Source organism: Podarcis liolepis (assembly GCF_965112155.1).
Source record: "Podarcis liolepis genome assembly, chromosome: 9".
Classification (NCBI taxonomy): domain Eukaryota; kingdom Metazoa; phylum Chordata; class Lepidosauria; order Squamata; family Lacertidae; genus Podarcis; species Podarcis liolepis.
The window spans coordinates 73277497-73338444 of record NC_139564.1 but is presented as its reverse complement, the minus strand read 5'-3'; the positions used below and the strand labels follow the sequence as shown (position 1 = coordinate 73338444).

Sequence of the window (60948 nt, the reverse complement as noted above, 5' to 3'; positions counted from 1 at the left end):
ATCTATGCAGTGGTGGATATAGTACAATAACAAATCCGCCAAGAAATATGTTCTTGTCACAAAAAGGGCTGTGAGAAGTAATCTGAAATAGTAACTCATTGGCAGTGTTGTTCACAAGAAAAAAAATTAGCCTTGAATAAAGCTTATTATATCAGCCTCAAAAGTTTTAATTGCAGCTTTGGGAATCAGCTTACAAGCACAAGTAAAATGTGTGTTTTTGCTTAAAAATCTAGAAGTCTATACTCTGCAGGAAATGTTATTGGGCAACTTGAGAAGCAGGTATGCTACAAAAGCATTATACAGTGGTACCTCGGGTTAAGTACTTAATTCGTTCCAGAGGCCCGTTCTTAACCTGAAACTGTTCTTAACCTGAAGCACCACTTTAGATAATGGGGCCTCCCGCTGCCACTGCGCCGCCGGAGCACAATTTCTGTTCTCATCCTGGAGCAAAGTTCTTAACCTGAGGTACTATTTCTGGGTTAGCGGAGTCTGTAACCTGAAGCGTATGTAACCCGAGGTACCACTGTATATGAGAGTAAAGAACCTTAGACTAAAGGTTGAAGAAAAATGTTTAGCTGATTTGGAGCATTATTCTAGAATTATTATTTTTTAAACCAACCCTTCAATATGATTGAACCACCGTATTGTTGTTATATGGTGTAGTGGTGGTGGACTCGTAATCTGGTGAACCGGGTTCGCTTCCCCGCTCCTCCACATGCAGCTGCTGGGTGACCTTGGGATAGTCACACTTCTCTGACGTCTCTCAGCCTCACTGACCTCACAGAGTGTTTATTGTGGGGGAGAAAGGGAAAGGAGATTCTTAGCCGCTTTGAGACTCCTTAGGGGGATTGAAAGGTGGGATATCAAGTCCAAACTCCCCTTCTTCTTCTTGCAACAATTGGTTGCTTCCTGAATTGGCAAAACTGAGTCGTGGTGAATGCAGGCTGGACTTCAACTTGGAATCAGATCTCTGCTGAGCCATGAACCTTGGAGAGGGGGGACCCTTATTGTTTTATCTTGACTGCTGAATTCAGGCTCCATGCAGATGATGTTGACTTTATTTACAAAGTTATACATAACACCCTGGCAGAATTCCTAATTCAAGTCTGCACAGTGGTTCTTCTAGTCCTTCCTTAATAGTACCTGGCTATCCCCCTGTTGCACAATGTCTACAACTTTCATACCAGGTAGGCAATTTTTTTATATTATTTTTAAAGGTAAGTATGTACAGCTCTTCATCTTATGGCTGGAAATCATATGTATGGCACTTGGGTTCCGTGATGGAGGAGAGGCAGGTAAATATGAGACATCAATAAATAAAGTATTTATTCCAGAACAGTTTACAATGCAAATTAAAACAAGGAACAGTAATGACGTTCAACTATTAAGAAACGCAGATATTACTTATTCCCAGTGTTTTTAAAGTATAGCATTGTTCCAATACATAAAATGCAAATTATTAAAATCCCTGAGTAAATGAAAATGCCTTAATTGAATCAGTGGAACTGTTCAGCCCAAATGGCCCCATGCAGAGCTGGCATCTGATAGGCAGATCTCCTTGCCTCTCTTCCCTTGGGATTAGCAATTTTTAAAAAATAAAATGACAGGCTATTGGAACTTCAGGGGAGCTAGCTAGCCCAGTGTAGCATCTGCCAGCCAACCTCTGTGCCATCCCCTGCCTGCCTCCCATCCATCCAGCTAGCACGGAGGGAGAGCAGTGGGATGGCAGGGGCAGAGAAGCCCCCTGAAGGCACCTGGTTCAGGGCCTCCTCAAACATCGGCACACTTCCGAATCCAATACCTAAAAGATAATATAATATATGCTTCCCCAAGGTGTTGGTGGAGATGTTCAGAAATTGGATCGTATGTCTGCCTATGGTGTGGTTGTACTAGAGGGCAAGAATTTGGGGGCAAGGTGAAAGATAATAAAATGGCTGTAGGTAAGCCTTCCTGGTGAGAGAGTTCTGTAACCAGAGTGTCACAGTCTAGCCTACCTCGCAGGATTATTGTGAGGAAAAAATGCTTGGGGGAAAAGGATCATGTGCAACACATTTATCTCCAACAGATTAATGGAAAGAAATAAAATGTAAAATATATATAGTTGGAAATAGTTCAAAGCAAGCCATCCTGCCCTAGTATTCATTGTGTGCTGCCTTGCAATGTCCACACATACGTAAGATAAGTTGCCTCCAATATTCAATCTTTAGATTAATTTTACAGAGACTCTGGGAAGGCAGCTAAGCCCAACTGAACATAATGAGATTGACTTCTGAGTAAGCATGCATTGGTTTCGGCTGTGAATACAAAAGACTGGCTGACATGAAGTAATTTTTCAAAGGAAACTAATAATTTAATATTTGAAGAAGACACCGTTTTGCCCCTCATTTGTTCCATCCACATGCCTGCATTTTTTGCATGATTATCAAAAACTGAAAGAAAATTGGCTATTCCCACCTACCCGAAGCTAGACCTGACTGCGGGATACAGTCTGCAGAACTGTCAATAGTCACGTTTAGAAAGCAGAATGGCAAGAATCTGTATCCGTGCCTCCCAAGCCGGGACAGCATGGACCAGAAACTCGAACAGTTTGCTTCTTGTTCTCCGCTCGTGACTTCCTCTGCAGCATGGGTGCCAGCGCCCTGGGTGCCCGAGCACCCACAAAATTCCCCATAAAGGGGCTGTGCGCCCACAAATTTCGGTGCCAAGGCCGTGCACGCTGCATGCCACCCATGCCCCCTGGTACCCAAGGTTCCGCAGCCATCAGCGTCGGGTCTACACTGCCTCGCCTGCCCGCTTTCTCCTCGATCAGTCCGTCTGCCTTCCTTGCCTCCTCCCTCCCTCCTTCCTTTTCCCCCTTTTTCCTCCTGCAACTCTCGCAGGCTCTCTCCGTCTTTCCAGGCCCTACTGGGCGCTCCGCTAACCCTTCTAATAGCGACCCACAAGAGCGGAGGAGCGGCCTGGGGAACGCCGAGAGACCGCGGGCTCGCAGCCACTGCAGAGGCGTGACTTTTGCGCGCGCCCCCCCTGAAGCGCGCCCTTGCCTTTGGGCAACCCAGAGCTCTTTCTCGGCCGGCCCTTCGCTCCCCGCCGGCTGCTCCGTGGTGCTGAAGGGACAGCTCCCTGGGCGCGCAGGGGCGGGGCCGGGCCGAGACCGCCCCTTCCCCACGAGGCTGCCGGAGACCCGCGGCTTCCTCCGTCCTTCCTCCCGCCCGCCCGGGGCAGCCACTGCCCCGCCGCCTCTGCCGCTCCCTGGAGGCTGGAGGTGCGCCGGCCTGGCCTTGCGCTCGGCGTCCGGGAAGCCCCTCCACTCGAGGCTCGGGGCGCCCGGCTGCGCGGCCCTCGGCGGGCGCTGCTTCTGCGCGCGACCTTCCGCCTCCGATCCGGGCCGGGCTGCGGCGCTGCAATCCCTGCTGACGCCGCCGCCGCCGCCGCCTGGGCTCGCCGCTTCCCATTCGCCCGCGCCGCTTCTCCAGCCCCCTCCCCGCCGCCTCGTCCTTTGTACTTTCTTTCACGTGTTCCGGGCGGGCGAGGGTCGGTCCGGGCAGGGGAAGAGGAGCGATCGGGCGGGCGGGCGGCTTCTGCTGGCAAGGCGCGAAGGGCCCCGCGGGCCGGTCGTGCGGCCCCCGCCCCGTGGCGCCAGGATGGCCGAGAGGAAGCGGATCTGGAACACGGAGGACGACCTGCCGGTCTACCTGGCGCGGCCGGGCACCACGGCGCAGACGCCCCGCCAGAAGTACGGCGGCATGTTCGCCTCGGTGGAGGGCGCCTACGAGAACAAGACCATCGACTTCGACGCCTACAGCGTGGGCCGCAAGGGCTCGCGCACCCCGCGCAGCGGCAGCCGCCACGACCTGCTGGACGGCGCCGGCGGAGACAGCTACAGCGAGACGGCCAGCGACGTCAGCGAGATCTCGGGCTCGGTGGTCAGCTCGCCCAGCGGCGACAGGGAGGCCCGCGCGCCCGGCGTCGAGATCCGCTACCCGGCCGCCAAGGAGCCGCCGCGCGGCGCCCACAATGGCAAGGTAAGCGCGGGGCTCCCCAGGCCCAGCAGGCGCCGCCCGCCCGCCCCAGTCGCGGCTCCCCCTGCAGGGCTCGCTGCGGAATCGGGGAGGAGACCCGCGCCAGGCCCGGCAGCGCCGGCGGCAGCAGCAGCCAGGCCAACCCAGCGCCCGAGGAGGAGAGCGGGGAGCGGCGGGCTGGGTTCTCCGGGGCTGCAAAGGATGTCTCTCGAGGAGGAATGCGGGGGGAAATCCGGGCATCGCGCTCTCTCCTGCTCAGCAAACGTAACTTGGCCCTTAGCTAGCATGTCAGGAATATACTACAAAAAGTGTCCCCCCCCCCCCGCTGAAATCTGATTTTATTTGCTTCTCTGTCTAGCTGTCGTCTCATAACCAAAGGTCTCTGAGTGACAGTCAAAGCAATTCAGCATGCAAATTCAATAAAACCCACAGTGCCCACTAATACAAAACAGCCATATCTTAATGATGGACCACATCAGAGAGGTCTAGAGGGAGGGGGGTCTTGCCATCTGGACAGCCAGGACCTCCATATACACGCTGCCCAGGCTTGCATCAATGGGAGGTCGCTTCCGTGCTGCTAATGCAGGGTTTTGACTTTACCCCCGGAGCTGCAGTCTCCTATCTCTGAAGATAGGATGCCAACAGCCAACGATAGCCAGCAATCCCCTTCCTTTGCAAGTCTGGAAGAAAGCTATTCAGTGGAGGCTGCTCACCTAGGGTAGTCAGATGTGCATGCCAGTGCTAAGAACGTGTGTGCAGATGCTCTGAATATTAATGCCCTGTGACTGAAATGTGTCAGTATCAGTTTCCCTTTCCATGATTACTTACATCCAGTGGCATAGCGTGGGTTGTCAGCACCCGGGACAAGGCAAGTAATTTGCGCCCCCTAACCCGTGGATTTGTGCCCCCTAACCCTAACCCCCAGATGTTGCGCCCGGTGCGGCCGGGCCCCCCCCCTGCACCCCCCACACTACGCCACTGCTTACATCAACTTATCTCTGCACGGCTGCCATACATGTGTGTTGGGGAACAGTCTCTTTTAAAGCACTGTATCTTACCTCTATGACTAACAGTTTAGGTAGTAGCTCAAGCAGTTGCAAGCCCTGCAAATTCAAGAATTTTTGAATTCTGTAAAGTCAGACAGTTTTCATCTGGAGTTCTGGTTGTGCAGTTCCAGCTTTTCTGAGCTCATCAATGGGCAATGGCTTCTCTGTGCTCTGCTTGACCTTTCTTTCAGAAAAGCTGAGCAGTTAGCTAATTTCTATTTGGAGTCACTGGAGCATCGAAACACTCAGTCAAGTTTGGTTATGGGGGTTGCGAGCGGGTGGGGGGGACAATGACTAATGAGCTGATCAAGAAACCCGTCTTGATTGGCTGCCTAGTAACCTTTTGTTAAGGAAGAACATCTAGCTTTTAGCTGTCATGGCATGCAAGACTTGGGAAGGTTAGTTCACATACCCTAATATCATTCGTATGCATCCAGATATTTACAGTTATCAATTGTCTTTCAAGGATTTGATCAGAAATGGAAGGTGTTGAAATAATGGCATTGTTTTATTATTGTACAAGAAAACTTGCTAGTGATTTGTGACCTGCCAACATCTGTATGTCTTCAGCTGTGCATTGCAATGAACACTGGAGAAAGGGAAGAATGTAAAATTGTAGCAAAACCTTTTGAGCAAGGTCATTATTGGAATTCTTCCAGATATTGAAGCCTTCAGGGATGTATCACTTTTTCAAGGCCATAATTTGTTCTTGGCAGGCAGGAAATTAAAGGGAAAGATGTTTCCCGCTATCCCTACTGAAACCCATTCTGACTGCAGTTAGCCAAGCTTATAACAGTCCAAACATCCCATAATCTGCTCACCAAATAGGCTGGTTGGACTTGCCTGCCATTGCCATGCACCATGATCCACCCTCTAAATATCCAGGATCTGTTTCTTCACAATATCACAGACCCACTGAAATTAATGGACCTAAATTAATCATGTCCACCAACTTGAATGGGTGTAGTCAGAGTAGGACTAGCACTGGATACAATCCTTTGCGTAGGATAATGAAGAACGTAATTCTGTTTGGGCATTCCACATCCCTCAGGCAGTAAGGGAAAGCAGGGATGGGCATGTTAGCTCTGGGCCCTTGTTGCCTTCCACAATTTGGAGCAATAATTTCAGGAGCAGGACCCTACTCTGTCCATATACGCTTTCCCTCTCCTGATTTAGAACCCTAGAAAAATCAGGGTTCTAGATTTAAGATAACCAACTTGGTGCTATGAAATATGGGAGGAAGAAAAAGTGAACTGAGTTAATACTGTGGCCAAAGTACTGATTTTCAGATATGTCTTGAAGCTGGCTATTAGAAACTGCACAGAACTGTGTTTTAAGAAGTGAATGGCATGGGAGAGAGTTTGTCTCCCTCCTATATGAAATTGTCATCAGTGAGCATCATATTGCTAGGAAAGTCATAGAGAACCAGTCCTCAACGGATGTTTAGCTGCAACCATCATGACACATACACACTAGTTACATGTGTCTCCTCAGCCCCATTGTTGTTGCCCATCATTTGAAATGTGGTTTTGCTGAAAACATGTGCCAGTTTACTTGGTTCTCATAGTTATATCGAATTTTATTTGTGTGTATATGCCTTCCAGTAACTTGGTTCTGTGTGCTCAAAAGGGCAGCTTAAAAGCTCTTGCAGACAGAGGATGGCCTGTTTAGTTCTCCTTTGGTGGGACCAGGTGGCTGTCCTGTTCCTTCGGATGCCCAGAGACAGTTGAGGAGGTTGAAGGGGGCATCTCTGCCTCTGACTTCCCCTCCAGTCCAATGTCTGGTCAAACTGGTTTCGCAGGGATGTGAAGCACCCCAGAACAATATGGGGTGATGATGACAGAAGCTAAGAATAAGCACCAGCCTCTTCCCCACCTTTCAGGGCCGGCCACCCCTGAGTCAGATCTAGCAGATCCTGAAGCTGGTCTTTCTTCTTCCCCTCCCCCGCTTGTTCCCGATGAAGCTCTTCGCGCACCTCTTCTTCCCCGGCGGGGAGGCGCCATTTTGGGGTTCGCCTCCGGGGCCCCCGTGCCCTGACCATTTCCCCCTCTCGGGCAAAGGGCGCTTCCTTCCTCTGAAGCCAGAGCGAGCAGCGGAAGGATTCTGGGCGGGCGGGTGCCGTCCTGCACCTGACAGGACTCTTGGGTGGCGGGGACACAATGGCGGCGCCCCCTCTGGGCCAGGCCCTCCCGGGGCCCTTTTCTCCGGCCGGGGGCCGAGCGGGAGGCGGCGTTTTCCGGCGCCAGAGGCAGGCCGGCCGGCTCCGAGGAGGCGCTTCCTGGGTGGGGAAGCGGCCTTGGCAGCTGCAGCCCCCGCAGCCGCCTCTAGACGGAGCTCGTCCTCGCCCAGTCCCGGGGGGGGGAAGCCTCTCCCTCGACCGCCGCGCCCCTCCTGCCCGCCTGCCTGGCGACTCCTCGGCCGGCGCCGCCGCCGCGCTTTGTTGTGCCGCCGGGCGCGCCCCTCTCCGCAGCCGGAGGCATGTCTGGCCACCAAGGCAAAAAGAGCATCCCGCGCATCACGGTGAGCAGCAGGCGCGGCCCCTCCGCGCGCGGAAGACTCCCTTTGTCCGCTGAGCGGGGGGTGTGCCGCCCTGAGGGCTGAGCGTGGGGAGGGCGGGCGGGCGGGCGTCCTCTGGGGCCGCGACGGGGCAGCAGCGCCCCTTCCTGGCCGCAGAGGCGCGGAGCCAGGCGGGCCGAGCAGAACAAAAGAGCGCGGGGAGCCGGGTGCGCGCCTGCAGGGCGCCCGGGCAAGGGGGCAGCCGCCCCCGCCAGGCTGAGCACCTGCCGGGCGGGGGGGGGGGGGGAAGCGGGGCGGGTGTCTCCAGAACAGGATCCCACGGCGGGGTTTCCCAAGGGGGCTTAATGACAGAAGCAGCGCTGCTAAGAGCTCCGGAGCAGTGGCGTAGCGTGGGTTGTCAGCACCCGGGGCAAGGCAAGTAATTTGCGCCCCCTAACCCGTGGATTTGCGCCCCCTAACCCGTGGATTTGCGCCCCCTAACCCGTGGATTTGCGCCCCCTAACCCGTGGATTTGCGCCCCCTAACCCGTGGATTTGCGCCCCCTAACCCCCAGATGTTGCGCCCGGTGCGGCCGGCCCCCCCTGCACCCCCCACGCTACGCCACTGCTCCGAGGGAGCTTTGATGTCCATGGTGGAGGCGCCCTGGGTTTTCCGAAGCGGAGCAGCCAGCCCCACATCGCCCCATGCAAAAGGCATTGGGGGCGCGTCCCTCGGCGCCCACCCCCCACGGGCTGGAGCCAGCCGCGATAGAGGGAAACAGGAGCTATGTGCTTCTTTCCTCGCGCAGCGCGGGCGCAGGCCTCCGCCAATTGCCACGAGGCTGTCAAGAGATGCGCGGCATATTCCTGCCACATGCTTCCTTGGAAGCCAGTCCCATTGTGTTCAACGGGGCTCACTCCCTGTAAGTGTGATCAGGGCCGCATGTTTGGATTTCCTTTAAAGGGCAACAGAGAAGGAAGAAATGCTGCCGCACAGGGAATTGTGAAGTGCACAAAAGGCTGCCTGCTCTAGGGTGGCAGGTGGCGCATTGTGTGCTATTCACAGATAGAAACATAGGGATGTGATACAGTGCGATGTCGCTCTAGCACCACATGGAAAAGGAGAAGCTGTGGCTGCCCACAAGTTTCCCTCTGAAAATCCAGGTATTGCTGGGAGCAACCAGGAATCTATCTGGATATTATTATTATAAAATTTATATACCACCCATACCCGCCGGTCTCAGGGCGGTTCACAGGATTTATTTTAAGCAATAAAGAACGTACTTGTTTCTCTTTGAGACTCCATCCGTTTATGCAGACACCCAGGGTTGTGCAAATCTATTTTGTTAAGAATCTTGCTAGACTTCTCAAGGTTTCATGAAAACCTCTCAGATTTATAGCTTAAGAAAAAACCTTAACGTTTGCTTTAACTTTCCTTGTGGCAGCAACTGGTTGTAATGTGCACATGTGTGGATTGTCTGTTTCCCCAAAACATTGATTAGTTCCTCCTCTGAAATCTGACGAACCTCCAAACCTGTTTCAAATTGCATGTTAGGTGAAATTCTTGATTGCAATCCTGATCACAACATTAAGTAAGGGATAGTTGGGTCCAGGGACAAATTTGATTAGGGGTTAGTCCAACAAGTTGCAGGGAGCTTAAGGAAGATGCAAGAATCTTAGAACTGTCCAGCGATATTAAGGCAGCAATTCTCAGTATTTGGAGGCAGTGGCGTAGCATGGGGGGTGCGGGGGGGCCGGCCGCACCGGGCGCAACATCTGGGGGTTAGGGTTAGGGGGCACAAATCCACGGGTTAGGGGGCACAAATTACTTGCCTTGCCCCGGGTGCTGACAACCCACGCTACGAAACTGTTTGGAGGATATTCAACCCCACCAGCACCAAACCGGGCAATATTTCAACCCCCCTCCTCTTGCCCCCAACAGACATTTGGCATTTTGTGGCCATTGAACAGACTCGTTCCTTGTGGGGCTTTTGGAGATGAACCCCCCCCTTAGGCACCAGAAGGAGTGAATACAGTTTAGAGCCAGGGACCAGGTGAGTGCCAACTCCCAGCAGCCACTCAAAAGAACACAAACTGTTTACATGACAGTTACTTTTCACTGACAGAACAAATATTTTGAACAAACCAATTAGGTGGAAAGGGAGGTGAGACAAACGAAGAGGTTCTAATCACATCCTCTTGATGAAACATGTGAATTTGAAGCACAGGGGGAAAGGCAGGGTCTCTGGAGCAGCTTGGTTTATTTTAATGCACCTGCTCATGTCTCTTTAATGCACAAGCTTTTAGTCGGCAAACTTCCCCCTGCTGTTTGTTTCTGTGTCAAGAAAGCCTTCACCAGCTGAAAGTCTGCACGCTAGACAGCTAGTCAAGATGCAGGAGCAGGTCCAGGAACCAAGGTGCTACACTAAGATCATCTGGAGGGTCCATTGGTCCTCACACTGACTTAAAGCTTGTGGACTCTCTGAGTTTAACTGCTCCTCAGCCTTAACTTCTGTTTCTCTGCGGCTGCAGTCTAGGAGTCAGGGAAACAGAGTTGCCCTGTTTTTCCTGCCAGGTTCCCCATGCCTTCAAAAGCTACATTACAACACACATCTGTGGGTATATGCTCATTTTTTGAGCCACAGGGTGGTTGGAGTTTTTCAGGGAAAAGGCTAACTCATACAGGACAATTATATGAACTGTTTCTGTTACCCATTTTAGAATATAATTAACAAATTCATATAGCTTTCTTATAATAGCTTCATCAGTATCTGAAAATTCAAACAGAGGCTCTTTATCCTGTCCAATGCTAAATGTAAATACATGAAACTTGTTAACATACCATATTTCTAGCACACATTATAAGCAAAATGATCAAGGCTTATTTTAAGTTTAAAGGTTGGCTGGAATTTTTTGTTGTTGCCCAGTTACAAATTGGAGCCAAATTCTTGCAGAGAGTTGTACTTTGATTTAGCAACTCAGTGATTGCAAAGCTTATATTGCCTATTTGAACTCCCAATAACAAAATTTAGGAAGCAAAAAAAGTATTTGCAGGACAGGATTGTCTGTTGTAGAGATGCTCACACATAACCTGGTTGAAAACGCCTAATAATCAAATATTAAAAGTGTTTCTGGTTAGACAGTCAGTCGGGAAAATGTAGTAGACCCTCTGACCAAACTAACTTTTGGAAAATAAAAAGGATATCAAAGAAATGGTTTTAACTGACCAGGAGTTTTTCACTATTAAAGGAAAACATGGTGTCTTATAATCACCTAATTTTCAGAAGCATCCGTTAGAGAGGCTAGGGGATCATATCTCTTGGATACAGAATAAGAAAAATTAATACATTCAGCAAATACACTGGCCACTTTTGGGTTTGGTAATGGGTTCTAAAAGATCTCTACTGGGAGAATGTTTTCTGGAATAGAAAATAAGTGTTAGCTCGCAGGTGGAACTGGGCAAAGAAGAGGATTTAGCTGTGGGAAAATGATTGTTTGTACATGAGAGCATGAGCAAAGTTTTTATTGTCACAGGGTGATCTCATAGCTAGAAGCATCCTTGGAGCATGAATAGCGCGTGAACAGCTCGTGCTGTCCCATATGATTGGCTAACGTAGTATGGTCTGATCGCTCGCATGGTTTGGTACCAAGGTCTTTATCTGCTGGCTAGAACAAATTGCTTGACTTGTATTTTTTGTATCCTTACTTGGCTTGTATCTTTCTGATTTTCACACAATAAAAGCTGTGCTGCATTAGCCCTAGGAGCTGCCATGTTTCCCTAGGAGCAGCCATAATTCGGAACCTATCTTGGTGTGAGACTGATTTTTCTTTGGATGCCGAGCTGCAACTCGACAATTGGTGCCCCGTGTGACTGCCTTCGAACTTCACGTTGTTTTTCAGCACTCACCAACACGTCGTTCATCCACGTAGTGGATCCCTGGTGAGTGCTCCCGTGTGACTGCCTGTTTTTCATTATTCAGCACTCACCAACACGTCGTTCATCCACGTAGTGGATCCCTGGTGAGTGCTCCCGTGTGTACAACGTTCAGCTCTCACCTCGCCCCGCAAGGGCTGCAGACGCGTCGTTCATCCACGTAGTGGATCCCCGGTGAGAGCTCCCGTGTGAATGTGATTCTGGACTACGTTACGGTCTTATCAGCACTTATCTCCGCCCGGACAGGGCAAAAGGCGCCTCTCTCTCATCCTCCTACGGATCCCTCGGTAAGTGCTCCCTGCTCTTTTTGCAACTCTTGCAATCATGGGAAAATCTCTCTCTGCACCACAGAAAAATTTTTTAAAAGACCTTAAATTCCTTTTGGCCAGTAACAACCTTGCTGTTAGGAAAGCTGACCTTAAGTCCCTTATAAAAGCCCTGGACACTCACTGTCCGTGGTTTCCCCAGGACGGAAACTGGGAGTTAGACGATTGGAAAAAAATTGGACACTTCTTTCAAAATCATCCGCAGATTGATGTAAAGGTTTTGCATGCCTGGAGTAACGTCTACAAAGCTATGTCGTGCTTAACTCCTTCAAACATTCTTCTGGCTGCTGGAACAGCTTCTTCAAACGCCCCCCCGGTTCCCGCTTTGCCTGCCTCAAACCTTCCTCCTAAACCGCCGGACATTCTCTCTCCGGCTCATCCTGTCACTCCCCTGCATTCTTCAAATTCTGCAGCACCCCCTGCTCTTCCACCTCCTCCGCCCAAGGCATTTGGCACCGCTACTACTACGCCTCTCCAAGAATCTCTCCGTGCCGCTGCCCCATTGTTGGGTTTTGATTGTACAACTCCTAATCTCTTCCCTGTGATTGCTCCTGCACCCCCAGCCCCCGTCATGCTGACCCAAACCGATGTTCTCGATGGGTTAACGGGAGGAGGCAATTTTCTTCCTATTGCCCAACAGTTGGCCCTTGATCCTATGTATTGGGCGACCACCACAGCCTCAGCCCAAGAGGCTCTGGCCTCTGTCCCTGATGACAGGAATGAGCGAGATGGCCGATGGAGAAGCATCAGACAGGATCCTGCAAAGCCCTATGGACAATTTGTTGATCGCTTGTACAATACCTTCAAGCGGCAAGTTCAGGACCTGGCAGCACAAGAACTGACTGTACGCCAGCTTGAGGACTTTAAGCAAGCACTGCACCCTCTAATGGCAACATCAAATATAGCCATTGCTGATATGCTTAAAGCCTGCCAGTCAGTGGGCACTGCTAGCCACGGCCTGCTAGCCACGGCCTGGTCCTCCTCCGTGTCCCAAAATCCTGCAAAGGCTACAACCTGTTGGATTGACAGTGGCTAAGGAGAAAATCCAGCGGACTTTACCTATTACGTGCCTGGGACACAAGCTGCCAGCATCTGCAGCCATTCCAGTCACGCCTCAACTACAGTTTCCTGATTTTAAACTGGTGGATTTACAACAAATTCTTGGACAGCTGAATTGGATAAAGAGTTATTTGGACCTGCCCACCTCCACTTTGTCTCCACTATTTTCTGCCCTTAAAGTACACAAGGATCCAGCAGACAAGATCACAGTCACCTCTGCAATGGAAGCTCTTCCACAGCTGTTTCAGTGTTTCTTGGCATGCTGAAAGGCCATCTTCATCCCTACTGCATTGGCCCCCCTTTTCCCTGGGAAGCCACTTCAACCACCAAACATCATTACAGTTTTGCTGCCTCCTAATAGCGACCATCCCATCTGTGTCATCACGCTTCATTGGGCTTGGACTTTTGACTCAGCAGTACAAGGAGCAATACATGAGACCTATTTACAGCAAATGGGCTCCTGTATCTGCAGAAATGGTTGTGTGACTTCTTCTGGATTGTGGTTTTTACATGCCAATAATCGAGCCATGAAATATCACACAGGTTGCTTGGAAGTGGCCATTGGACTAATTTACCATTCTCATCCTTATTGACATCACTTGGATTTTACCCCCCAGATCTTTTTTTCTCCTCCCTCAGGAGTCCTGCCCTATGATGTGTTCCCCTGAGCATGTACAGAGGGCTGTCTTGGAACTATTGTGGACTCTTGGCAAGGGAGGGGGTGAGGGGATTTTAGTGTGTTCCAGTTGTTTCATTTTTGTGCTTTGGCATGGTTCCCGGACAGAAAGCGAGTTGCAATGTGGTTCTTTAGCAAGGCCCACGAAGACAATGGGCTCTGTTCTCGACCTTGTTGCAATCTTTTTAGTTACAGCAAGCGGAATATGCTTGAAGCGGACTATGCTTGGCTAGTGCCTTTTTTTAGCTGCTGAGAAAAATGATTTTTAAAAGCTTCTTGAAGCTTTGAGGTTTTTTTGGTGGTGGTATTCTAGCATTCTAGTAAATGCTTTGTATAAGATTAGCAATAATATGAAGGACAATCGTATAAGTTTATCACCTGTGTTTTGTTGCTTGCAGTAATCCCCTCTGCCTTTTCTGGTACCTGCACGTTAGGCATAGTGGTACCCTTGGTGTATAAAATAGATAAGCTCCCAGCGGTCCGTTTGCGTAACAGAAGGGAAGTACAATCACCTATTTCTCAATATACAGGGACAGCTATCTCTAGGTCCCTTCTGCCTTCTTTAGGTGCAGCCATGAATTACCGTGATTTGCATAAATTGGCAAACTGGACAGAAAATTTGTTTAATTCCACCATTTTGGCTTTAAAAATGATTAACAAAGAAATATCAGAAATAAGAAATGTAGTTCTTCAACATCATTATGCTTTAGATGTGATCCTTGCTTCTAAAGGTGGAATTTGTGCCTTAATTCATTCTCATTGCTGCATGTATATAACTGATCAATCGACCAATATCTCTGCTACTATTGATTATATGGAACAGATGATAGCTCATAATCCTTTGAATCCACCTGAAGGTTTTGATCCATGGGAGTGGTTGTCTTCTTGGTTACCTAATGGATTATGGTTAAGAAAAGTATTATTGATTGTAATTGCATGTGTTGCTGGATTCGTCGTGGTGTGTTGTTGCATTCAATGCATACCCTCTTTGATTTCCCAATGCACTGCATGGTGGTACCGACCACGGCCCACCACAGGGGTTACAAGAGGAATTTATGTTGCAAAGTGTAGACGCTTAGGCAATGAAGTGTACTAAGGGTCCCTCTTTTCCTCTAACAATATAAATAAGAAAAGAGGACATGTGGGAAAATGATTGTTTGTACATGAGAGCATGAGCAAAGTTTTTATTGTCACAGGGTGATCTCATAGCTAGAAGCATCCTTGGAGCATGAATAGCGCGTGAACAGCTCGTGCTGTCCCATATGATTGGCTAACGTAGTATGGTCTGATCGCTCGCATGGTTTGGTACCAAGGTCTTTATCTGCTGGCTAGAACAAATTGCTTGACTTGTATTTTTTGTATCCTTACTTGGCTTGTATCTTTCTGATTTTCACACAATAAAAGCTGTGCTGCATTAGCCCTAGGAGCTGCCATGTTTCCCTAGGAGCAGCCATAATTCGGAACCTATCTTGGTGTGAGACTGATTTTTCTTTGGATGCCGAGCTGCAACTCGACATTTAGCCAGGGCCATCCACCACCACACAAGCCCCACAGCCCTGCTCTGCACGGATATCTCCTTTGGTGATGAACTGGTGCTGGTCCTGCTAAAAAAAAGCCGGTCTGTGAAGGTTCCTGGCACACTGCTAAGAAGAGCAGCCGTAGTCCATTTCGATGTTGAGAAAGGGATGCTAATTGTGTTGGTATCTGCTTGGTTGGAGATAATGTTGAACATTTCAGAACTTATTTCTCACAAGTTACCAGAGACACATTAGGTGGCTAAAAACTTTGGAATTTTTAGATGTAAAGAAGTTGACTTTAAGTAGCAGGAAATATGACCTGAGAACAGATACCCTAATCTAGAATTACAGTAGTGATATTGTACATGAAGATCGTACTGCAGTTCTCTTAAGACCTTGTGCTGTTGATGGTTAACCACATGTTTTTAAGTAAGCTATTAGACCTAATTCTTTTTCTCCTTTCCCCCCTTCAGAGTGAACGCCTGCTCATTAAAGGTGGACGGATTATTAATGATGACCACTCCTTCTATGCAGATGTTTACCTGGAAGATGGGCTGATAAAGTTAGTTTTAAAACTTTGAACTTTCTGTGTATGTTTGGTGATGCAAGAGTTGCTAACAACATTATAGTGTAGTTGCTTATTTAACATATCTATAGTCAAAGCTATAGACGTGTGTGCTTTAAGTATAATTGGGTGTTTGCGTATATGTCTCTTGAGGATTAACACTTTATGTATCTCTGCTGAAGTGAGCTTAAGCCCATGGAAGCTTATGCCACATAAATTTGTTAGTCCTGACTTGTGTTTTTTCTGCAACAGACTAATACAGCATGTGAGGGACATGGCATTCATATGCTTTGATATTAGAATTTCTCATTCACTTGATCTTAAACTGAGGAAGCTATTGCATTTTCTAAACATAAGTTAACTGCAGGCGGGCAAATCAATTCTAGTATTCATGGTTGGCTATAGCTCTTCCCCTGAGGAAGTATACTATGAGCAGGTTCATATGTAAGGCCTTTGCTGCTTCTGCTGTTGCACCACTGGGAGCTAAGCAATGGTTTGTGTAAGTTGCTGTCTGAATTGAGGCTCATGGTTTGTCTTGCTCCAGTTAAAGGATGAGCTGTAAACCCAAAAATTAGTTTTGGTTGCAGCTCATGGGGTGTCTGGAGTGATACAAGCCACAGTCCTGGAATCTGTGGAAAGTTTTCTGTTTCATACGTTCATTAGTCACAATGCCAGTTGCAGATACAATCTTAGGCAAGCTTGGAAGCTTCAAGGTTGTTAGTGAACAGAAACAAATACAGGTAAATAAACATACTAAATTAAATCACCTTCTAAGGCACCAGTAAATTTTCTGATGCAAAACTGTTTTGTTTTGTTTTTGCAGATTAGTGTAATTTTCCATAAATCTTTTCAGTATGAATTTTTCCAGAGAAAACCCTTTAGTGCTTTAGTGTGAGATCTCCAGCCAAACTAGCCTTCCACTTAGCAAAATTTGCAGTATTTGGTATTAACCCAATTTATATGTAAACCGCATTGATGCAGTGATGCTCCAAAGAATGTGGAAAGTGTTTCATGTGTGTGGAATGACTGGGCTGGATTTTTGTAAACCTCTTAGATGTTTTCTTAAAATTAAGCAGTAGATAAATTCTGTTAAATAAGATAAATGAAATTTAATTTATTCGTTCTCTAAATCAGTGGTTCACAATTAGCTAAGTACTGTGCACTCACTGTTTTTCAAAAGCCAAGCCACAGACTCCCTCCTTTTGAAATTTTTGATATCTCTGTGGCAGTTTTTGTTATGTGAATGGTGTCACGGATTCCCTGGGTGGGTTACACAGAATCCCTGAGGTTCACAGGCCACCAGTCGGGAACCACATCTCTAAATGTTTAGTTGGCATGGCTGAAGCTTGTTCAGCCACCCCACAGCTGTGTAGCACTGCCTACGGGCAACTGTGTCCATGGGGTTCCAGGGTCTACCTTTAGCTCCAGCTTCTAAGTTCTGATACATCTTAAGAATGTTCATGATTCCTGCATTGCAGAGAGTTGGACTACATGACCCTTGAGATCCCTTCTAACTCTATAATCCTGTGATTCTTCTATGATACCGTAAGAACCCATTTGGGGGGTGTATGAGAGGGACAGCGCAAGAGGGGTTTGCAAGAAGCAACTGACAACTTTAATCAATTATATTATCAGAAGAACTATACAACCCAAATAGTTAATCGAACTTCACAAAGGCATGGGCAATTTGCACCATTCTTCCATTGCCAACATTTGTGTTATGATTTGCATGTTTTGGGACTGGAAGTCAGGTTTGGGCTGGCTGTGATATTCTTTCTGGTAGTGGACATAGTAATAGCTTCACTGTGCTGTAAGGAAAGCTACAGTATATGACACGAGCAGTTTGTAGGAATTCTAACCAATGTAAAGACCAGCCCATGAGATACTGTAGCTAAACTTTCATTTGCAGGATCTATGGTTGCAAAATGCATGCAAAAATGCAGTGAGATCTATTGGGATGCAGGATGCTGTATAATCACATCTTAGACCCTAATATTAGATTAAACTGAAGTTGAGGTTTATATTCGAAACCTTCAAGATTGTTGTTAATGTTTCTAGACAAAAGAACCAAAATAGCCCTTCTTCCTTTTTGTCAGACAAATAGGAGAGAATTTGATTGTTCCTGGTGGAGTGAAGACCATTGAGACAAATGGGCTTATGGTTATTCCTGGAGGCATCGATGTCAATACTTACCTGCAGAAGCCCTCTCAAGGCATGATGGCTATTGATGATTTCTATCATGGCACAAAGGCAGCTCTAGGAGGAGGCACTACCATGATCAGTAAGTACTGGAAATGCTCAGCACTTCATAATGGAAAAGCTGAGGATGTGTCCCATTCATAGAAGCATTAGAGAAAGGTTTAGTTTCATATGACACAGGAGAGCAAACAAGCAAGTCCAGACCTTTCTCCCCATTAAAGATAGTAATAGCTGAATCTTCAGTGGTTGTAATGATATGTGCAAATGGGTTATCGAGACTGAAGGAAAACAAACTGCTGGTGAATGAAAACATTAGATTTTTATCTGAATATATTATTGTTGTTGTTATTATTGTTGTTATTATTTCAGTTTATTAGTTCCTTACCACATAAGTCTCCAAGTGACTTTAAAAAATTGAAAGCTGAAAGAATGGCAAAAACCCCTGAAAAAGGACAGTGTAATATAATGGTAACCATACCTGCCCTTGGACCATAGAGTGAAAGGCTGGGAAGGAAGGAAGGAATAAAATAATCTGTAAAAGAAATCTATTGAAACAGCAGCAAAAGCATAGCTGTCAACCTTCCCTTTTTTTGCGGGAAATTCCCTTATTCCAGCGCCGTTTCCCACTGCTTCCCACTGCTATCCCAGATTGTTAGATATCCCGTAGACTGTCCCTGGGACAGGTGAGGCTGCTGATCCCTTATTTTCAAGGCTGCTGATCCCTTATTTTCAAATCTGAAAGTTGACAGCTATGAGCAAAAGCATTCTATCAATAGACAGCAAAATAAAACAGGCAGCGACCATTTCGCACGGGGGTTCCATTCCCAGCCCCCACATGCGTTGGCAGAGAGTGTATAAGAGTGCCCTGCCCCATTATGCCCCACCCCTTTCTCCCCGTTCTGCCCTCATTTTGCCACCTTCTGGGTCTCTGAAAGGACCCGTGCATTGGAAGCGCCGAAAATGGTCGCCACCGGTAGTAGTAATAATAATCATCATCATCATCATTATCCCATCAAATGCCTGGGAGAATAGGTAAGTTTTTACTTAGCATAGGGACGGTGTTAAGTGATGGAGCAGGGTGGACCTCACTGGGGAGAGCTTTCGAAACTTCCATGAGAGGAGCACACAGAGAAGGGCCCTGGACGAAAACCAGAGGGTCTGGGTAGGTTCAAATCATGAGTGGGGTTTGAAAAGATATTGGGGCTCTGAGCCATATAGAGATTTAAGGTTACATCACCACTTTGAATGGGACTTGGAAATGAACAGGCAGCCACTGCAGCTGAGTCAAGGGCCGGTGCCACGTGATCCATTTGCCCTAAACCTCTTAGCAATCAGGTGGGTGCGTTCAATGCTGCCTAGTTTCCGAATCATCTTCAGAGACACCCCTGTGCAATTACATTGCAGAAATCCAGAGGGACGCTGTCTAGCGCATCCTGCATGCCACTCAATTGGACAGGAGAGCCATTCTCTAGCAGCATCTCAGTCTTGTCTTGGTTAAACTTCAGTCCATTGGTCCTCATTCAGTCCCTTGTGACCAGGCAACAGTTCAGCACATCCGCTGCCTCACCTGCAGAAGATGAAAATGAGAAACAGCTGGCTGTCCTCAGGATACTGATAACAATGCGCTCCAAAACTGAGTATGACCCCACTTAGCAGTTTTAGTGTCATAACGTCAGTAAAACACTTTACATTTCATCTTAGTGTGTGATCACACCGGCTTTGGCTGGTTTACTTGTGGCCCTGTGCAGAAAATTTCAGCTTAGCTCAGTGATACATCCTCTGCATCACTGTAATATGATCCTTATGGGATTATTTTTAAAGACTTGTTAGGAAACCAGTTGGTACAGAACATAGCAACAAGAATGCTGGTACCAACTTATCTGAAGGGCCACTTACATCTATCTGAGCTTTCCTGGGCTTTCAGATCCACTTCTGAGGCCCTGCATTAGTCTGATGGGTACCAGGTACAGGGCCTTTCAGGTGGTAGCCCTATAGTTAGTCTCCCTTGGAAAGTATGAGTGTCCCCATCTTTGGAAATGTCTAAGAAACTACTAAAACATTTTCTGTCTTTTTATTATCTGCTGTTGCTTTAAAAAATATTTTAATGTTTTAGTGGATATTGTTCAGTTTTAAGCAGGTATAATGCCTTATTGTTGTTGTTGTTGCTATTGTTATTGTTATTGTTATTGTTGTTATTATTATTATTATTATTAAGTCATAAATTTTGGACATTGTCTTGAAGTGGCTGTTGCACCCTAAAAAGTAACATATAAATCAGGTAATAAATAAAATAAACAAAACTGTTGAGAATGATTGGCAAAAGGTGTTATTTCAGCATATGCCCCTTGTTAGATGAATGTAGTCTATTTATATAAAAAACTGAAAGACTGCAGTGGAGCTAAACAGTGGAGCTGGGTGAGAGAATTTGTCAGTGAGGAGCTAGGTGGGAAAAGGAGCCTATTTCTAGGAAGAGAGAATAGAGCAGTGTGTGAAAGTGCCGTTGAGAGTGGCTTCTTGTTCAAGCTATTTTATTCTCAGCTATGATGAAGCCAGGATGTCAGTACGGGCATAACAACAAACTGTGATTTATGATCCTAGTTTGCTGTCTCAAGCATAGTATGGCTAGTGTGCCTGCTGGGGTTCAGGCATGCAGACAGGCTGGGCTTATGCTAAAAACAATAACAACCCTATGGCCTGGTGTTACTTCCAACGTGGGCCACTTTGGTGCTTACTCCTAAGTGGGCATTGGCCAAGGCTGCACATATTTCTTTGGGGATGACCTATTCTAACTGGCTTTGTCAGCTCAGCTCAGCGTCCTGCTATTCGGAAGAAATAAGCTAGATCAAACTTAAGTTAATTGAAATAGTTCTTCCTTGCACAGAGAAATGACTAGTTTATTTAAGCTCTTCAAAAACAGCGTGACAATGAAACAAGAGGTTTTAGAACCTGTTTTGTTTCATGTACTATTGCATCTGTAGATAAAATGTGGACTGAACTTTATTTGCCTATTAACAAACACTTCATCCTCATTTCAGTTGACCATGTACTTCCTGAACCCAGCTCCAGTCTATTAACCTCCTTTGAGAAGTGGCACGAGGCAGCAGACACCAAATCCTGTTGCGATTACTCTCTCCATGTGGATATCACCAACTGGTATGATGGAATCAGGGAAGAGCTGGATATCCTGGTACAAGATAAAGGTTAGTAACAGTCTAGCAGAATAGTCAGATGAAGAGATAAAAGTAAAAATATGGAGGACATTGTCAAAAACCTTACTGAAATCATGATACACAACGTCCACAGCATTCCCCTGATCTACCAAGCTTGCAATTCTATAAAAGAAATAAATAAATTAGATTTTTTTTCTGGCATGATTTGTTTTTGAGAAACCCATGCCGGGTCTTACTAATCACAGCATCCTTTTATAAGTTCTTGCAGACTGTTTAATAATCTGTTCTAGGACATTCCTGGTATCAGTGTCAAGTTGATCGGTCAGTAGTTACCTGTATCTTCTCCCCACCCCCTTTTTGGAGATGAGGACAATATTTGTCCTCTTCCAGTCCTCAGGGACCTCACCTGCTCCAAGAATTCTTGAAGATCACATCTGCAAGCTCCTTTAGTACCCTTGGATACACATCTCTGTGCTCCCTGTCTCTTGTATCACCGTCTATCCTGTTTTTGCATTCCAAAAACTTATTTAAAAATTCCATTCATTCTCAAACGTGGTATTTTTACAAATAGCTTGTTGCACTCATAAAGCCCAAGTTCATTCACTTAACACTGCTTCTCTCCGTAACTCAGTATACCATCCTCTTAAGTCTGGTGTCTGACAGCTCTTCCTGAAGGAGCGTCTCCACCCCCATCGTTCTGCCTGGACACTGAGGTCCAGCGCCGAGGGCCTTCTGGCAGTTTCCTCATTGCAAGAAGCCAAATTGCAGGGAACCAGGCAGAGGGCCTTCTCGGTAGTGGCGCCCGCCCTGTGGAACGCCCTCCCACCAGATGTCAAAGAGAACAACAACTACCAGACTTTTAGAAGACATCTGAAGGCAGTCTTGTTTAGGGAAGTTTTTAATGTGTGACATTTTAATGTATTTTTAATCTTTGTTGGAAGTTGCCCAGAGTGGCTGGGTTAATAATAATAATAATAATAATAATAATAATAATAAATGTGGCTTGTGGTCTAGTGGTGGTCTATGCCTGGGCTAAGCCACTGAATCAGGAAAAAGAATCAGGAAAAAGAACTGTGAAATAAAAGCGGAGACAACACTTTCTTAAAAGACAGCTGCACGTAACTAGCATTTTTATTTTCTGCCAGAAGCTTGCCCTCTTAACAGGATCTGATCATTAACTTGACTTTGCAAGCAGAAAGTGAACTAGTTGGACTATTAAGCTTAAAATAGAAGTAGCCATTTGTGCATCTGTCATCGTATTTTCTGTGGCGGCATCTGCACAATGCATCCACCTTCCCTGCCTTTAAAAAAACCCAAAAAACAGCTGTGCTCCCAGCATTCACTGGTGCTTGACCTGAATATATCATATTTTTAACACTGCCTTATATTTTCATTTGCATTATCTTTCTGTATTTTAATGTTTGATATATTTTTAAATATTGTATACAACTTTGAGATGATATGGGAGGTAACAGAGAAAGATTTTAAACAAGTAATAAAAAATAAATTAAAACTGATTTAACATAAACAGTACTAATATGAATATTTATGAAGGTAACTGTTTCAGAATGCTAAAAAAATGCACATTCGCTTTATTCTGAATACTTCTTTTCCTTTAAATAGGTGTTAATTCTTTTCAAGTCTACATGGTCTACAAAGATCTCTACCAAATGACTGACAGCCAGGTAATCTGTGCATTTTCATATGAGATCTCTGATTCCCAGGAACTCTTCTAATGGAGATCCATGCTTTTGAATTAAGCTTAAGTTTGGGATGGGTGTGTGTTGAAATGTGAGCAGTCATGTCCCTCCTTCCTCTGAAAGTTTCAGGTGGGCTAACACTTAGTTTTTAATTGAAATTGTGATGAATGTTTTGTGCATATTACAGTTAAAACATAACATTATGGCAGAATCTATTGCGAACACAAATTTGGAGTTTTGAAACATGTCATTTCCAGCACAGTGACTGGTATGGCCTCATGTTTTCAAGGAGTATCTTCACATGCTTGGAGCATATCCAGAACTTGCTTTAGAATATTAAACATTTACAAATGCTTGTAAATGTTTAATGTGCACTATTTTTGTTATTTAACGTGTAGCAGTGAGGCGTCTGGGCAGGACTGGGACTACAGAATTTGGGGAAGTGGGATTAATCCTTTCCACACACCCACAATTTACCCCTTCCTGGAAGCTGCTGCTAGTCTTGTGAGGGGATTATCCTCCCAAGACTTATAGCAGCTTCTGGAAAGGGCTGGGGGGGGGAGGCTTAGCAGGACAGTAGCCTGCCCCCCTCCCTGTGTGCAGTGCTCCCAGTTCTACTGCTCTTTAGAGAACAAGAACTATGCACATTTAATACATGCATTTAGCATCTAATCAAGAGTTGGCTTGGTTTTTGTTCCTTCTTTTTCTCCAAGAAAAAATGCTTTGGAATCGTTTTAGAAGTTCTTGCCTTCTTCTTCTTTTTAAATTTTATTGTTACCATTCACATTGACACACCATACAGAAAAAGAAAATAAATTCCATCGCCACCAAAGAAAAAAAGAGAATTAATACATCAACTAATAACCTTCAAAACATAAAATAAGTGGTCTTTTTCTATGCGCCAGACTTCCCGTCTATTCCTTATTACAGATTCTGTATTAATTGTTCGCTGCCATTGCATAATGAGTTTTCTTCAATTTCAATATCCCTTAATCCATTCATTGGTTTTACCACATTTTTAACACTGCTACTGAAATTATTCGAACGCTGCGTATGACCTTAAACTACTATTATTATTTTTCAAGTATATTTTTAAAACTTATCTCTTCTGACATGCTATCTAATTCCACGTATTCAGCCATTTTTTTAATCCATTCTAATCTTGATGGGACTTTATCGCTTTTATAATTTGCCGCAAAAACTTTGTGGAAGTTATTGCCTTCTAATTGTGGGAATCTGAGTTAAACTGTGAGCTCTTCATGAAATCATAAACAAGAAAGCATCTACAGATTTTTATTTTTTTTAATGTTCAGGTTCCTGTCAAACTTACCGTATTTTTTGCTGTATAAGACTCACTTTTTCCCTCCTAAAAAGTAAGGGAAAATGTGTGTGCGTCTTATGGAGCGAATGCAGGCTGCGCAGCTATCCCAGAAGCCAGAACAGCAAGAGGGATTGCTGCTTTCACTGCGCAGCAATCCCTCTTGTTGTTCTGGCTTTTGAGATTCAGAATATTTTTTTTCTTGTTTTCCTCCTCCAGAAACTAGGTGCGTCTTATGGTCTGGTACGTCTTATAGAGCGAAAAATACGGTATCTGGAAGGTGGTGGAATTAGAGGCAAAGTAAATGTGATGCTAAATGTGTTACTCCAAAGCATATCTGGGTGGGGTTAATTCTTAGGATTTCAGCAGACAGGGAGAGGGAACCAATTCCCCATTGGTGTCAAGCACTGTGTTTTCCTTTGCTGATGAGAAGGGACGAGATGAAGAAACAGAGTGAAATAAAGTTTTACCCTTTTTTGGCTGTTGTGCTGCCCTAAAATGAAAGTAAATGTCTGTATGCATGTGTGTTTTAAAGAAGGGGATAAAAGAATTGGGATATACAATAATCTGTCATTGCTAACTGTTCCCCCCTCCCTTGGTACTGTATATAGCTCTATGAAGCCTTTACTTTTCTGAAAAGTCTTGGAGCTGTAATCATGGTCCATGCTGAAAATGGAGATTTGATAGCTCAGGTGAGAAAAACTTTTCTTCTACATTTATTCTTTGAACTGTCTGATACCCTTGATAGATAGATTCGTTGGGCACAGATGTTTGCCATCTTATCCACCCATTTGGTTGTAGATTAGTACTGCAGTGTGGCAGTAGCAATGGTCATCAAGCCCTCGCAAAATGTAATGAGTGCTGAATGTCATGGTTGTGACAGGGAGTGATAGAAAATGAGCCCTACTTGGCGCCATGAAAAATTAAAATAAGATGTAATCCTGAACATAGAAAAATCTACTGATATCAATTGGACAGATGTGCTTAATTGTGTGCTTCACCAGGACTTAATGGATGCTAGCCTTTCTCTGGATTGGACTGCTCACACTGGGCTGTGTTTAAACCATGCTGTGATTGCAGAAAGGTACCCAAAACATGTAGACATTATTATTTGGCCCAAAGTTCAGTACTGGATGCCGATGATGATGATGCTAGTATCAAAAAGAGGTTCTTCATTGCATAACTGTCCCAGAAAGACCTATGTGACATATTGGTACCAATTCAAGTGCCACCTGGCCTTAGATGTCCATGTTTAGAACCAGGTAGATCTTAAGTGATGAAACAGTCAAGAAGGGAGGGCTTGGAACAGGTGGACATTTTAAAAATTCTGTCAGGCAGGTAGCATATAGAATCTGTAATAATTATCAGTGCATTTTAGTTGTGGTGGAATAAGCGAATGGGCCTCTGAGTTTGCCATAAATTTAATTTATTTCATTTAATTTTTGAGTTTTTGTGGTGCTATTCATGGCCAGAAACAGTTCCAGCTAAAAGCAAACAACAACAACAACAACAACATGCTGCCCAAATGACTGGGTTGCCATCCACTATGGGCAGCTTCCAACAAAATATAAAAAACACAATAAAATATTAAACATTAAAAACTTCCCTGTACAGGGCTGCCTTTTGACATGTGATGGGAGGCTATTCCACAGGGCAGGGACAACTACTGAGAAGGCCTTCTGCCTGGTTCCTTGTAACTTTGCTTCTCACAGTGAGGGAACCACTAGAAGGCCCTCAGAGCTGGACCTCAGTTTCTGGGCTGAACGATGCAGGTGGAGATGCTCCTTCATATATACAGGGCTGAGGCCATTTAGGGCTTGAAAGGTCAGTACCAACACTTTGAGTTGTGCTCAGAAATGTTCTGGGAGCCAACATAGATCCTTTAGGACAGGTGTTATATGGTCCCAGTGGCCCTCCCAGTCACCAGTCTAGCTGCCGCATTCCGGATTAGCTGTAGTTTCTGAGTCACCTTCAAAGGTAGCCCCACATAGCACACATTGCAGTAGTTGCAAGCAGGGAATAACTGTTGCATGTCCCACTCTGTGAGACAGAGTGCAGGCAGGAAGGGTCTCAGCCTTCATACCAGATGGCGCTGGTAGACAGCCACCCTGGACACAGAATTAAGCTGTGCTTCCATGGACAGCTGTGAGTCCAAAATAACCCCAAGGCTGCACACCTGGTCCTTTAGGGGCAGAGTTACCTCATACAAGACCAGGAAGTCCTTCACACCTGACTGCCCCCCCCCGTCCCCCAGAAGCAGTACCTCTGTCTTGTCAGGATTCAACCTGAATCCATTGATTGCTGTCCATCCTCCAGCCACCTCCAGACACATAGGACCAGGTTCGTCACATTCACTGTTTCTGATTTAAATGAGAAGTAGAGCTGGTGTCATCTGCCTATTGGTGAACACCCAGCCCAAACCACCTGATGACCTTTCCCAGCAGTTTCATATGGATGTTAAAAAGCATGAGAGAGGGTGGAGTCATGAGGTACCCCACAAGTGAGTGTTGAAGGGTCTGAGCACTCATCTCCCCACGCGACTTCCTGGACATGACCCAGGAAGGAGTGGAACCATTGCATAACAGTCCCCCCCCACTCCCAGCCTTCCTAGATGGTACAGAAGGATGCCATGGTTGATGGTATCAAAAGCAGCTGAGAGATCCAGCAGAACCAGGAAACAGCTTTCACCTCTGTCCCTAACCTGCCAGAGATCATTGACCAGTCAACCAGGGTGGTTTCTGTCCCGTGGTGGAGCCTGAATCCTGATTGGAAGGGATCCAAATGGTCCACATCCTCCAGACATGCCTGTAGTTTAAAACAATTTAAAAATAAAACAGGCACCTAGCATAATACATAGTTAAAACAGTAGCAGTTAAAATTATAAATCAGGAACATTCTGCAGTAAAAGCAGCTTGGAATATCCGAAATCTGTAAACTACGCAGAATACATAGTTGATTGGATGGTATTTAAATGCTAACAATAAATATCGTTCCTTAACCAACAGACATGACTGAATACAGTGTATACGAGAGACTTTTGATACATATCAATTGATATACCGGTATTTGTAACCTGTTGGCCATCAACTTTTGTCTATTACCTCCTCAGGAACAAAAGCGTATGCTGGAGATGGGCATCACTGGACCAGAGGGCCACGCCTTGAGCAGGCCAGAGGAGGTGAGAGCTGTGTTCAAGTTCAGTCTAAGGGCTGCAGGAGCCATGCGTTAAAGTTTGTACAATTTTTTTCTAGCAGAACTAACCAAACCAAGAGAAATCCATAAGCACTTCACATCACTTTTTGATTCTGTGATAATAATACCTCAATACAGTGGTGCCTCGCAGGACGAAATTAATTCGTTCTGCGAGTTTTTTCATCTTGCGAATTTTTCGTCTTGCGAAGCACAGTCAAGTCGCAACTGCACCTCTTCAAGCGGTTTTAAGAAAAAGGAAACAAACTTGCAAGACGTTTTCGTCTTGCGAAGCAAGCCCATAGGGAAATTCGTCTTGCGAAGCAACTCAAAAAACGAAAAACTCTTTCGTCTTGCGAGTTTTTCGTCTTCCGAGGCATTCGTCTTGCGAGGTACCACTGTACAGAACACCTTAATAACAAAATTTTAAGCTGTGGCCTTGAAGCTGATTACCTGCAAATGTTCCATTGACTTCTATGAGAATATTAAAGGGGTCGCTCTGCTGATGAACACTTCAGTATAGCAGTTGCTTGCAAGGTGGCAAGCTGATTACATTCAGTTTTTAATGTTTTTGAAGTCGTAGGAGTTTTTTCAGGTACCACCTTGAGCCATTCATGCCATTTAGATCAGGGGTGAGAAATCTTTTTTTCTGTAAGCAGTATTCTGAAATTTGTGTATAGCTTCAAATTAATTCTGCTTGGAGAAAAAGCAAAGCGTGAAGTAGCAGGAAAGGTTATATTTTTGTAAGTCAGTTAAAAGAGGAAGGGGGTTGAGGGATGAGGAACTGTTCATAAAGCAGAAGAGGAAAGTGGCTGGAATCTGGGAAATACCTGTGTGAAAAATTTGCAAGGTAATGATGAAGTTACTTTGACTGAATTTCTTTCCTTATTTAAGCTTGAAGCAGAAGCTGTTTTCCGAGCCATCACCATAGCTAGTCGCATCAACTGTCCGTTGTATATCACCAAGGTCATGAGCAAGAGTGCAGCTGACATCATTTCACTGGCTAGAAAGAAAGGTACAGAATGCAGCCTTTCATACTGTCATGAGAGAAAAACTGCTCCTTTTCCCTTATGGGGTATCCTCAGCCCATAGAGAATCTTTTTGTAGGTTCTCTACCGGTAGGAGAAAAAACACAGAGACCAACCAGAGAATATTGAGAAGCAAAGCAGCTAGTAAGCCTGATCATTATTAAAGTTGTTGCAACAGGGTGCTCCTCCCCACACACAGGAGGGGGTGTGTGTTTTTTCTTCCTGTCTGCCAGGTTACCTGATTGGATTACCTGGGCATCCTGGCCACTCTTTTGTTATGATAACTACTCAATTCCTGAATCCAGGTCACAGGTTTACACCCTATTCATATTTTTAAAAAGGTAAAGGGACCCCTGACCATTAGGTCCAGTCGTGACCGACTCCGGGGTTGCGGCGCTCATCTTGCTTTATTGGCTGAGGGAGCCGACGTACAGCTTCCGGGTCATGTGGCCAGCATGACTAAGCCGCTTCTGGCGAACCAGAGCAGTGCACGGAAACGCCATTTACCTTCCTGCCGGAACGGCACCTATTTATCTACTTGCAATTTTCGGGGTGCTTTTGAACTGCTAGGTTGGCAGGAGCAGGGACCGAGCAACGGGAGCTCACCCCGTCACAGGGATTCGAACCGCGACCTTCTGATCGGCAAGTCCTGGGCTCTGTGGTTTGACCCAGATGTGCCCTTAAGACAGGATTTGTGAAAGAGACAATGCGGAGATTTCCCATTTTTTTCGACCTTGCAGAGTAATATTTGAGGTCATTTTGGGAGAGAGAAAATGGTTTCAGGACTTTTCTGTGGGTTTCACACATGTGGTTTACATATTTGTATGTGTTTGCTTGGTACATTTATGAACATCTATTTATGTATATTTATGAACGCGGGTGGCGCTGTGGTCTAAACCACAGAGCCTAAGGCTTGCTGATCAGAAGGTTGGCGGTTCAAATCCCCGCGACGGGGTGAGCTCCCATTGCTGCTGGTTGAGCGCTGCCTCATATATCCTTGCAAATTGCTACTTGATACTGCAGTGAGTCATCAAGTGATGAATACCTATGTGGGAACCAGCAGGAATCACTAAGAAAGTAAAATGGTAATGACAGAGAAGCTAAAGGGTTGTTGAATGCTCTGAGCTGGTTCTGTGCAGCTTCACATCCCCTTTTCCAGTGCTCCTTTCCTTTTGGTTCTTTTGGACCACCCCTCTTCTGGTGAGGAAATATTTTATTCTGTTTAAACAGGTCTCTCTGGAGCTCTTTATATATCTATAATTTTATATAATATCTATAATTTTCCATTACAGATTTTCAAATTCAAATCAATATAACCACAATCATTTACTTTCCTTCCCCTCCTCCATGGTTTGTTTTAGTTATCCATTACTAGTGCATATTCTAATTACTCCATATATTTTATTTCATCTCCTTTCTCATTAAATCTTCACTTAATTAAACTGCTGAATTTACTCTAACCCTGCTAACATTTTAACTTGTTTACAATAATTATTCAAATATTCTACAAACATTTTCCAATCTTCCTTAAAGGCTCCTTCTTCCTGTTCTCTTATTCTGTTAGTTAATTTTGCTAATTCTGCATACTCCATCAGTTTCATCTGCTATTCCTCCTTTGTTGGTGGTTTTCTCTTCTTCCATTTCTGAGCATATATCATTCAGGCTGCCATGGCTGTGCAGAGAAACAAATTCTCTCTGGAGCTCTTTGTTTGTTCCTGCCACTTACTTAGAAGCAAAAATAACCAAGAGACTTGTGGCACCTTAAATGCTAACCGATTTATTGTAGCAGAAGCTTTTACAGACTAGAGTCCATGTCTCAGAAAACACAAAGTTCTAGTTACAGGTAGGTAGCTGTGTTGGTCTGCCATAGTCGAAACAAAATAAAAAAAATCTTTCCAGTAGCACCTTAGAGACTACTCTATGGGGCGAATACAGGCTTTCGCTGAAGCTTGGAGTGCGCACCGACCCCTCTTGCTCTCCAGGCTTCAGGAAGCTATCAGCAAGCCTGGGGAGCCTGCGGGAGGTCCCGCAGGGCTCCCCACGCTGCGGATAGCAGCCTGCCGCCCAGCGCACAAGACACCCTGAAGCAGAGCGCCCCTCGCGCCGGGCAGACATTGGCCAGCCCCATAAGCTCGGGGGACAGCGGGGAGGCGGAGCGCCGCCATACCGCTGTTCCCCAACCTGGTTCCCCGACCTGCTTTCCTTAGACCGGAAAACCTAACTTCTGTCATCTATGCTCTGGTGATCTCTAGGTAAGATTGCAGCAACACGTTATACATAGGGCTACCTGAGGATGGTTTGGAAACTTCAGCTGGTTCAGAATTTGGTGTCCAGGTTGCTCACCAGGGCATGAAAGGTTAAGCATATTACACCGATCCTGGCCTGAATGCACTGACTGCCGATTAGTTTCTGGGCTCAATTCAAAGTGCTGGTTTTGACCCATAAAATCTTAAATGGCTCACAACTGCAATACCTCAAGGACTGTCTCTTCCCATGTGAACCAGTTCAGACCCTGCAATCATCTTCTAAGGCCTTCCTTCGTGTGCCTCCTCCACGAGAGATCTGGAGGGTGGCAACATAAGAACATGCCTTCTCTGTGGTGGCTCCCCGTTTGGGGAATGCTATCCCCAAGGAGCCTTGCCTGGTGCCCTCCTTCCATATCTTTAGGCACCGGGCAAAAACTTTTCTCTTTAATCAGGCCTTTGGTTGATTAACATACTATGTCCTTTTAAATGTGTTTGTGGGAGGTGGGGTGATTAGTTTGCTTTTGTCTATTTTGTAATTTGTGTTCTCATTTTGTATTTTTATGTTTTGAACCACCTTGTGATCTTCAGATGAAGGGTGGTATATAAATTTAAAAAATAAATTAAAAGGATGGTATAATCAGTTGTGTGTTTCCATTCCCCAAGGTGCTCTTGTTTTCGGGGAACCAATCACTGCCAGCCTGGGGACAGACGGGACACATTATTGGAGCAAAAATTGGGCCAAGGCTGCAGCATTTGTGACCTCACCGCCTCTGAGTCTGGATCCTACAACACCTGATCATTTGACCTCACTTTTAGCATGGTATTAAACTGCAACTGCTTGTAAACCACCAATTCAGCCAAGGGAGTCCTTGGATGTGAGCTAAAGTGCAGAAGTAATATGTAATAACAGACAAGTATTTTGATGTGGTTTGATTATTGTCAGATTTGTTCTTGTTTCTAAGGGAATAGCAAATACTGTATTTAGCTCAGAGTGAACTTAGACATTATGCAGGAGACATGTGACCCCCCCCACCACAGGGGGAGGATTCTGCTTAGCCCTTTCCCTTCCTGACCTTTCCCTGTTCAGAATTACCCCAGACAGCTTACTCTCTTCCCCTTTGACAAGAAAATCGGCTCAGAAAGGATGGTTTTAAGTGACAGGAAGGAAAAGGATGAAATAGCCTCATCCCCACAGAAGACTGGTAGTCTTCTGTGACTGCTTTTCAGTACAAATCAATCAATCAGTCCGTCATCAGGTGGTTCACAGGCCTCCCATGGAACATCTAACTAGGTCCTTAGTGGGATGATTATATAGAGTGAGTTTTTTAAAAAATAATCTGTAAACAAACTTGCTGTTCAGTTTCACTTTGGTTTGCCTTACTGATGCTGTTACAGAGACCTGAAAAACACTAGGAAAGATACCCAAAGAACAATACTTTGGAGAATAGTGTTGATGTGAATGTGGAAGCAGAGACTGGAGAGGTTAACAGAATTGAAAAGCAGTAGTTAACCATATACATTCCTGAATGAATGTGTGGCACCAATAGCTAGAAACACAAATGGTAGGCAACCCACATCCTTGCCTCCAGCCTTTAAAAATATTTCTGTCTCCTCTCTGTGTTCCTTCAGTGGTGACCTGCAAGTGACTGGAAGCGCCCACTGTACCTATAGCACAGCCCAGAAAGCGGTTGGGAAGGACAACTTCACTCTGATTCCAGAAGGAGTAAATGGAATTGAAGAAAGAATGACCGTGGTCTGGGATAAGTGTGTGGTAAGCAAAGGCAACCGCTGCTTCACACCAGGTCCTGCCTTGTACTGCTCAGAGATTTCCAAATCTAACTCTTAGCTAGAGGGGGCTGGGGTCAGCGGGCCAACACCCAGGGCCTTTTATTTGCACTCACACACCGGGGCCTCAGGGCACACAACTCCACCAGCCTGGGCTGCTGTAATGCTCTACTGTGATGCTGGAACTGCATTTAAAGGCGACCAGGAAACTTTGTTTTTGTACAAAGTGTGGCTGCCAAAATGTTTATGGGAGACAGAAGCTTTGCGCCACCACACATCAGTGGCACTAGTTACCAGGGCTGTCTTAAGCATATGCGGTGCCGGGGTACAAAGATCCACCCGGCGGCCCCCCCCTCCAGGTTGCCCAGTCCCAGGCATGCAGGAGGGCGGAGCCAGCCAGCCGGCCGCCTCAGCGTCTTGCTGGCTCAGTCACCCCTAAACTCACAGCTTAGAGCTGCCCACAGCAGAAGAGCCTGCCGCGGCACTCCAGACCCCTTTCCAGACTCAACTCTCGGGCCCCGGACTCTCGGCCTGGCGCCCCTGAGAGCCTGGCACCCGGGTGCCCCGCACCCCTAGCACCTATGGGTAAGACGGCACTGCTAGTTACCAGTCTGCTTCTGGACTCAGTTAAAATGCTGATATTATTATTATTTCTTCTACTCCCAATTCAATTCTGTTGGTGCTGTCACTTGCATTGCCAAAACAACTACACACACACACACACACACACAGAGAGAATCAGCAGGCTTGGGATAAACCCAAGGTTTGCAGAAGTATAAGCGGGCAGCAGCACTGGATTTAGGGCAGTGCAACCAGTTCCCCCATACTGGGCACCGAGCCAAGGGGACGCCTTCCCAAAGCCCAGTAAACATTTGGCTGGCTTTGGGAATGGGGCATAAGGGCTCTGGCAGTGTCCTAGAGCCATCCCACCTCCTTTCCAAAGCTGGGAAAGCACTTGCTAGGCCCTGCCTGGAGCCACCACAAAAGGCCTCGTGGGCCACATATTGGACCACCCTGATCTGAGCGATTGTGGTGGAGCATAGGGACTCAGGCAATCCCAAAGGTACTTGGACCCCAGTTGTTGAAGTCATCTGTGGGTCCTTTGCACCAAGTTCATGCATGTGGTGAGACCTGCCCGAAACGAGGTGCTGGGGGCAGTGTCAAGCTCTCAGTGGTTTTCTCCCCTTGCCTCTGCAGCTTGGCTAGCCTATTCTCTTGCTCACTGAGGCACATTGTTCTTTTTTTTCCTTTGAAACCAAGCCTATCTCATTGCCCCTATTCCCAAGTACTACTTGTATGCCCCATGAATATTGCGGCAGCTTCTGGAAGCTGAATACTCACATAGTCCCGAGATCTTAAGTGATGCTTCCTCCGTCTCCTCCCAGCAATCTCTCTTGTATCCATCAGCACCATCATCTCGCCCCTCCCACACGCTTCATCTCTGCTTAAAAGGGACGCAGGTGGCGCTGTGGTCTAAACCACTGAGTCTCTTGGACTTGCCGATCAGAAGGTTGGCGGTTCAAATCCCTGCGACGGGGTGAACTCCTGCTGCTCCCTCCCAGCTCCTGCAGTTTGAAAGCACACCAGTGCAAGTAGATAAATAGGTACTGCTGCGGCAGGAAGGTAAACGGCATTTCCGTGTGCTCTGTCTTCTGTCACGGTGTCCCGTTGTGCCAGAAGTGGTTTTGTCCTGCTGGCCACATGACCTGAAAAGCTGTCTGTGGACAAACACCAGCTCCCTTGGCCTGAAGTGAGATGAGCACCGCACCCCATAGTTGCCTTTGACTGGACTTAACCATCCAGGGGTCCTTTGCCTTTATCTTCCCTTACAATCTCTACTTGCTCCACTCCTTGTTCTGGTGGCAGCCTCCTTCAGAGCTTAACATCTTCGGTCAGCCTTCATTAACCTGGTGCGCTCCGGTTTTATTGAGCTACAACTCACATCATCCTTGGCCACTGGCCAGGCTAGCTGGAGCTTATGGCTCCAGATTTAGTAGAGGGCAGCAGGTTGGGGAAGGACAAATAGCCCAGTTAACCCACCAGGTTCATCATCCTTTATTCTAACAGGGCCAAAAAGTCATTTTACCCACAACAGCCACTATAACTAAGCAAATCAACAGGCTTCTTCCACCTGTCAGGCATTTTGCCCTCTGAATTCCAAGTCTCAACTGCTAGCTTCATTTGCCATCTGCTGGTATGTTAAGAATTATTTTTTTTAACTCAGTTACCTTTTTTAAAAAAATTAATAAATCCAGAACTAATTCCAGGAAGAACCACTAAATCTAATACCTGTCTACGTCCGCATACATATTCCTGGTGGCTCTTAATTTGCTGCAGGAAAGAATACTGATGATTTAAAGGCAGGTCTTGTCCATTTGTTTCCAGTGACTTAGATGTACTCTGAGTAAAATTTTGTTGATCACCACCTCTAATCTCTGTTGTATGTACACTTATACCACTATTCTTAAGATACGTTACTCATGGAAAATTTATCTTAGTCTTCAGGTAAAATGGATGAAAACCAGTTTGTTGCCATTACTAGTACCAATGCAGCCAAAATCTTTAACCTCTATCCGCGAAAGGGTAGAATCGCTGTGGGTTCGGATGCTGACATTGTGATCTGGGACCCAGAGAAGGCGAAGACCATCACAGCCAAAAGCCATAAGTCGGTAAGAGGAAAAGCTCTTCAATTTTTTTGAGAACTACTTAAGGCACTATTGCTGCAGGCTGTCAAAGAATACCCTCAACCACGGCAGCACAATATGTGCCCAATTGCTCCTTACTGCATGTGTGCGTCACCCAATTGTGTCTAGAGAATGGATGCCAGTGCTGCTACCATCAAAGATACACAGGCAGCAGGGCCGGCCCACCTGTGAGGCGGGGTGAAGCACCCACCTTGGATGACAGAAGCACCCACTGGCAGAAAAGCGCCACCAGCTTCTGTGCCAATTTCCGGTGAGGCTTTGCCGAAACCTGCCATCATTGCTGCCACTTTGTGCCACCACACTGTGACGTTTTAATGGTTTTGACTCCCTGACTATTAAAGAAAATTAACTATCATGTTTAACACCTTCTACAATTTAATGTAGTATAAATCATTCATGCCTATCAGTAAATGAGAATTAATTGCATGTTCTGGTCTCCCCATTGCAGGCTGTTGAATATAATATATTTGAAGGCATGGAATGTCACGGTGCTCCCCTCATAGTCATTAGCCAAGGGAAGATTGTGTTTGAAGATGGAAATCTCCATGTAAGCAAAGGAATGGGCCGCTTCATTCCCCGGAAGCCCTTCCCTGAATATCTTTATCAACGCATCAAAATTAGGAATAAGGTAGGTTTGTAAAAATATCCAAACTTCTTGTTGCTAATCATTTCTATAACATGTTATAATGTACAGATGCTTGAATGTATATATTTTTGTAGAATGATGGGTCATTTCATCTGGCTGTTTGAGCCCAACCAGGGATGGCTGTGGGCAGGATTCCTGCATTACAGGGAACTGGACTAGATGACCCTTGGAGTCTCTTCCATCTCTTCAGTTCTGTAATTCAGAGAGAGCAACGTGCCTGAGGAAATACGCAGTGGCTGTATCATTCCAGAGATCCACTGCCCAGTTCCAATCCATTTTGAGACACGAGTTTTGCCATTGTAAAGGTAAAGGGACCCCTGGCCGTTAGGGACCCTCCAAGTGCCCTTATTTTCCAGGGACAGTCCTGGATTTACAGAAGCCGCCCCGCTTTCTGATTTGATCCTGGAATGTCCTCCTTTTCCTTAGAGGTAAAGGGACCCCTGACCATTAGGTCCAGTCATGGCCGACTCTGGGGTTGCGGCGCTCATCTCGCTTTATTGGCCGAGCTTCCGGGTCACATGGCCAGCATGACTAAGCCGCTTCTGACGAACCAGAGCAGCACACAGAAACACTGTTTACCTTCCTGCCGAAGCGGTACCTATTTATCTACTTGCACTTTGACGTGCTTTGTGTTGGATACTGCCAGGGAGACAAAGTTCATCATGGCCCCCAAGCCGGCTGCCGGACGATCCATCGATCTCCCGTAGATACAGTATCAGCAATTAGCAACACGAGTTTCCAGAAATAGCTTGCCACATTCCAGAGCTCATGCACACTCAATCAGCAGATAATTCACAGCAGAAGTTGCATGCAGGAGAGCATTATTTACAAGTTTTATTCAGCGTTGATCAGAACAAAGAAAAACATGACTGCCTGCTTCAGTGTCTCCAGACACAGAGAGAAAACGAAAGCAATAGGAAACATAAACATCCTGTGAACAGGGCATGCGCAGACTCTGTGACTCACAAAGCCTGCTCCCTTTTAAGGTGGAACGGAAATATCCTAACACGAGTTTTGCCATTGTAAAGGTAAAGGGACCCCGGACCGTTAGGGACCCTCCAAGTGCCCTTATTTTCCAGGGACAGTCCTGGATTTAAAGAAGCCGCCCCGCTTTCTGATTTGATCCTGGAATGTCCTCCTTTTCCTTAGAGGTAAAGGGACCCCTGACCGTTAGGTCCAGTCATGGCCGACTCTGGGGTTGCAGCGCTCATCTCGCTTTATTGGCCGAGCTTCCGGGTCACATGGCCAGCATGATTAAGCCACTTCTGACGAACCAGAGCAGCACACAGAAACGCTGTTTGCCTTCCTGCCGAAGCGGTACCTATTTATCTACTTGCACTTTGACGTGCTTTGGAACTGCTAGGTTGGCAAGAGCAGGGACCGAGCAACGGGAGCTCACCCCGTCACGGGGATTCGAACCGCCAACCTTCTGATCGGCAAGCCCTAGGCTCTGTGGTTTAACCCACAGAGCTACCCGCGTCCCATTATACATGTGAATAAAAGTTAAATAAAAAAATGAGAATGCTGGCTGAAACTTTGTCATTTTACAGGGATGAGGGAAATATTGAAAATGATCCATTGATCATTTGTGGGCCCTCAGGGAATTTCAGGTTGGCATACCCAGTGCCTGGCATTATCAATCAATCTTTATTACGGTCCAGAGACCCAACAAATCGTTACAAATCAATGCACAATTCAGACAGCCTACCTCCAGGTTAAACAAGCATTTTGTTCAGACTTAAAGATAGGGATCGTTGTTTCTTGCAAACATCGATAAAAACGTCGCCATTGCTAATGTTCTAGCGTTTGTCCAGTCTTTCAATAGGAACCTGACATAGTGAGCCTCTGATTTTCCTGGGAAAGGTACCAGCAAGGGTAATATCAGTTCAGCCCTGGCTTGCTCATATTTCACACAGTGCAGCAAATTATGTTTTATAGAATTGATGTCTTGAGCACACGAGCAAAGTCTGTCCTGGTAGGGAACTCCTCTCAACTTGCCATCCAACACTGCAGAAGGAAAGACGTTTAGTCTGGCTTTGGTGAATAACCTTTGATAATTTGGTACTGTCAGGTTTTTAATGTAAGGTGTTAACTTAAAGACATGCCCATATTGTACTCCTACTGCTACAGGCTGCGTGTGATCGAGATCACAAGTCACTGTGTGTATTATCCCATAATCTTTGCTTTAACGTCTTTAGGGCTCCTTCATAACCCAGGTAATAAAGTTGGGGGGGGGGGGACAGACCAATAGAGGTGGCTTTTCTAGCCATGGTTTTCTGCCATTTGCTGACAAACGCCTCATTGGTTAGGTGTTGGTACAAACCCTTCCCTAGATCAAACACTGAAATCCTGAGCCAATGTTTTAGGGCAGCCCACCACGCTTTAGTTGAAATTGGGCATTCACCAGCTTCTAACAGAAGTATGGAGTTGGGGACACAGTTGGGTATCTGCAGCAGAGATCGTAGAAATTTTGCCTGAAAGCCATCTAACTTAGGCAGGTCCCCATTATGCCAGACATTTGCAGCGTACAGGAGTTGGGAAACGGATTTTGCGTTGAAAACTCTTAAGGCTGCTGGAACATATTTGCTGCCCTTTGTGAAAAAGAATCTGAGTATGGCCAGCTTTGTGATCTCCGCCTTTTGAAGGGAGGTTTGCCAGTGGTGCTTCCAAGATCCTGTATGATGGAATGTGAGCCCTAGATAACTGCAGTATTTTATCTGTTCAAGGTTATGGCCATCCAGCACCCATTTAGACCTGGAGAAGCTTCTTTCGAAGACTAAAATTTTAGATTTTTCATAATTAATGGATAAACCATTTCCAGAAAACTTCCTCAGCAGATATTTCAAACCCAGTCTGGAGATGATGGCCACATCATCCGCATATAACAACAAGGGGGTCCTTCTCATTCCTATTTTTGGAAGGTGTCCATCTGGGTCCATTAAGCTCTCTTCTAGGTCATTTAAGAATAGGCAAAACAGTGTGGGGGCCAAAATGCATCCCTGTCTCACCCCCCTAGTCATCCCGATACTGTTCGATAACAGTCCCTGCCGACCACATCGGACCTGCAGTTTGGTTCCATTGTACAGGGCTTTTATAAGAAAGAGGAGTCGTTTGTCCTGCAAAATCAGATTTAATTTGGACCATAGCTGGGATCTGGGGATGGAATCGAACACTGATTTCAGATCCATGAAGGCCACGAAGAGTTTACCCTGTAGAGGCCTGGTGTACTTCTCAGCTAGGAAGGACAGCATTAGACAGTGGTCTGATGTTGAATGGTTCTCACGAAAGGCTGCCTGGGCTTCAGATAGTATATTATGTTCATTTAGAAAAATTGTCAGTTTGCTACTGAGGAATCGGGCATACAGCTTCCCAATTATTGAAAGCAGGCTAATTGGCCTATAATTGGAAGGTACATTTGGGTGGCCTCTCTTAAAGATTGGAACTACTATAGCATGTTTCCAGCTATATGGTACTTTGCCCGAGTTATTTACTACCGTAAAAAGTTCTGCCAGAAGTGGAGCCCACCAGTGCTGTTTTGATGTAATCAATTCCACTGGGATAAAGTCTTTCCCCGGAGCCTTTCCGCTCTTCAGATTCCCAATTAATGTATAGACTTCCTCCACAGTAACTGTCTTCCAATGAGGGAGCAATGACAATTCTGACTGGCATTATTGTCAGTGCCCACTTTGTCTTCCATTCTTAGCAGAAGATGGAAGGAGCTTCTCTCTGTGACCAATCACGGTGCCAACAGGGGAGAGGGGCAGGCTTTCACCACTTTGTGGTCCTTTTTGAGATGTGGCTTTTTGAGATGTGGCAGCCATTTTGGGACTAGTGCCCACTGCACCTTTTCAAAATGCCAAAGGGGCCTTCTGGCCCAATCAGGCTGGCAACCCTTTCTTAGATTGCATGGCACTTCACTTTTAGGTGCTTAGAAAATACTAAATCTTACGATGTGCAAATCTCCCCACTTTGGGAACAGAAGATGGAAGTGATGATGGAGGAAGTGGGACTCATCAACCTTGCTCTGTTGCATACATTTTTGCATTGATCTTATGTGTGAGACAGGTGGGTCAAATGCCAGGCCACTGAAATGTACCGTAATTGCATTTCTGTTTGTGATACACAGGTAACAGAATTGCAAGGTGTCTCCCGAGGAATGTACGATGGGCCAGTCTATGAAGTTCCAGCAACACCAAAATATGCAACTCCTGCACCTTCCACTAAATCGTCTCCTGCCAAAAACCAGCCTCCACCAATCAGGAACCTCCATCAATCTAACTTTAGCTTATCAGGTGTGACAAACTATCAGTATCAGCAACCTTTTTTTTGGAAAACAGGGTCCACTGCAGAGAATTGCGTAGTATAAATCCATCCATAAGTAATTTAGTCAGGACTAGCATTGATGACTTACTGGCAGAAGGAGGAGATTTTTAGTATAAGGGGAAGCCCAGAGGGAACTGCGGCCTTGTGATGTGCTGTACATGTCTCTTCATTTTCAGTGCTGCACCTCCATGCTCAGGTTTGGATAAAGGATGCCCACTCCCAGAAGTCTTGTGTGCAGGTGTAGCTCAAAGACAACTGCACAGAGGAATCCACAATGGTTTTCTGTAGATGGACCCATGTTTCTACTAGTGCAGTAGGCAAATACCCATTAGCCTTGATGAAAAGCCACAGCAGACTTAGGATTCAGTGTCCGATGAAAGTTTGAGCACTGTCGCTTCAGAGTGCCATATCCTAAATATTATGTCACAGGGGTGTACTTTGTAAAATCAGTATTTGTGTGGGTCAGGCCTCATTTTCAGTATAAAAGGGCAAGATGTTTAGCTCATATGAAGCATTTGCAATTACTTGTGCCATTGATTTCTGAGTAAATGAAAGGCTGGAGAACCTATTAACTCTCACCTTGTTTCTGGATTGCTGTTGCACAGGTGCTCAGGTAGATGATAACAACCCACGTCGCACTGGGCATCGCATTGTTGCACCTCCTGGTGGTCGCTCCAATATTACTAGTCTTGGATGAACTCAGATGGAAACAGAAACCAAGAATAAAGGCTCATAGGAACAATTATTATTTCCTTTCTATGTCTGTGTTGTTGATCCCACACTTTTATTCGGTACTTGTGTGTGTGTGTGCGTGTGTGTGTGTGACAGGGAATCTCTCCTCCTCCCCAAGAAAAGTGAATAGAAAGAAGTCATCATTGTGTAGCGTGTTTGCTTGGAATAAATTGCCTCACAATTGTGCTTTCATACCTTTGCCACCTTTTAAAGCATGGTGCTTCCATTTCTCCATTAGTGATGGATGCTTTTAGCTTTGTCTCGTAATGACCTGATAGTTCGTTTGCACCCCTCACCCGTTAGCCGTGCTAGAGTAGTTGATGCATGTTACTAAGTTATTGATGCAAGCTGCAGTTTGTGAGTGAGTCCACTTTAGAAAGAACACTTTGCCAATAATTACCACGATGCCAAGGTAAGAAGAAAGACTGGTCATTTTTAAAATATGCAGAATAGGACAGGAGTCTTTCTTTTAATGTTATTTTTTAATTTATTAAATCCCAAGAAACCTCAGTAGAGGAGGGCCTAGTGGCTCTGACCCACTTAGTACATTCCAAGTCTGTGTCTTTGCTTTTAGAAAGAGCCATAATTTCCACATAGTGACGCTGTTGCCATTTTGTTCAGGGGATTTCTACAACTGGCCAGTAGCGCTCACCTTTTGCATGAAATATTTGGTACTTCTAAAGAATTCAATTTGCTGTTGGATTTTTAATGTTTTTGTACAAAGTTTTTTCTCCTTTATAAATCACGTTCATTTTTACTTATTATAATGTATCAGATCTACTAGTTGTGGTTCATTTTTTTTGAATTGAAGGCTTGTGAAATAAAAGAAGATGAAATGAAGTGCTTTGCCTCTTTTTGCTTCCAGTTCATAAACAAGCTTCTCATTCAGGGCGTAAGCAGAGAGCAGGTTGGGAGCCACAGTGTGGGGAGATGGGTGGGAAGGAAGAACCACTTTAGCCAATACCAAAAGGTTAAAGGACACTTACGGTTGACCTGGTTTCTCACTGCAAAGGCTAGCCACCATCTCCAGAGACCCCTTAATGTACGTCTGTGAAGACCCCCTGCCCAATGTATTCACCAAAACACTTATTCGCTGCAGGACTGAGGAAAACGGGATGTGGCAGAGGATGGTCACAGGCACTGGGTGCTCCTAAGGCGGACACAGCACGGCAGCACCCAGAATGGTATGGGGTGGGCAGGTAGAGGCCTAATTCTTCCACCTTGCAAGCTCACTTTGAAGTGTTGCCAGCCCAACATGCATGGAGGGGAGACTGATGAGGGAAAGGGGCCCAGGTCCTGTTCTCCCAGGGGGCCAAACATCCGCCAGCACCACAAGGGGCTGGTGTGGACTGGTGCACCCAGCCCTACTTCAGACGTACATTCTACATCTAAAGGTAAAGTGACCCCCTGACCATTAGGTCCAGTCATGGCCGACTCTGGGGTCGTTTTATTGGCTGAGGGAGCCGGCATACAGCTTCCGGGTCATGTGGCCAGCATGACTAAGCCGCTTCCGGCGAACCAGAGCAGCACACGGAAACGCTGTTTACCTTCCCGCCGGAGTGCTACCTATTTATCTACTTACACTTTGACGTGCTTTCGAACTGCTAGTTTGGCAGGAGCAGGGACCGAGCAACGGGAGCTCACCCTGTTGCCGGGGGATTGAACCGCTGACCTTCTGATCGGCAAGTCCTAGGCTCTGTGGTTTAACCCACAGCGCCACCCGCGTCCTTCTACATTCTACATCTACTAGCAGGCATATTCCCCACAGCCTTATCGTGCCATGAAGCTGCTCCCTCAGTGGTGAAGGTCTCATCATTGCCAGGGCTCTGGTCCACAAAAGCTGGGTCACGGGCCTCCACCTCATCCCTTTCCGCCTGGAAGGCAGGCAGGCGTCAGAGGAGGCTGAGGAGACCTTCTTTGCCCCCAGCCTGAGCCACAGAGGCTTCTATGCCCCCCAACACATCCTATGGGGTGGGGGGAAGCACTCGCCTTGCATAGTTGGACAGCTGGGTCCATCCAGACCCCGTTATTACCACCATCATTGTAACAGTGCCTCTGCCCCCAAGAGGGCTGACCCTCTAAATTTCAACCAAGGAGGGCAACCAGAAAGGACATGGCATAACAGGAGACAGGAGGAGATTAGGAAGGTCCTAACTCCTCAGACCAGCTCTGGTCTCCATGAACAGAGCGGTGTTCCTCCACCTGTACACTCCAAGTTTCCTTTACAACAGCAACCATGAGAGATGCCAAGTTGGAGGAGATGGGGGTTGAGGGAGAGGAAATGGGCCTAGAACCATCACCGTCATCACAGAGAGCCTGTGTGGCTGAAGTATTCCCACTTCTAAATTGCAAGGCAGGTCATGCACATCAGCCCCCGTAACAATCCTCACACTCCCTTTACTCTGCACCACAGCCTTGCCTCCCGCAAAATCTTAACACGTGATGAAAAAACCCAGACTCCAGAAGCATCGCCCTTCCTTGCAAACTGTGTTGTGCATCTGTGCACGAGTATATTTTATGCCTTGGAACTGAATGTTTTATGGCTGGCCAGAGCTCAGTGGTACAACACACATCTGCAAATGTCCCAGGTTGAAACCCAACGATCCAGGTAGGGCTAGGAAAGACTCCATGAAGGCAACGCTGATAAAGCAAGGGTCTGACAATATGCAACTGGTAGCTTCCTACGCGCTTGTGTGGTTGTGTATGAATGCAAGTGTGGGTGTGTGCATGCAGGCTGAAGAAGACCGGCTCTCTTTTGCACTGGCGCTGCCCACCTCCGGCACGAGGCAGCTAAAAGGTGAGTTACAATACATCTCTCTCCCCCCGCCCCTGCACTACACTGCTGAAAGCTTTTGCCAACCACAGAAAGCTATCTAAATTGAAAGCATGGGGCGTTTCAGCAGTGGATCTGCTTGTGGGTAAGCAGACTGCTATTTGTGGTTAAAGGAAGGTTTTCATTCCAGGCAATCCAACGTGCACCAAGGAATGCAAAATTCTGCATTCTATATCAATCAGGCAAGGGAAAAATAAAGAAGGAGTTGATGAATAAATAAAAAGCTTTTGTTTATTTATTTTTGTTTATTCTTATGGTTTTTTTTTCTTGTTTACAGCAAGAAAGGAACACACCATTTCATAAAGCTTCAGTCTGCATGTTTTGGGACGGTTCCATACAACTCATCACAATGGAAACGACAATTCCAATGTCCCGTGTTGCCACTGCTGCAGTTGAACCAGGAACTAAAACCCACTTTTACAGACAGAGAAATAGAACAAATACTGTATTCATAAAATAATGGTGCTTATTTGTTTTAAATCAACTCCTATCTTGTACTAACAAGTTCAAGCATTTTCCAGAAAGTACAGTAAACAGGTAAGAAAGATTGCTTGCTTCATGAAAAGATTTTGCTCATGTCCATCCTGCTGGTTCCAGCAGAATGTGTGTTCAGGATTGCAATTTCAAAGTTTTCTCAGCTAGCTGGAACGGAAACAATTCAGAGACTAATGTTCTATACTTTATTAATATAACTGTCATCTATGCACAACAATGTCATAAAAGATCTTTCCAGTAAGAAAAAATACATATAGCATGCAAAACTTGGAAGAATCTTACTCATAGTAAGTTATACGACTAGTGGGCTGTGGGTTCTGTTTGTTTTGACAAAGAGGGTAGTTTACTGTAGTCTAGACAGAAACTATATCCATACATTCATGTTAGCGATCCACAGCCGGTGCTTTGTGCTGTAAGGACTTTTCAGCTATTCAGTTCAGGTAGTTTGAAAATCTGGAAGCGATTGTTCCCAGCTTGAGATGTGCAGACCAGACCAGGAATTGCTGCTCTCTTCTTCTCTTGTGAAGACAGTTGCTTATTAGCGCATTTTATAGGAATTAGATACAGAAATTTCACAGAGCTGCCCTTTGAAATCCAAATCTACTGTGAAATCCAAGTCACGCTGTAATGCAGATTAAGAATAATTTTTGTGTGGCATAGGACTATATCTTAGCACTTGAAAGGTTCTGCTTCAAAGCTTCCTCCTTTCTTAAATTCAGTAGGCGACTTAGCCAAAAAACAAAGACAAGAAACAAAATCCTAGCCCTTTTCTGAATACAGGGAAACATATCTGGGGGTCTTCAGCATGTGACTCGGCTTGTGCTCCCCCACTTGCATCCTTCAAGTACTTAGCAGGAACAATTTATGCAGAGTTATGAAAATATTTACGCCCCCATGATCTATAAATAACATAGCGTGGGAACGTAACTTAATATAAAAGCAGCTGACCAAATCACACAATGAACAGTACATACTAAGATACACCATCAAACAAATATTCTCTCACAACTAATGTAAGGTACAGAAGTATCGGGGTAGACGAATATTTCTGTTTTGGAGGTGGTGCAGAATTCTTTCATGGAATTCCTATTAGCTGTCCCTCAAGGCACCTCTGCGCCTCTTTTAAAGGCAGAAACAGGATTGCTTTCTATAGAAACTTTTGCTCGTGTTATACTTGCTTTGCACTGGCTGAAGTTGGTATGTGTGAATGGTTCTCGCCTGCTCCCCCTGCCCCCCAACACTTTCAAGAACAACTCCAGACTTCAGCCCCAAACTCTTGGGTAAACTCTGTTTGAACCAACCTGTATGCTTATGGGATTAATATGGAAGTTAATCCACTTTCTCTTCTACCAAAGTTAAATAGTTTTTCAAAGAAGGAATAAATGTTTATTCTAAATGATAAGACATTTATTCAATCAGATAAATGTAATAATCGTTATCCTATTTGCTGCCCTTTATATAAAATGGCATTTGGTTTGGAGCAATACTTTACTACAGCTCCTTTGAGAAAATCAGTTTTATGGCTTTGGTGGATGTACTCTGTAGGAAGTTGTATTTGTGAGTCCAGTGAAGTTGAGGATATCTCACTGTTTGAGTCCCCAAGGTATAAATTTTGCACCCATCTCCTCTGCCTCCTGTCAAACAGATACGCCGCTGGAACATATAAGTACATTGCTAGAAAACAGTGACATTTCTGTTACCATCCAGATTGCAAAATGTGTTCTGTCTGCTAGAAAATTAAGAGCCAGACATAAAAAAAACTTAGTGGAGTGAATGGGATGCTTGTAGTATCTAGGCCAGTGGTGTCCAAACTTTTTTCAAAGAGGGCCAGATTTGATAGTTGTTGAGCTTTTCTATGATTTTACCCCAAGGTTGTTGACTGGTGGGCTGGATTAGGCCCCTGAAATGGACTTTGGACATGCCTGATCTAGGCACAAATTTGTATGGTCAGTGTCCCTTTACTTCGTGTCTTGATTGATGGAATATGTTAACTGAACTGTATTTTCACATGTATTTTATCTTGAATCGTGGTGGCCTATGGGTTTGAACAATAAAATGTTTAATTAAAAAACATAAAATGTATGGGCAAATAAATACCGTATTTTTCGCCCTATAAGACGCACTTTTTCCCCTCCAAAAATGAAGGGGAAATGTGTGTGCGTCCTATGGGGCGAAAGCAGGCTTTCGCTGAAGCTTGGAGAGCGAGGGGGTCGGTGAGCACCGACCCCTCTCGCTCTCCAGGCTTCAGGAAGCTATCCGCTAGCCGTGGGAGACCCAGCTCTCCCAGGGCTAGCGGAGACCTTGCCAGCACCCAGAAGCTTGGGGCGCGCTGAGCTCCACACGCCCCAAGCTTCGGGATTAGCGCAGCGGTCCGCTAGCCCTGGGAGAGCCGCGCGAAGTCGCAGAGCTCTCCCACGGCTAGCGGAGACCTTGCCAGGACCCAGAAGCTTGGGGCGCGCTGAGCTCCGCACGCCCCAAGCTTCGGGATTAGCGCAGCCGTCCGCTAGCCCTGGGAGAGCCGCGGGGCTCTTCCATGGCTAGCGGAGACCTTGCCGGCACCCAGAAGCTTGGGGCGCGCTGAGCTCTGCACACCCCAAGCTTCGGGATTAGCGCAGCGCTCCGCTAGCCGTGGGAGAGTCGCGGGGCTCTCCCACGGCTAGCGGAGACCTTGCCGGCACCAAGAACCTTGGGGCGCGCTGAGCTCCGCATGCCCCAAGCTTCGGGCTTAGCACAGCACACCTGGGGGGGAAATAAATTTTTTTTCCTTTATTTCCCCCCAAAAAAACTAGGTGCGTCCTATGGGCCGGTGCGTCCTATGGGGCGAAAAATACGGTAAGTCTTAAGCTGGTGCCAAAATGTTGGTGTTGTGTCTTTTACGGGAGAGCATCTGGCAGATTGGGGTGGGGGGCATCATGGAGAAGCCTCTACCCTGGTACCTCAGAAGGTATTTTGCTTCTGGAAGGAGCACAAAGAGCATTTCTACATAATTAGGGCCAGCTCGGCCATTAGGCATACTGAGGCAGCTGCCTTAGGCAGCAGAAGCCCCAAGGCAAGAGCTCTGCAGGCACAGACGCACCACTGGTAGCAGTGATGATTTGGGCTGAAGCCACGCAAGATTGTGTGCAAGATCTCACCTCCCCAAAACTGCGGAAGCGGCAGGGCGGGCAGAGAAGCAGCAACAGGCATGGTGGTGGCAGGAGTGGCATGGCAGGGAAAGGCAGCTCCATAATTCTGCATTCTGCCATTCTGACCTCTGACCTCCAGAGGAGGGCAACCAAAATGGTCAAAGGCCTTGGAAACGATGCCTTATGAGGAACGGCTAAGGGAGCTGGGCATGTTTAGCCTGGAGAAGAGGAGGTTAAGGGGTGATATGATAGCCATGTTCAAATATATAAAAGGATGTCATATAGAGGAGGGAGAAAGGTTGTTTTCTGCTGCTCCAGAGAAGCGGACACGGAGCAATGGATCCAAACTACAAGAAAGAAGATTCCACCTAAACATTAGGAAGAACTTCCTGACAGTAAGAGCTGTTTGACAGTGGAATTTGCTGCCAAGGAGTGTGGTGGAGTCTCCTTTGGAGGTCTTTAAGCAGAGGCTTGACAACCATATGTCAGGAGTGCTCTGATGGTGTTTCCTGCTTGGCAGGGGGTTGGACTCGATGGCCCTTGTGGTCTCTTCCAACTCTATGATTCTATGATTCTATGTATCTGTGTTCACATCTGCCAATTCTTTTCTTCCCCCCTCTTTTTCTGTTGGAATGGGTCTGAAGGGAGAGGTTGCAGCTGCCGGCAGCCATTGCAGGAGGAAGAGGTGGCCATGTGATCAGAGTTGAGGTAAAGCAATTATTCCAATACTTCTACGTTCTCCACTGAACTTAATGGGGCCTGCTTTTGGAGAAGGATTGCACTGTGAAATAATAGCTTTGTAACATGGTGGCTTTTGGTTAACCAGAACAACTGACAGATCTTGAAACCTGATTGGATGTTGAAAAAAATCAGATCCATTTTTTAAATATGATCTACTAAAGGGTCAAAAGTCAAATCAGACAATCAAAAATGATTGCGTCCTGAGGCAGTTTCAGGTACTTTTCAACAAATATCCATGAACAAATGTTTCAGAAATACCTGTCCCAGACACCCATAGGTTCCTAAGCTGATCATCTAAATTCAGTTACGTGAACCCAACTTACCACATTTTTTTCATTTGGCTTTATGGATATACTTCCGTAGAGTTCTTCACCCCTTCTTACAGTTAGGTAGTCCTCCAGGTAGAAGACAGTTTGCTTCCAGTGGGTGTAAGGGGCATCTGGTGCTAGAAAAGGAGACAGGTTATATGCAAGAAATTCCCCACCAATCTAATATTGTTTATATTTTCACCAATGAAATGGAGATGATTTAACAAAGTATCTTCACACTGGCATTATTGTCAGGTGATTCCATGGTGAACAATGTAACATCTGTAAATTTCTTTACATAATAGTTTGTCTTTTAGCTAATGTTATTTAACTCCTATGCCATTAATGTCACTTAATGTTATTAAAATATTTGTTAATTGCCCTGATCTTCCCTACAAAAATAATCAAGAAGCACACCACAATAATCCTTTCCTTTTATTGTGTTTTAAAATATGTTATTAATGTGATCATTTTCTAAACTCAAGAATTTATCCCTTAAAACCCCACTCAGTGTTATCACGTTTCTGACCCTGATGTCTGTAATTGGAGACAGAACCCACATGAAGCCAAAGAAAGAACTTACCTGTAGAAAACCCTATTTTCTTGTGGCACTTTGTAAATTCTATATTAAAGTAAGTAACCAAGGCGTGAATGTAGTCATTGCGCTGAATTTGGAGGCAAAAGGCAGAGGTAAACACCAGGTCCTCAGTCTTCACTGTATAAATATCCACTTCCTATATTGTTGGGGGTTGCAGAAGAAGAAGAGAGAAGCCATAGAAAACATCAATATAAAATACCAGGGCTAGGCAGTTTATATTACCTGGGTAAGCAAGTCTGCTTGTTTAACTAGAATGATCTCCTGTATCTGGCCTGTTATATCCCTGGTGAAGTTGCCCTTGCGTTCCTTGCCCAAACCCCTTGTGAAAACACAACCTCTTGCATCTGCCCTGATGTGAGTCCTCGACTGGAACCTGCCTAGGAAGTGGCACCTTCTCTGTCCAAACTAATGTTGCCAAAACTTCCTCTGCCACCTGGGTTGCTGCAACGGTACCTCTATTAGGTCCACTGCTTACAAAAGGTCTATAACAGGCTTCCTCAACCTCGGCCCTCCAGATGTTTTTGGCCTACAACTCCCATGATCCCTAGCTAGCAGGACCTGGGGCGATAGGAATTATAGTCTGAAAACATCTGGAGGGCCGAGGTTGGAGGAGCCTGGTCTATAACTTCCCCTTCCTGGGAACCCCCCAGCAGGGAGTGGTACAACAGGCAATGGTTTGCAAAACCCCTTTGAACTCGCTGCAAAGAAGCAGAGCAGACAGAGGAAAGTAACACCCACAACGAACACCTTTTAATTTTCAAAAGAAATTTTGGGCTAGCCTATTAATATTGCATACTTATCTAATCATACTGAGGTAAAGAAAGGAGGAGGGGAACACACAAAAAACTCATTACGCACTCTTCAAGTGGCAAGGCTGTCCACATGTTACAAACAACACATTCCAGGTTAACAACACATGCCTCAAGCCACCTTTGCTTCCTGTATTCCTCCACCAGGACTGTTGCAAAGCATGTGTCTGAACCCCCCACAGGTGCGTGTGTCCAGCACTCGTGTGTATTCACACACACTTCTGAGAAGAATCCCAAAAAATCTACAGAAAGCGAGTGTGACAATTTTGTCACAGAACCCACACAAATGGCAAGTCAAGAAACAGAGTAGGGTAGGTTCTTTGTTGCAGCTAATGGGATGAGTTTCATCCCACTGTTGTGGAGGAAGAATATTGAGCAAAGACACAGTATTCCCATATGGCATTCGGGTGGGAGGACAGTTGTAGCAATGATCCATTACAGCAAGTGTTCCTCTCTTCCCATGTTTACTAGTGTAGGTTGCTGCGCCCTGGCATTCAATAATAATAATAATAATAATAATAATAATAATAATAATAATAATAATAATAATTTATTTATACCCCGCCCATTTGACTGGGTTTCCCTAGCCACTATGGGCGGCTTCCAATATTAAACACAATATTAAAATACAGTAATGCATCAAACATTAAAAGCTTCCCTAAACAGGGCTGCCTTCAGATGTCTTCTAAAAGTCTGGTAGTTGTTGTGCTCTTTGACATCTGGTGGGAGGGCGTTCCACAGGGCGGGTGCCACTACCGAGAAGGCCCTCTGCCTAGTTTCCTGTAACCTCACTTCTTGCAGTGAGGGAACCGCCAGAAGGCTCTTGGAACTGGACCTCAGTGGTAGAACGATGGGGGTGGAGATGCTCCTTCAAGACTTGGTGTAGTGAAGTGAAAGTTGCTGTTGGCTCTTTGTGCCTGAGTATTGAGGCAGAGTACATGCTAAATAAAAAGACTTTTGAGTTTTAGCAATGTGAGCAAGTTCTTAGGAGTGATCAAGAGGCAAATTGCTTGCAAAGTCCCCCCCCTTTTGTGCTCTTGTGTAAACTGTTCTTTCTCCACAGTTCTCCAACACAAGAGTTCCCTCTTGGGAGCTAGGTACATAGACAACAACTGTGTGTACATCACAGTGTGGTGTTTTTGGGTACACCACATCCTGACCCCTGCCGTTCCCAAGTGGGTGGGATGACAGAAACAGCACGTGGATGTTTCGCCATAACTGTAAAACCCACAAATTTCTCACTGGTGCTTTTGCAATGCTATTAATTACAAATCTCTACAAAAGAAAAGAAAAAACATGCTAAAATATATTACTGTTGGTAACAGACTAAAATATATCATCACTACAAACTGGTTTCAATTAACATACAGCTACAGTAATTTGAATACATAAAAATTCTTCACACGTACAAAGGATTCAATTATGAGCATCTCTAATATAGCAACATCTCTTAAGACTTTATATACATTAATATTAAGCTCCCCAGTAAGCCAAAGGCTCACCAGAATGAAGGGGAAGCTGGCTATAGACATTCAGAAATGGCAAGCTGTCGTGAGGCAGGCACTGCCCCTCTCCACCACCAAGGGCGGATGCACATTTACAACTTCCCCTTAACCCATTTTTCCTGGACTAGACCATGCATAGTAATTATCCTTTCCATTAGTTAGTGGCATTTACTAGCTGCAACTTTCGACCAGAGGGGACTGAAGCCACCAGCATTATGGCCTGTGCCATAGTACAATGGAACACCGCCGTGTGGCTTTTATATAGAAGGGTCAACATTTGAAGCTGATTAGCAGCATGAAAAGTCAGAGCGAAAGGACAAAGACCAAAGTACTAGATCCCTGAAGTCACAGAAATCTTTTTAAAGTAACACTATTTTAAATTTATACTTTTAGAAACGCCAAACCTTTATTAAACAGGCATTGGTCACCACCTGCTTTGGGTCTACAATGTCCACCAAGGGTTCCTTTATGGCAACATCCCTGATACAGGTCATATCAAAGCCATATACATTCTCCCACCCTGTCAAAACAAATGGAGAAGGTCAAAGGTCAGTACAAATAAAGGGGAAACATTTGCAATTCGTGCAAGTTTAGCCTAGGGAAGAGAAGATTAAGGGACAAATGCTGTTTTCAAATATCTAAAGGGCTGTCACACAGTAGATGAAGCAGATGTTCTTTTGCTCCAGACAGCAGGACTAAAGGCTGGAAGTTTCTAAAAAGCAGATTTTGGTTAAACATGAGGAGAAATGTAATAGCAAAGCTTTTTGGAAATGGAAGTCAAAAGCAGAATTTTGAGTCTGGAGACCTCAGGAACCTGCTGTGGCAAGGTTACAAGGCACTTTTAGGACAAAGTTGCTCACATTCAGACAGAGCGTGATGCAAGTCTCTTGAAGTTGTTTGGCCAACCTTAGGGATGCTCGGCCCTTGTCCAATTGTGTGTGTTAGGCCTTGACCTCCTTGGACTTGCATACAGGCTGCACTTGATGGAGGAATACAATAATCCTCTACACAGCAATATCAGCTAACAAACAGCTTGTATCTGAAGAAGTGTGCATGCACACGAAAGCTCATACCAAGAACAAACTTAGTTGGTCTTTAAGGTGCTACTGGAAGGATTTTTTTTATTTAAACAGCTTGTATGAAATGCATAGAAGACTTGTAATATCTACATACTTACAGTGGATTTTGAAGTCTTTGTACTGCCTGTCTTCAATTGCTACCACATACAATGCAGCCCGGTCTGGAAACATAAGCCCCCCAGGTTTCTGTTGATGAATTATGGGGAGATAGATCTTATAATCTAGTCACTTGACAAAGACATCATATTTTTGAACTGCTCCTACAAAACACCCACCTTTGCTTTCTTTGAAATCCTTCATGTCACTAAGTCACGGGGTTGTTACATGAATTACTTCTAGAGAACTGCAGGGTGTCACTCCAAAATGAAGCTTTGATTCTAAAAATCAAACAGATCTATTTCTCTGTTTATTTCACCCTCTTTGCAGATCTTTTAGAGAGTCTCAGAATGACTCCCATTCCAACAAGCTAACGGGGTATTGATGGGGGGAGGACAATGACTGGCAAACTGATGGCCATTCATTCCAGCAACAGGTGTGATATACAAAGCACCTACCAGCCACTTGTCTCGAGCGAAGATGACAGTGTTAAGCATGGACTCATAGAGAAGTGAGTAACCCATCCATTCACTGACGATGATGTCTACTTTGTCCACAGGCAATTCAACTTCTTCTACTTTACCCTTAAATATTGTGATTACTGTAAGGAGCAAAAAAGAACAGATTTCATATAAAATGAAAAAAGGTTTCCTTTTTCTAAACAAATCAAGGCTTCCAGCCCCCAAACTCTGCCTGTAACCTCGCAGCTACTCTACAGGGCCTTCTGCAACTGCAAATTCTGTCAGGACAGAAAACATCAGAGCAATTTTTTCCCTTCTCCATAATGGTGAATGGTGCAACTTACTTTCCAGCAAAACAGCTTTAGACACAAAACACAACTTGAACTCAGCAGAGGAACTCAGAGCAGCTTGTGCTGCTTTCCAAAGTGACAGATACAGATATGAGCTGAGTCTTCTGTCCAACAAGATCTGGAAAGTGCCTGAGGTTTACTTTTTATCGAACAAAGTTTTATCAGTTTATTTTGGTAATTTATGATCTGGTATTAATGAAAATCATACCCAGATCTTAGAACAACATATAAATATATAAAATGTAATAAAATACATAATAAATGATTTAAAAAAACAAACAAACAAAAAACCCTAACATAGTAGCAAACGGAAACAATGCCCCTCCCCCATTAAAAAAGGCTATATGTTGTTAAATTAGCCAAAGGCCTGGGAGAGCAATGGTAAGTTCCAGACTTAGACCAAGCTGTCAGTGCAATTTCACCCGTGTTTCCAAATTTCACCAACATCACCCACCTATGAAACACCTGGTGCTGTTAGAGGATGACTTTAAGCCCACGGCTGCAAAGGAAGAACTAGGCACATACTTAGGGCATCTTCCCAATTCTTCCTTTTGAATTTAGTGGTATGTTTTTACTTGTCCTCCTGTGCATTATACTCACACCTGATGACAGGTGGGCATGGTTTGGAGTCTGCTGGGCTGAATAAGCCAGAGATTCCCAACCATGGGACTAGATGAATTATTGGTCTGATCCAACAGGACTCTACCCTTTTCTTAGATGTTTTCATGTATGTGAATACACTGGTTCTTTTTAGTGAATATTTATAGAAGGACTGTAATCTAGAAAAAAAGGGACGCGGGTGGTGCTGTGGGTTAAACCACAGAGCCTTGCCCATCAGAAGGTTGGCGGTTCGAATCCCTAAGACGGGGTGAGCTCCCGTTGCTCAGTCCCTGCTCCTGCCCACCTAGCAGTTCAAAAGCCCATCAAAGTGTAAGTAAATAAATAGGTACCGCTCCGGCGGGAAGGTAAACGGCATTTCCGTGCGCTGCTCTGGTTTGCCAGAAGCGGCTTAGTCATGCTGGCCACATGACCCGGAAGTGTACGCTGCGGCGCTTCCTCGGCCTAGAGAGCGAGATGAGCGCCACAACCCCAGAGTCGGCCACGACTGGACCTAATGGTCAGGGGTCCCTTTACCTTTACCCTAGAAAGGTATGTGTATGTGTGTTAAAAAAATTAATCACAATAAATCCATAAACCAAAATGCAAACATGGATATGTAAATACATCAGAAACACTAGGCACAACTAATTTCCTTAAATATGTCTTACTGTGGTCCAAGTGATTTGCCTTGACAATTTTTTCCGAGTAGTCAGATATACTGGAGCATTCAATCTAAAGGATGCAGGAGAGAAAGAGAAAGTGTTTTGCATTAAGTATTGCAGAACCAATGAGAGGCATTTTATTTGAATCATGCCAGAAACTGTATGGAGAGAGAAAAAACAGAATATGAAAATATGTATCTAGAAGAAGCGGGAAATACAAATTTAAGTTTTTAGTGTATATATGCTCATTGAGGCATAGTCTTCATTTTCTTTTCTCCCATTTAGGACAAAATACTGAACCACCTTCTTTCCAGATCTGGGGCCACAGAAGTCATGATTCCATCATTCCATCCCTTTAAGAACCCCAGTTCAACCCTTTGAGACCCCCAAAATGATAGCTTGGTTTCGTATCATGACTTCCTTCATGACTTCCGGCAATTGCTGACTACTGGTTAGCGAAGTGAGGAATCTGTTAGAGTCTTTTAGTCTGTAGTGCAAACATAGACCAACTGTGCTTTAGTAAATAATGTGATATGCATCTTTCATTTTTTCTCATTTTAACATTTTAATTACCGTAAATCAGTAACAAAGCATTCACAAAACAATTACAGTGGTACCTCAGTTTACAAACATAATCTGTTCCGGAAGTCTGTTCTTAAACCAAAACCGTTCTTAAATCGAGGCGCACTTTCCCTAATGAGGCCTCCCACTGCTGGTGCCCTTCCACCGCTCAGATTCCGTTCTTAGACCGAGGTAAAGTTCGCAAACCGGGACACTACCTCCGGTTCTGCAGAGTTCGTAAACCGAATTGTTCGTAAACAGGACTGTTCTTAAACCAAGGCACCACTGTATTGTAATTTCTTTGTACAAACATAAATAATAAACCATGACAAAACTAACAAAAAAAATGAATCACTAGGAGGGAGAATACAAAACATAATAATGAGGTGATTACAAAAAAAATCAATGGATTATTCAATAAATCAAATTGGAACTAAAGAATATTGCCTGCTTATCCATGCCATAATACAGTATATGTTTTAGGTATTTGTCATCCATGTAATATTTCATTTGTATAGTTAATAAAATCATACCATAGAGTGTAAACATTATTTTATTTTTCTGTGCCCTTGCCATGTTCAGTTCTTGTGACAACTTTTCCATTATGTCTGTTGCCAGAATATATTATACCAATGATCTATATTCAGTAATGGCAATGTTTTCCAAGTTCTGGCTATTACCATTCTGGTTGCTGTTAATAAATGTGTACCGTATTTTTCGCCCTATAGGGAGCACTGGCCCATAGGGCGCACCTAGGTTTTTTTTGGGGGGGGGGGGAGAAAAAAATATTTTCCCCCAGGCGCGGGGCTGGGGCGGGGGAAGCCCGAGCTTCCCCCAACCCAGCCCCCAGAACAGGCTGCTATCCGCAAGCCTAGGGAGCCCGGCAGGAACTCCCGCGGGCTCCCAAGGATTGCGGATAGCTTCCTGAAGCCTGCATTCGCCCCATAGGACACACACACATTTCCCCTTCATTTTTGGAGGGGAAAAAGTGTGTCCTATAGGGTGAAAAATACAGCAATTAATTCCTTACTTCTTAATTGGTGCATATCTAAAGTATATAAATTAAGCAAGACTAATGCTGGGGTTATTGGGATTGTCTGAGCTGTAATCTGAGATAGCTCTTAAAAGACAATTCCATTTTTCCCTATTTGTGGACATTCCCATCACATGTGTTCATATGTACTATAATTTCGTATCCTCTCCATTGGACTTTACATAAGAAGCTATTGGACTTTACATAAGAAACACCATCCATGCACAATTTTTAGTGAACATTTACTAGTAGTTGCTGACAGAGATGTATATGGTTGCATTTATCCTTATCAATATTTATATCCCAATTTAGTTCTCACCAGTTTTTTAGATTTTGTTCTCAAAACTGGTTCTCAATCAAGGTTTTGTATAGAAGGGAAATTAATCCCTTAGTCATTATGCTTCCTCTTATCTTTTCAAATTCTGTTAGTTTCCTCATAGCTTCCTTTTTAATTAATCCTTTTAAATTTGTATATGTGTAGGAAACTGATATCCTAACAACCATAAAATCTGATTATTTTCTAAACGTAATCTCTGCTGCTGTAAGAGGTTGTCCCTTGCTATAAAAACCTTTCAAATAATATAACTGGTCTTCTTTCCATACTGTCAGGGAACTGACATCGGAGCTAGAGGCGGAGGGAAGGCTCTCAAATGATGCTGGAGAAGGGCCCAGCAGGGAGAGAGGCAGCTCCGCAGATGGGGAAGTAAATCAGCGCAACACCAGGGATATAGAGGGGCTGATGGGCGAATCGGCGAGAGGGCTCCAGGACTCTTCACCGGACACCAGCGGGGAGAGCACGGGTCCTCCGCTACCCACGCCCACCCTGCGCAGAAGACTTCCGCACAGAGAGAGTAGGAGGAGACTGGGTGTCAAACAACTTTTATGTTGGAAAAGATTTAAGAAACGCCCACTGACGGATTCTGCTAGCGACTGAGGCAGCCACGAAGTGAAGGACTGCCCAGACTGAAAGGTTTAGCAAGGCAACAAAGCCTGGAGAGGCAGCAACTTACGCACGAGCAACCCATACACATTACACATACAATCACATTTTATTATCTATTTTTATTTTGAGATAAAGGAAGATGCTGTACTGAACTTAAAGTGACAGTGACAGTACTGGGGCTAAAACTTTTGCCCATTTCCCCCATATTCTAAATGACATAAGAGTATAAGGCTTAGCAAGCCAACTCAACTATCAAAACGTATTTTTCATTAATGCTAATACCCCTGTTTGAACACCATCCAATTTCTATATCCTTCAGTGTTGACAACTGGGTTCTCTTACTGGATGACCTCAATTCCATATGATTAAGTTGGATTGCTTCATAATAGCTACTTAGTTACTTAAGTTTGGAATGCCCCAACTGGGCAATAAAGATTTTTAAAAATGTGGTTGGTCCAATTCTACTGATTGTTCAGATGAGCTATTGGTATTCAACCTTGCAGCGTTTGAAAGAAAAAGAGCAATTAAGGTGCAATCATAATTTTGGATGTGGCCAGTCTGTCTGTAATGGAGAGTCTCATTTTATTCCAATGTATCTGTACATATGTTTTTTCAAGCAGTGCTATAATTATACTAACATTCAAATTATAGGTCTTTTGTACCCCCAACGATCTAAAACTTTTCCTAGCTATTGGACTCTTCAACATTGTTTTAAGTGTCTGTGTATATGGAGTGGTGTATGAAAAGACATTACCTCTGATTTCTGAAAATTAACTTGCAATCCGGAGACCCTGGAGAACTGCTCCAATTCCGTACATAATATGTTGCCTGCTATAATAGGGTCAGAGGTGCATAAAATTATATTATGTGCATAGAGGCCTAAATTTTGTTCTTTTCCGTTTATAACCACTTCCATTTATAACCACTCCCGTACCAGAGAGGCCATTGTGTAATTTAATTGCTAATGGTTCTAAAATTAAGACAAAACAGAGGCAACAGAGAGCAATCTGTTTCATTCCACAACTAAGAGCACATTTTGGAGAATCTGAATTATTTATTCGAATTGCAGCCTGTCTTCTATCATATATGCCTTCCAGAAGTTTTTATAAGTTTTTTTTTTTTTTTTACAAATCCAAATTTTAAACTACTTCCATTAGATAATTTGGATCTACACATTCAAATGCTTAAAAAAATATCAAGTGAGACACTTGCTAAAGGTGATGATATTCCCTTTCTCTACTAAAATGAAGAATGTTTAATCATTTTCTTATTGAATCAGTAATTATTGGACCTGGAACAAAACCAGATTGGTCGAAGTGTACAGCCAGTGATCATTTTAGGTTTGTCCAATATGTGTGCAACCCCGCAAGCATGCATCATACCAACCCTGGAAGTGACCCAAAAAGTCAAAAAGGGGGCAGAACGGGGCCAGCTTACACAGGCCCTGCCAACGAGTCTGGGAGTCTGGAACATAACCCCTCACAAATCAGTCGCTGCCTTTATATAAAGGTAAAGGTAAAGGGACCCCTGACCATTAGGTCCAGTAGTGGCCAACTCTGGGGTTGTAGCACTCATCTCGCTTTATTGGTTGAGGGAGCCGGCGTACAGCTTCTGGGTCATGTGGCCAGCATGACTAAGCCGCTTCTGGCAAACCAGAGCAGTGCACGGAAACGCCGTTTACCTTCCCGCCGGAGTGGTACCTATTTATCTACTTGCACTTTGACGTGCTTTCGAACTGCTAGGTTGGCAGGAGCAGGGACCAAGCAACGGGAGCTCACTCTGTCACGGGGATTCGAACTGCCGACCTTCCAATCGGCAAGCCCTAGGCTCTGTCCCTTTATATAGCTGCCAATAAATGTTTTAAATCTATTAGCCATAAATATTTTATAGCCTAGATTTAACAAAGAAATAGGTCAGTCTGACTCAACATGGGGGGGCTCATTGTTTCCACATTGCAGGAAGTTGGTGACCAGCTAAAATATCCTTACAGTAAGCCTGCAACTTGCGTGGGGGTTACATTCCGGGGATCGTGCCCAAGGCCAAACTTGTATATAGTCAAAACTCATGGAGCTCAGTGACGGACGGGGGGGGGGTGGGGGGGCTTGCCAAGGCCATTTTTCCTGGAACCTGGCCCCCTTTCTAATACTTCTGGACAGCACTGTAGTATTGTTTCTAAATCAGTCTGAGGGAGTTAGCATGCTCACTGTCTCTTTACCAAGTGGATTTTTAATGGAAAACCCAAGTGTGGCACTGTATTTGAGTAATGTGTGACAGGTATTTAGTTTGCTAAAACTTTAGTCAGGAGTTTGGGTGTAACCTTTGACGCCTCCCTCTCTATGGAGGCGCAGGTTGCAGCTACAGCAAAGGCGATATTTTTCCACCTTTGCCGTGCTAAGCAGCTGGTCCCTTACCTTTCTCGCCCTCATGTAGCCACAGTGATCCATGCTACGGTCTCCTCCAGGCCCGATTACTGTAACTCGCTCTACGCGGGGCTGCCCTTGAAGCTGACCCAGAAATTCCAGCGGGTGCAGAATGTCGCGGCGAGGGTCCTTATGGGGTCCTTGCCGTGGGACCACATTCATCCAGTGCTATACCAGCTGCACTGGCTCCTGGTAGAGTACAGGGTCAGGTTTAAGGTCCTGGTTTTGACCTTTAAAGCCCTATGCGGCCCAGGACCCTAGTAATATGGGACCACCTCTCCTGGTATTCCCCACGGAGGACCTCACGGTCCACAATTAATAATACCTTGGAGGTCCCGGGCCTCAAGGAGGTTAAACTAAACCAGAACCAAGGCCTTTTCGGCTTTGGCCCCAGCCTGGTGGAACACTCTATCACAGGAGACCATGGCCCTGCAGGACTTGACATCCTTCCGCAGACGGATCTGTTCCGCCTGGCCTTCAGTTCGGGCGCAGTTTGACCCCCCTCTATGGAACCCTGTAAGTTACCTCTTTTATCAGCTCATGTGGGACCAACATGGATAGCTGGCCCTGATGAATACTTGAGGTTCCCGACCCCTATGGTTGTAATTTCATGGGAAGTCATTTAATTTAATCCTGATTCTAATTTTTAAACTGTATTTTAATCAATTGTTTGATTGTGTTTTAATGTATTTGACATTTGATGTTAGCCGCCCTAAGCCCGGTCTTGGACAGCGAGGGCGGGGTATAAATAAAAATTTACTTACTACTTAGTTATTGTCATATTATTGCTTGCTTATTACTATTATTGATAATATTACTATACCGCTATTCTATCATTAATAATTTTATTATGTATACCTCACCCATCTGGCTGGGTTGCGCCACCACTCTGGGCGGCTTCCAACACACTTATATACTATTACTGCATTTTCATAACATAGATAATTGTATATTTATCCCTTTTTGTTTGTTTTTTATTATTTGAACTTCTTTTAAATTAGTGCTTTGGCAGTGTATGTTAGTGACAGGAGGAAATACAAAATGCTTTGTATTTTGATATTACCTGGATGTTGTTGTAAGCTGCTTCCGGCTCAGCTTAGTCTGGAAGAGAGCCAAAGAAATAAAGCGCCAAGTGTGGGGGAAGAGTGACTGGCTGTCAGAAAGTTCTGATGAGAGGTTAGAACCTTCCCCAAGAAATCACTCTAGAGTTACTGACACCCTTTTCCACAGTGAAATCTTTTTCTAACCCACCCCCTTCCAGCCTGACTGGCTGTTATGTACTGAAGTTCTCACCCTGGGCCAGCAGGGGGATACTGTAGATAGTTATGCAAATGAAGGATCGAAAGTGACGTTCAATGATTGGATAGTTTTAGAAAGTTGTTACAGTAACGTGGTACTGGAGCTCTATATAAGCAGGCTGACTGAGCCCTTCAGTTCAGTTCTGTTCTGGCCTCTGAATAAAGAAGAGCTGTTTGAAGAATCGCTGTGTCGTCTGATATGTTCGCCCACAACTTAACACTGGCAGATCTAATTCTCATCAATTTCCAGAAAATATTTCAAAGGAATCTGAACCAGGAAGTGCAGAGTCACAATCTCAATATGCAGCTGCCATGTTAGAAATTGTGAGGGGAACTTGTTCAACTTGAGTCAC

At 45.1% G+C, this 60948-nt stretch overlaps 2 protein-coding genes across 13 annotated transcripts in view; one reads left to right on the top strand and one right to left on the bottom strand.

Moving 5' to 3' along the window:
• The first annotated feature begins 3419 nt into the window (after nt 1-3419).
• CRMP1 (collapsin response mediator protein 1) lies at nt 3420-41518 on the top strand. Of its 2 annotated transcripts, none has more exons than XM_083460497.1 (14): nt 3420-4022; nt 15546-15634; nt 17734-17918; nt 20872-21036; nt 22630-22691; nt 24636-24716; nt 27134-27202; nt 28108-28228; nt 31151-31307; nt 32117-32258; nt 34771-34941; nt 35426-35605; nt 39750-39915; nt 40552-41518. In XM_083460497.1, the coding sequence occupies exons 1-14, from the start codon at nt 3642-3644 to the stop codon at nt 40641-40643; spliced, it is 2061 nt and encodes a 686-aa protein (XP_083316623.1). In that variant the 5' UTR covers nt 3420-3641; the 3' UTR covers nt 40644-41518. The 2 variants fall into 2 exon arrangements, with proteins under 2 accessions (XP_083316623.1, XP_083316624.1); XM_083460498.1 differs by lacking the exon at nt 3420-4022 and adding an exon at nt 7449-7585.
• Nucleotides 41519-43724: 2206 nt separating this feature from the next.
• Nucleotides 43725-60948, bottom strand: part of PRMT8 (protein arginine methyltransferase 8) — a 25742-nt gene continuing 8518 nt past the window's right edge. For 3 of the 11 annotated variants that reach the window (XM_083460569.1, XM_083460562.1, XM_083460565.1), the window contains 7 exons: nt 54347-54410; nt 52726-52868; nt 52270-52357; nt 51497-51612; nt 48764-48914; nt 48196-48317; nt 43725-44628 (listed from right to left, as the gene is read on the bottom strand). In XM_083460569.1, the coding sequence (XP_083316695.1) occupies nt 44545-44628; nt 48196-48317; nt 48764-48914; nt 51497-51612; nt 52270-52357; nt 52726-52868; nt 54347-54410 (768 nt within the window). In that variant the 3' untranslated portion in view covers nt 43725-44544. The other 8 variants (XM_083460566.1, XM_083460560.1, XM_083460561.1 and 5 more) reach the window with 7 other exon arrangements.

What these genes read in the sequence shown, in the direction of transcription:
- CRMP1 (XM_083460497.1), top strand. Translation starts at nt 3,642, where the DNA reads ATGGCCGAGAGGAAGCGGATCTGGAACACGGAGGACGACCTGCCGGTC. An exon ending in CCTTGAGCAGGCCAGAGGAG is followed by an intron (nt 27,203 to 28,107) that starts GTGAGAGCTGTG and finishes TCCTTATTTAAG; the next exon opens with CTTGAAGCAGAAGCTGTTTT. An exon ending in ATCTAACTTTAGCTTATCAG is followed by an intron (nt 39,916 to 40,551) that starts GTGTGACAAACT and finishes GCTGTTGCACAG; the next exon opens with GTGCTCAGGTAGATGATAAC.